A 72,089-nucleotide genomic window follows, 5' to 3' on the forward strand; every position below is an offset into this window, starting at 1 on the left:
CCTCTTCGTCTCCAACTGCCATCGAGACATTAACCGCCTCAACCACTCCACCCCTCTCACACACTCCAACCTCTCCCCTACAGAACGGGCAGCCCTCCGCTCCCTCTGCTCCAACCCCAACCTCGCCATCAAACCCGCAGACAAGGGTGGCGCAGTGGTAGTATGGCGCACTGACCTCTACGTCGCCAAGGCCGAACGCCAACTCTCCAACACCTCCTAAAACCGCCCCCTTCATCATGACCCCACCAACGAGCAACAAACCATCATCTCCAACACCATTCATGACCTCATCACCTCAGGGGACCTCCCACCCACAGCCTCCAACCTTATTATTCCCCAACCCCGCATGGGCCATTTCTATCTCCTTCCCAAAGTCCACAAACCTGCTTGTAACTGATGTCCATTTCAAGCCCATCGACTCCCACAGCTACCTAGAATACACCTCCTCCCACCCACCCTCCTGCAAAAATTCCATCCCCTTTTCCCAATTCCTCCACCTCCGCTGCATCTGCTCCCACGATGAGGCATTCCACTCCCGCACATCCCAAATGTCCCAGTTCTTCAAGGACCACAACTTTCCCCCCACAGTGTTCGAGAACGCCCTTGACCGCGTCTCCTGCACTTCCCACAACACATCCCTCACAACCTGTCCCCGCCACAACCGCCCAACGAGGATCCCCCTCGTTCTCACACACCACCCCACCAACCTCCGGATACAACGCATCATCCTCCGACACTTCCGCCATCTACAATCCGACCCCACCAGCCAAGGCATTTTTCCATCCCCACCCTTGTCTGCTTTCCGGAGAGACCACTCTCTCCGTGACTCCCTTGTTCGCTCCACACTGCCCTCCAACCCGACCACACCCAGCACCTTCCCCTGCAACAGCAGGAAATGCTACACTTTGCCCCCAGACCTCCTCCCTCACCCCTATCCCAGGCCCCAAGATGACGTTCGATATAACCTCCCCACCGATAGTCTCCTCTCCACCTATCTTCTTTTCTCTACATCTTCGGTCCGCCTCCCCCTCTCTCCCTATTTATTCCAGAACCCTCTCCCCATCCCCGTCTCTGATGAAGGGTCTAGGCCCGAAACGTCAGCTTTTGTGCTCCTGAGATGCTGCTTGGCCTGCTGTGTTCATGCAGCTTCATACTTTATTATCTTGGATTCTCCAGCATCTGCAGTTCCCATTATCTCAGAGACTGTCAGACCTGCCCCACACAGAGACACACAGATACATACACAAATACACCGATACTTACACAAATAAGGGGAACCTATCAGAATTTCCCTGGTTCTGTGTTTTGCTAATAACTGCATTCATTCCATTTGGTGTGTGTTGGGATTACTGTTATTCCGTGGACAGCATTTCATTATTTGAGTCACTCCATGAGAGTACATCAGTTATTGCTCTCTCCAGTGAGTGTGACAGTGTTTCAGTTGTTCCATGGGGACTGTGACTCTGTGAGATTTTCAGTGCTTGATTATTGAAGATGTAAGGACAATTTGGGAGACTAGTAAATATTATAGGTTCGTTTCAGTATCTGAGCTGTCTGAAGGAGGAGGTGTAGGAGGGAGACTCCGTGCTCCCTTCCTGGGAGCTGGTGGAGACGATGTGCAGTGAGCTCACCCTCCTGCCCACCGAGACCATGGGAATTCCATTTGTACCGGCTCGATACAAAAGAGAGATGGCATCAGGGGAACGGTTTCTAAGCTGTGCCAGGTGGAAATGGAACTGACAGTGGGGTTAAAGTGAGAATTACCCTTCACTAAACATTGCTCCTTACTCGGTTGGTGGGACGTGTATATTTTGGAATCTCCACACGAGTCGTCCTGGTTCTCTCTGGCTCATTCCAGGGCCCTCCCCATGCGGCGGGGGAAGGTGGGTGAGGGAACTGATGTGGGGAACACCACTGCCCTGCTTGGCCTTTTCTGTCCTATTCCAGGCTGTTCCTCCTGGAATGAGGGAAAGGGAGGGAGGGAATGAAGGTGAATGTGCATGGCCCTGCTGTTCGTGATGGTGTAGGTGAGGGGGAAGTGGTGAGGTGTCCGGATTGAATCAGTCGACAATGTTGGATCGATGCAGTGTTTTCAGTGTTGGGGAGTATGTCTACATGTCAGCATTCTAAAGTTGTGAACACATCCTTCCATGACACAGTCTCTCAATCTCCCCGTCTCTGTCTAGAAATCCAACCCATCCCATTTGTTCGTATTTAAAGTGATTCCCCACCATCTCTCTCTGGCAGTGATTTTCACACCCATGGCACCCCTTGTCATGGCACATTGGAGATATGGAGCTGTAAATGGATGGGAGCCCCACATCCTGTCACTTCCAGCATGGGCTGCAAGTTTCCCCAGGCTGGGAGGTGATTTAACACAGCGTTACCAGGGACTGCACTGGGGTGGTCTGTACAGATCTACACACTGGGAGGGTAACTGCTCCAGGTTTGCAGATCAGTTCAGTGGTGTTCACCTCACTGTCCCCCGTGCTGGACAGATACCTGGTCCGGATTTATATATTAATGCACTGGTGAAGTCTGCACAGCTCCCCGTGCTGGACTGATATCTATTTGACTGGTGAGGCCTGCACAGTGTCCCACTCTGGACAGATTGCCGGGTTGTATTGAGCAGGACACTAGCCTGGTCTGCACAGTGCTCCATGCTGAACAGATATTCCATCTGGGTTTGTGGTGTCTGGGCTGGTTCTGTGAGGTGGATTGAGAATGTGAGATAACTGACCACTTCAGCTGATCTGGCAATGCCTTTAATTTGTGTTTGCCAGTTGTGTTGAGTTTGGGGAGAGATTTCCACCGCGAGGGTGTGTGGGTCTCACCAAAACTGATGGACAGAAGGGCCTTTGTGATGTGGATCTTTTATGACTCCATCACATTCTGTATCCGACATTCCCTGGAACATTCTGTCACCGACATTCCCCGGAACATTTTGTATCCGACATTATTTGTGAACATTTGGATGCCAGTTCATTGAACAAAAGATAAGACCCCGAGGGAAAAGATCCCATTCCAGAGAGAAGGAGACACTGTTGCAAATTCCCCTCAGGTAGTTAATGGGGTGAATACATTTTCCCTGTGTTCATGTTTCTTCACAAACAAAAATTGACCACAATGTGGACGAAAAGACTGAAATTTCCATCCTCCGTTTGTCTGCAGGGAACTGGGAGAGAATCCTTCAGGACAGCAACGTCTTCACCCTCTATATCAGGAACTGTAAGGAAATGACCTGTGCCTGCTCTCGAGTGAATGAGTCAGTGGGAATGTTCTAGAAGCCGTCTGTCCTTCTGGATGTGTGTTTGTGTATTTCAGGAGGGAGAGTTTCTTGTATTTTATGTTAGTTTTTTTTGTAAAATAAAACAAATTGAGACATTACTACGGGTTATTTCAGCTTCTTTTTTTTCAATAAATCAGCGATACATTTGAAAATGTCACTGGGTCCTCAATCAAACTGGTAACTGTGCCTCCAGACTGATGTGTAATTTATTTGTTTTCTTTCCTCACAGTTAACGTAGTGACGATCTACGTCCTGCTTTATAAAGATTGTGGATTGTCTCCATGTGTCAGACGTTACCTGGGGGCCATGGCAGTGGCGGATCTACTGGTCATTATCCTCGACCTGATATTGAGACACATTCCCATTGTTTATTCCGAACAGTTTTATTTCCTGCAGTCCATCCCCGTGTGTAATATCCACGCCGTCCTGCTTTATGCAGCCACTGACTGTTCTGTCTGGTTCACCGTCACTTTCACCTTTGATCGATTTGTGGCCATTTGTTGCCAGAAGCTGAAAAGTAAATATTGCAGTGAGAAAACGGCGGCTGTGGTTCTGGGAACAGTGACTGTGCTGAGCTGTTTAAAGGACATTTTCTGGTATTTCATGCTTTCAGCTCGCTATTCGCTGGGGAACTCCCCCTGGTTTTGTGGGCAAAGAATCGTTGTTCGATCCTCTCGTGCCTGGACCACAATCGAGTTCCTCCACCACATTCTAACCCCGACTCTCCCATTTCTCCTGATTCTGCTGCTCAATGTTTTCACCGTCAGACACATTTTAGTGACCAGCAGAGCCCGCAAGAGACTCCGGGCTCACACCAATGGGGACGGTCAGTGTGACACAGAAATGAGAAATCGAAAAAAATCCATCATTTTACTGTTTGTCATCTCGGCCAATTTCATCCTGTTATGGTCAATGTTAATGGTGTATTCTCTGTGGTCCCGGATGTGGTTGTTTGGGTATCAGTCTGTGTATCTAGGTCGCTTTGTGCAGGAATTGGGCTTCATGCTGCAGCTCCTCAGTTGCTGCACAAACACCGCGATTTATGCCGTGACCCAGACTAAGTTCAGGCAGCAGCTGAAGAATGTGCTGAAATACCCCTTTACCCAAATTCATCCATCAATCAAATTCACTCATTAATCAATCCATCCAGGATTTTCTCATTTCAGTTCAATGTTTCAGCAATGAAGCAGCCTGTCGCTATGGTAACAGACTGAGGGTAGTGCTGGTTTATCCAACCTTATCCCACAGGGGGTTACAGGGAAACATGTCAATGTTTCTCTCAACTCACAGGCCAAAGAGAAAAGGCACCATTCCACTGACTGCATCCATAACTTCAATATGCAATTAACGTTCATTAAAAAGTGCCAAGCAGCACAGCAAACTATATTGTTGTTTGTCTCTGTGTTGAAGAAGCTCACCTGGAGAGAGACAGGCTCGGCCCCAAGGGAATGGGACAATTCTGGGACTGAGCTCAGGAGTTGGTATAAGTCACTCTGTCCTTGCGTTCACCTCTGGGATATCTCTGCCTCTTTCTCTCCAGTCCCTCCCCGCTCACTCCCTCTCCGGCCCACATTTCTCCCTACCCCGCTGTTCCCCATCCCTCTCTCCATTCCCCTCCTTCTCTTTTTCCACCTACCCTCCCCAAAACACCCTGTCTCCTTGAGTCCTGTCTCTCTCTCTCCCTCCTCTTCAAATGCCCACACCCCCTTCTCTCACCCTCTGCAATGTGTGAGCCCCATCTCCCACTCAGTATTTTTCCCTCTGGCCCCACCTCTCCTCATCCCCGATCACACTCTTTCCCTCTCTCCGTCCCCATCCCCCTCTGTACCCTTTATCTGTCTCCTCCTCCCTCGCTCTCACCTCTCACTCTCTATCTTTGACCCACTTTCTCTCTCTCTCTGCCCCCTTCCTTGTCCTCCTCTTTCCCTTCAAGTCCCTCACTTATCTCTGTAACCCCCTGGCTCCACGCCCTGTATCTGGCTGTCTGGGCCCCGTCTCCCTGTACCCTAGCCCCTTCCCCTGTTGCTCTCTCCCTCCGTCCCTGTCACTCCCTCCCTTCTTGTCGCTCACTCCATCGTTCCCACCCCATTGCTCCTTCATCGTCCTTTGCTCCAACCCCGTCCCTTGCTCTCTCGCCATTCCTCACACCCTCGCTACCTCCCCATTGCTCCCTCGCCGTCCCTCACCCCCTCCCCGTCCCTCACTCCCACCATGTCCGTCGCTCCCTGTCCCTCCCAGTCCATATCCCTCGCTCCCTCATCCCTTTCACCATCCCTGTCCCACACGCTCTCTCCCAATCACATGCTCCCTCCTTATCCCTCACTCCGTCCACCTTTCCCTCACTCACTCGCCATCCTTCTGTCCCACCCCACTCCCCTCCCTCACTTCTTCACTCCGCGTCCCTTGTTCCCTCTCTCCCGGTCCCTCCCTCCCTGTCCTTCTCTCCTTTGCTCCCTCCTCGCCGGTCCCTCCCCATCCCTCACTCCCTCCCTGTCCCTCGCTACCTTGCTTCCTACACATCCCTGGCTGCCTCGTTCCCTCCCAGTTCCTCCCTGTCATTTGTTCCTTTCCTGTCCCCACCCATCTCGTTCCCTTGCTCCCTCTCTGTCCCTTGCTCCCTCCCTGTGCCGCCCTGTCCCTGTCCCTCACTTCCTCTCTGTGCCACCCTGTCCCTGTCCCTTGCTTCCTCCCTGTGCCACCCTGTCCCTCGCTCCCTCCCTGTACCACCCTGTCCCTGTCCCTCGCTCCCTCCCTGTGCCACCCTGTCCCTGTCCCTCGCTCCCTCCCTGTGCCACACTGTCCCTGTCCCTCGCTCCCTCCCTGTGCCCACCACCCTGTGCCTGTCCCTCGCTCCCTCCCTGTGCCACACTGTCCCTGTCCCTCGCTCCCTCCCTGTGCCACCCTGTCCCTGTGCTTTGCTCCCTCCCTGTGCCACCCTGTCCCTGTCCCTCGCTCCCTCCCTGTGCCACCCTGTCCCTGTGCTTTGCTCCCTCCCTGTGCCACCCTGTCCCTGTCCCTTGCTCCCTTCCTGTGCCACCCTGCCCCTGTGCTTTGCTCCCTCCCTGTGCCACCCTGTCCCTCGCTCCCTCCCTGTGCCCACCACCCTGTGCCTGTCCCTCGCTCCCTCCCTGTGCCACCATGTCCCTGTCCCTCGCTCCCTCCCTGTGCCACCCTGTCCCTGTGCTTTGCTCCCTCCCTGTGCCACCCTGTCCCTGTCCCTTGCTCCCTCCCTGTGCCACCCTGTCCCTGTGCTTTGCTCCCTCCCTGTGCCACCCTGTCCCTCGCTCCCTCCCTGTGCCACCCTGTCCCTGTCCCTCGCTCCCTCCCTGTGCCACCCTGTCCCTGTGCTTTGCTCCCTCCCTGCCGCTCGCTCCCTCTCTGTCTGTCCAACGTTGGCTACCTCCCTGTACCTCGCTCTCTCCCTGACTTTTCCGGTCCCCCTCCGTGTCACTCACTCCCTATCCCTCACACCCTCCCAGTCCATCCCTCCCTGTTCTTTGCTCCCTTCCTGTCCCACCCCTGCCTCGACCATCCCTGTCCCTGTCCTTCGCTCCCTCCCTGTATCCCTCCCTATCCCCGCTCAGCCTCTCTCCTTCCCTGTCCCCTTCCCCCTCCCTCGATGTCCCTCAATCCCTCCCTGTCCCTCACTCCCACCTCATTCATTGCTCCCTTCCCTAGATTCCTCTCCCATCCCTCCTCCTGCCCCTCTCTCCCTCCCTCCCTGCCCTTGCTATGGTCCTTCCCTCGCTCACCCCCCTCTCTCGCTCCCTCTATGTCCATCACTCCCTACCTCACTCATTCCCTGCACCTCATTCCCTCCCTCCCTCCCTGCCCCTTGCTCACTCCCCATCCCTTAGTCCCTCCCTCCCTGCCCCTTGCTCTCTCGGTCCATCCCTCACTCCCTCACTTCCTCCACCCTCCCCGTCCCTCGCTTCCTTGTTGCTTCCCCATCCCTCACTCCCTCCCTGCCACTCGATCCCTCTGTCTCTCTTTCTCTCTGTCTCGTTCCCTCCCTCCCTCCCTCTCCAACCCTCGTTCCACCCCCACCCACTAACCATCCCTCACTCCCTCCCTTCGTCATCATCCCTTGCTCCCTGGCTCTGTCCATCACTCAATCGCTCCCTCCCCATCTCTCATTCTGTCCCCATCCATCACTCCCTCACTGCTCCTTGCTCCATCCCTGTCCCTTGATCCTTCCCTCCCCATCCTTAACAGCCCCTTGCTCACTCGCTTCCTCCAAGTCCCTCACTCCCTTGCTCAATCAGTCCCTCACTCTCTCACCATCCCTTGTTCCCTCGCACCCCATCGCTTGCTCTCCCACTGCCTGTCCTTCAAACTCTCTCTCCCTCACCGTCCCTCGCTCCCTTACTCTGTCCCTGACTCCATCCCTCTCTCTGTCCCTCATTGCCTCTCTCAGTCTCTCGCTCACTCAATCCATCCTATGCTCACACACTCCCTCACTCCCTCCCCGTCCCTTCCTGTCGGAACCTCACTCACTCACTCCCTGTCCCTCGCTCCGACCCATTGCTCCCTCCCTTGTTCCCTGTCCCTCGCTCCCTCTCTGTCCCTCGCTCCCTTGCTGTCCCTAACTCCCTCACTCTCTCAACGTCCCTTGCTCCCCTCACAGTCCCTTGCTCCCTCCCTTGCTTGGTCTCTGTCCCGCATTCCCTTCCTCAGTCCCCGTCCCTCACTCCATTGCTCCCTCCCGGTCCTTCACTCCCCGCCCCTCGCTCCCTCCCTCCCATCCCTTGCTCCTTTGCCATCCCTCTTTCACTCACTCTCTCCATCCCTCCGTATCCCTCCCTCTTCTCCCTGTATCCCTCCCTATCCCTAGCTCCGTCCCTCTCCTTCCCTGTTCCCCTCCCTCTCCCTCTATGTCCCTCACTCCCTCCCCATCCCTTGCTCCCTTCCCTGGCTTCCTCCCTTGTCCCTCGTTCCTGTCCCTCTCTCCCTTGCTCCCAACCCTCGCTATGGCCCTTCCCGCCCTCACTCACTCTCTCGCTCCCTCGACATCCATTGCTCCCTACCTCACTCCTTCTCTGTCCCTTGCTGCCTCCCTCCCCATCCCTTACTCCCTTGCTCCCTCCATCCATGTCCTTGCTCACTCCTCATCCCTCACTCTCTCCCTCTCTGTCCCTCGCTCTCTCACACCATCCATCCCTCACTCGCTCCCTCACTCCCTCCCTTTACCTCACTCCTTCACCGTCCCTCAGTCCCTCCCTCACGCTCTCTCTCTGTCCCTATCTCCCTCCCTTTCTGTCCCTTGCTCTCTCCCTTCCTGTCCGTCCCTCCCTCCCTCCTGCCCCATCCCTCACTCCCTCCTTGCTCCCTCCCTCCCTGTCTCCCTTGCTTTTGCTCCCTCTCTGTCCCTATCTCCCTCCCTCTCTCCATCTCTGTCCCTCGCTCCCTGCCTCCACTTTCCTCATTCCCTTCCTTGCTCCCTCCCCATCCCTCGCTCATTTTCTCCTCTGTCCCTCGCTTCCCATCCCCCACTCCCTGTCTCTCCCTCCCCATTCCTTGATCCCCTGAATCCATCCCTGACTGGCCCACTCCCTGCCCTTGCTCATTCACTCCCTGTCTGTTCCTCCCCATCCCTCGCTCCCTCACTCTGTCCCTCACTCACTCACTCCCTCCCCATCCCTCACTCCGTTGCTGTCCCTCAATCCATCCCCACCAATTGCTCCCACCCTGTAGCTCAGTCCATCTCAATCCCTTGCTCCCATGCTCACTCCCTCCCCATCCCTTGCACCCCATCCCTCGCACCCCAATCCCTTGCCCCCTTGCTTCACGAAGAAGTAAAAAATAAACTTTTTTTGTAGTAAATGGTTGACATAAGTAAGATGCTGTTCTGTAATTTCGACTTCCTCAGAGCTTATCTGTGACACAGCACATGCTCTCAGCACATGCCTTTCCTTTTAGGAGTAACACTTATGTGACTATCTTAAATTATACAGATGATTTCTGAAGCCGAAGTGCCTGCTGACTGTTCCCTGTTATGGATATAATATAAAATACCTGAGCTACAATAGTAATGTCCTTATTATAGATATATTTCACTCAGCCCTACCCTGTGTGATTTGTCCATGTGTATTTACTCCTGTATGGTATATACTACAGTGTCTCTCTCCATTACACTTATATTCCCCTTTTACACACTGCTGACTCCTTACCCTTCATCACCCTGACTGCATAATGCAGAAGTGGGAATGCTGGCTGATGATTTCATATCCCATTGACTTTATTTTCATTTATCTTCACTGAATTTTCCACTCTAACATCCTGGGGACGAGTGTTGGAGAGAAACAGAACTGGACCTGCCATGTAAATTTTGTTGCTACAAGTGAATCGAAATTTTGTGATTAAATCAAATTTTGACTCCCGGAAGCCTGTGTATCGCCTGCAAGGCACAAGGCAGGAGTATAATGGGATACTGTCCATTTGCTTGGATGGGTGCAGCTCCAACAACACTCAAGAAACTTGACACAGTGCAGGAAAGGCAGTCCCCTTAACTGGCACCGCATTCAGCACTTTCAATATCAACTCCCTTCAACACCGAGGCACAGTGGCAACGGAATGCACCATCTACAAGATGCACTAGAGTAAGTCACGCAGCCCATGGACTGTACCGCCTGAATGGGCAAGAGCAGACAGTGCATTAGAACAACTCCATCTGTAAGTTCCCCTGTAAGGAATATTCCAGCCTGAGTTGGAGCAGTATAAGGGATGATCTCACTGAGTGGTGGAGTCGGCTTGATGGACCAAATGGCCTATTTCTGCCCTCCATCTTCTGCCTTATGATACTTTTTCCAGTTGTTTAGTGCAGTGACCAAACTTGTGTTCAGCCTCTAGATGGTCTCAAAAGAGCCAGTCCTCAAGCCCTCTCTCAAGCACCTGATCTTCCCATCCAACCACCTTCATGGATCTGTGAATGCCCACTCCAAGCTCTGTTCTTTACTTTAATCCACTCAGTGCCCTTACTGTTTTTGAGCACTCCCATAACTTACCCTTCCCAGTTTCATTACCAGCCACTTCCCTGGATTGAATTCCTTATTTTCTTCCGAATTATTTAATGTCCCCGTGCAGCCCACAGCTTGCTTCCTCATGGTTAACCATCTGACCAATTGTTGCATCATCTGCAAATATCGAAATCACAGCCACTACAGCTACATCTAAATCATTGATCTACACCAGAAACAACAGATAGAAGGCATGGATAGTAAGTTCACAAACGACACCAAAATTGGTGGCATAGTAGGCAGGAAAGAAGGTTCTCTATTTGTTCATTTCCAGCCCCGTTTCTGGTTCCACCTCCCCTGCTGCGCCACTGTTTTGGTCTGATTCTGGGCCTGGGAACTGGGATTATATGGCCATCTGCAGCAGTGGTCACTTCCTTGTGTGAGGGAACTGGTGAAGTATCCGATGTTAAACTACATTGTTACTGAAATTACATTTCAATAATATCGTCTCAGTTAATGGATTCTGGAGGCATCGAAGTTAAAGATTCAGCTCGCTCTGAGTTCTCACATGTTAGTCCACTGTTCGCCAAGTATTCCCGTTGTATTTATGGAGCTGTTCCTGACACATCCTCTGCCATTGTACTTGTCACACTTTTCCAGAGTGTCTCCCTGTGTGGCCCTGCTTGTACAGTGATGAGTACTCTGAGTGGTGGCCGGAGCAACCTCAGTTCTGATCTGAGCCGTAGCAATGGGTGTTCTTCCCATGTTGCTCCTTGTGAATCATCCTTCGATAAGGAATTAATTGATTCGCATGAAAATATTCTCCCAGTTGATGAACTTATTCCCTCAAACACCCGCTCTCTCCCATGTCTGTGTTTGATGTATCAGAATACAAACCCATCTCTTCCCGCAGATTTTTCTCCCTCCCACAATCACTAACTCTCCTTTACGTCCCTTCTCCCACTTCGCTGAGGCACTGCACAATCTATCACACACTGCCATATTCACACCATTTAGCCTCTGCTCTTGCAGTCATTGTTGCTGGGTGAGCGTGCCCCAGTCTCACCATGTGGACCTTCAAATCAGTCGATCCATTTAGTTGCCGCAGTTGGGAGTAGAATATCTTTTACAGACATGGACCAGTGATTGTTGGGACATCAGGTTCAGGGAAAAGACACAGGATACGTTTGAGCAAAATAATCTTTATTGGAAAGGAACAGTTTCTGTAGCTGTTTGAATCATTTATTTCATTTGTTCATTCCTTTACAGCGACAGCATTGTGTGCAGTTCTGCAATTCTCCTCTTGGAGAGATGTGCTCCTATAGGGAACGGTGCAAAAGGGGTTTACAAGGATATTGCCCGGGCTGAAGAGTTTCAGTTACGAAGAGAGATTGGACAGACTGGGGTTGTTTTCTTAGAGCAGGGGTGATTGCGAGGGAAGGTGATCGAGATATGCAAACTAATGAGGCATACGAACAGGGGAGACTGAAGGTGCTGTTTCTCTTTGATCTATCACCATGGAGCCGTAGATTTAAGGTAAGAGGCAGGCCGGTTTGAATAGATACTCAGAAAGACTTGTTTCAGCCAGCAGATGCTGAGCCAAGTGATGGTAAATAGGATTGGGATAGTTCAGTGCTTGTTTTGTCCAGTGCAGCCGCAATAGACTGAAGGGGCTTATGCTGTGTGGAAGACAGCAGTAGTGGACTGGTTCGTATCCCTGCGTCTCACGTGGGAGAGCAGCGTTAAACTCCCCACAGGAGACCATCCTCATATTCCAGGGTGGTTCAGCATTGCCTCGTGGTGGCGGGAACACAGTTTCGACTGTAGTTTTGTGAGACTCTCTGTATGGAGTTTGCGCATTCTCCCCAAAGTTGTGCCGTTTCGGTAAATTGTCCTGTCATGGTTCGTCGTAGTAAATGTGGGTTTGTGGGGTTAGGGTGGAGAAGTGGAAAGCTCGAGTGGTGTTAGGTGCAGAAGCAGTGGGCTGAAAGATCTCCATCTGCATTGTAGGGATTCTGTGATCTCTGACTCTGAGTTGTGTCTCTCTTAGGAATTTGAAATTGCCCGCTCCGTTTACAGGTGTGGGTTATTACTATCTGTCCTTCCATTCTCGATGGGACATGTCAGAGGAAGGACGGTGCTGTCTGACTCAGTGCTGGGCAGGACTACATCCGGGGGAGACAGAGTGTCAGTGAAAGTGCCAACACATGCCTTCTGCAAGCTGCGCCTTTTGTCTGCGTTGAAATCAAAATGATTTGATAGATTTGTTCCAGAGTGAAGTGTTTACTGGAAGCAGAAATCCGAGGGAGGCACTGGATAAACCGATCCCGATTTGAGTGCAGTAACAGCAAATACCTTTCCTGCAGCGCTAATGAGATTGTACAGCACAGAGGAGAGTTTTGCTGCACTGCATTTGGGTTCGTGGGTCCCGCGTGCTTTCACTAAACTGGGTTACCGGGAATAAAGATATCAGAAAGGGCACAGATGGTGCTTACTGGGGTTCACGGTTGTAAAGATATCAGATATGACACAGACAGGGTTTACTAGGATCGTACAGTGTCTCAGTGGTTACACTGCTGTTGGATGGGCAGGTTCGGTGTATTGGCCTTGCTAAATTGCTCTGTGCTGTCAGGGATGTGCAGGTTAAACCATAGTTAATGCAGAGATAGGGCGGCCGCTAGGTCTGGGTGGGATGTTCTTTCAAGGGTCGGGGCAGACTCGATCGGCACTTTCCACACTCTAGTGATTCTATTGTTTGAAAAGGAAGGGCATGATGGAGCTTACTTGGGTGTTAAAACATTCCAGAGAACACCAATGGGGTTTACCGCGACAGGATTTTATTCACGAGGGATGTTAGAAAAGTTGGAAATGCTCACACTAACGAAAGGAATACCTCATGGACATTTTGCAGATGATTTGAGTTGTGGAGAGAGGAAAAAGGGGGAAGTTCCCTCTTTCAAGTGAACCAATAACTGGAAGTCAGACATTCAAAACCATTGACGAAAAATAAAAGATAGGAGCTGAATTCCTGTCACACCGAAAAACCGTTTCCAAAATATTTTGAAAGACTCGTTTGCAGTCGCACAAGGAGTGCATTCTCAGGGAGAGAGAGAGTCTGTGGGTGGTTGAGGGATTAGGGGTAGGGTGTGGTCAGGGAAAACGTTGAGAAACAATCTCTGACTTGAAATGTAACGAAATTTCGTGAACGTGTGCCGCTGTATAAGATTGAGTAAAACAGAAGCTCATGGCTTTGGAAGATCTGGCATAAATTTCCATGTGATCAATTCTGACTGCAACTGACCAAACTTGATTTAAAATTGTACAGGAAAGATATTCCCGAATGAACAGTTGCTCGGAGATCCATTTCCAGCTTTAATCAAGTGCCTTAAAAATGCAACAGTAATCAATACCAAGATGTAGAATCCATTTAGTACTCAGTAATCTCCACCCAAGAAACACAGGAACAAGTCACATTGGTTTTGCAGTTTAACTCTCTTCTTATCAGCAGCGCTTTCTTTAAGCTGAAATAAATGCGGGACAATGTTAAAAATTAGATAACTCTAATTCATTTTCGACTATTGCAATGAACTGTATGTGTGGGTGCAAAGTATAATGAGCAAAACAGCTTTGCCCTGAATTTAACCACGTTCAGGGCCAGCCATACGAGAAAGGTCGTGGCGCTCAAATGCCATCTTCATTCTTACCTCCATAGATGCTTCTTCGCGAGTTGAATATTTGCAGGGTTTTCCTTGACCACTGGGACAGTTCCCCAGGACCAGACATTTCTCAAACCCAGAAACCAATCTTTATCAAAAGAGGCTATTATGCTGAAAAATGCTCTTTATCCTTGTCCTGCTGGTCGGTGTCACTAAAAGCTGGCCCGGGTGAGGTTGGAGCTCACAGCCTGGGCATTTCACGCGCCTCTATACCGTCAGAGAAGGACCGCGCGCTCACCGATTGCATCACTGGAGGCACAGAGTAGCTCCGTGCCCTCATTCAGTGTTCCTTCATCACAGTTTACTGTTTGATGAGTATTCCTGTTGAGGGTCTGATGGTGCTCCTTACAAACCCTCTATCACTGTACTTATTACCTGCTCCCGCTCGTTTCATTATGTGGCGCTGTGACAGTGTAGTGACCCGTTCTTTGTGGTGTGGCAGCATGAGCTTCGGCTCGAGAATGAGTCAAACCACTGACTGTTGTCCCCAATATTTCCTCTTAACATATCCTGAAGTGATACTGTAAGGGATCAGTTAATATTGCAATCAGACATGCAGAGACCGTGGTAGGAATTGCCGAGGTTGTGAGATGAAGTCTCATCCACACCATGTTTTGTTGACACAGATTATAAGTGTGAAGCTAGATGAACACAGCAGGCCAAGCAGCATCTCAGGAGCACAAAAGCTGACGTTTCGGGCCTAGACCCTTCATCAGAGAGGGGGATGGGTTGAGGGTTCTGGAATAAATAGGGAGAGAGGGGGAGGCGGACCGAAGCTGGAGAGAAAAGAAGATAGGTGGAGAGGAGAGTACAGGTGGGGTGGTAGTGAGGGGACAGGTCAAGGAGGTGGGATGAGGTTAGTAGGTAGTAAATAGAGGTGTGGCTTGGGGTGGGAGGAAGGAATGGGTGAGAGGAAGAACCGGTTAGGGAGGCAGAGACAGGCTGGGCTGGTTTTGGGATGCAGAGGGTGGAGGGGAAGAGCTGGGCTGGTTGCATGGTGCAGTGGCGGGAGGGGTCGAACTGGGCTGGTTTTGGGATGCGGTGGGGGAAGGGGAGATTTTGAAGCTGGTGAAGTCCACATTGATACCATTGGGCTGCAGGGTTCCCAAGCGGAATATGAGTTGCTGTTCCTGCAACCTTCGGGTGGCATCATTGTGGCACTGCAGGAGGCCCATGATGGACATGTCGTCTAAAGAATGGGAGGGGGAGTTGAAATGGTTCGCGACTGGGAGGTGCAGTTGTTTATTGCGAATCGAGCGGAGGTGTTCTGCAAATTGGTCCTCAAGCCTCCGCTTGGTTTCCCCAATGTACAGGAAGCCACACCGGGTACAATGGATACAGTATACCACACTGGCAGATGTGCAGGTGAACATCTGCTTAATATGGAAAGTCATCTTGAGGCCTGGGATAGGGGTGAGGGAGGAGGTGTGGGGGCAAGTGTAGCATTTCCTGCAGTTGCAGGGGAAGGTGCCGGGTGTGGTGGGGTTGGAGGGCAGTGTGGAGCGAACAAGGGAGTCACGGAGACAGTGGTCTCTCCAGAAAGCAGACAAGGGTGGGGATGGAAAAATGTCTTGGGTGGTGGGGTCGGATTGTAGGTGGCAGACGTGTCGGAGGATGATGCGTTGTATCCGGACGTTGGTAGGGTGGTGTGTGAGAACGAGGGGGATCCTCTTGGGGCGGTTGTTTCGGGGGCAGGGTGTGAGGGATGTGTTGTGGGAAATGCGGGAGACGCGGTCAAGGGCGTTCTCGACCACTTTGGGGGGAAAGTTGCGGTCCTTGAAGAACTTGGACATCTGGGATGTGCGGGAGTGGAATGCCTCATTGTGGGAGCAGATGCGGCGGGGGCGGAGGAATTGGGAATAGGGGATGGAATTTTTGCAGGAGGGTGGGTGGGAGGAGGTGTATTCTAGGTAGCTGTGGGAGTCGGTGGACTTGAAATGGACATCTGTTACAAGCTGGTTGCCTGAGATGGAGACTGAGAGGTCCAGGAAGGTGAGGATTGTGATGGAGATGGCCCAGGTGAACTGAAGGTTGGGGTGGAAGGTGTTGGTGAAGTGGATGAACTGTTCGAGCTCCTCTGGGGAGCAAGAGGCGGCACCGATACAGTCATCAATGTACCGGAGGAAGAGGTGGGGTTTGGGGCCTGTGTAGGTGCGGAAGAGGGACTGTTCCACGTAACCTACCAAGAAGCAGGCATAGCTGGGACCCATGCGGGTGCCCATGGCCACCCACTTTGTCTGTAGAAAGTGGGAGGAATCGAAAGAGAAGTTGTTGAGGTTGAGGGCGAGTTTGGCTAGGCTGATGAAGGTGTCAGTCGAGGAGGACTGGTTGGGCCTGTGGGGCAGAAGAAGCGGAGGGCCTTGAGGCCATCTGCATGCGGAATACAGATGTATAGGGACTGGACGGCCATGCTGAAAATGAGGTGTTGGGGGCCAGGGAATTGGAAGTTCTGGACGAGGTGGAGGGCGTGGGTGGTGTCACAGATGTAGGTCGGGAGTTCCTCGACCAAAGGGGAAAAAATGGAGTCCAGATAGGTGGAGATGAGTTCGGTGGGGCAGGAACACGTTGAGACAATGGGTCGACCACGGCATACAACGCATCATCCTCCGACACTTCTGCCATCTGCAATCCAACCCCACCACCCAAGACATTTTTCCATCCCCACCCTTGTCTGCTTTCTGGAGAGACCACTCTCTCCGTGACTCCCTTGTCCGCTCCACACGCCCCTCCAACCCCACCACACCCGGCACCTTCCCCTGCAACCGCAGGAAATACTACACTTGCCCCCACACCTCCTCCCTCACCCCTATCCCAGGCCCCAAGTTGACTTTCCATATTAAGCAGAGGTTCACCTGCACATCTGCCAATGTGGTATACTGCATCCACTGTACCCAGTGTGGCTTCCTCTACATTGGGGAAACCGAGCGGAGGCTTGGAGACCGCTTTGCAGAACACCTCTGCTCAGTTCGCAACAAACTACTGCACCTCCCAGTCGCAAACCATTTCCACTCCCCCTCCCATTCTTTAGATGACATGTCCATCATGGGCCTCCCGCAGTGCCACAATGATGCCACCCGAAGGTTGCAGGAACAGCAACTCATATTCTGCCTGGGAACCCTGCAGCCTAATGGTTTCAATGTGGACTTCACCAGTTTCAAAATCTCCCCTTCTCCTACTGCATCCCCAAACCAGCCCAGTTCGACCCCTCCCCCCACTGCACCACACAACCAGCCCAGCTCTTTCCCTCCACCCACTGCATCCCAAAACCAGTTCAACCTGTCTCTGCCCCCCTCACCTGTTCTTCCTCTCACCCATCCCTTCCTCCCACCCCAAGCCGCACCCCCATCTACCTACTAACCTCATCCCACCTCCTTGACTGTCCGTCTTCCCTGGACTGACCTATCCCCTCCCTACCTCCCCACCTATACTCTCCTCTCCACCTATCTTCTTTTCTCTCCATCTTCGGTCCGCCTCCCCCTCTCTCCCTATTTATTCCAGAACCCTCTCCCCATCCCCCTCTCTGATGAAGGGTCTAGGCCCGAAACGTCAGCTTTTGTGCTCCTGAGATGCTGCTTGGCCTGCTGTGTTCATCCAGCTTCACATTTTACTATCTTGGATTCTCCAGCATCTGCAGTTCCCATTATCTCCGGGTCAAAGGCCTGCAGATTCATTTTTAGTTTTCATTGCCTTCCAGAGGTGTTTAGAAACCCCTCCCAGGCCACAGTGGTTTCCATCGCTCCCTTCGCACTTTCAATCTTTACTGACTGCGAATGTGACAAAAGAGCAGAGCATCTTCCCCCGTCGCCGTCACTCTCAGCGCACACATTCCAAAGAACTCAACGGCACGACGCCTGCGCAGTTCTCGCCTAGAATGTTAATCAGGGACCTTTACCAGCGCGGGGACTGCTGGGTAACGGCCGTGACATTGAAAACCCTCAATCAATACAAATTTTACTGTGATGCGGCAGTTGGAGAAGGGTGCAGTACAAAACAACAATACAGCACAGACGCAGGCCCTTCAGCCCTCCAAGCTTGCGCTGACAGATTTTGCCCTTCCATCTTAAAACTGTCTTCTCTTACAAGATCTACATCCCTCTCTTCCCTTCCTATTCATAGACAATGTATATATATTTACTTTTTCCATCTTTCAAGTCTGAATCTATAAATAAGAAAATTTTGTTAACTTATTTTAAGTAAGTCTCTAGCGGTACCCATCTAAAATTAAAATTGTAACTACATGGCAATGGGTAAATGGAAAGGAGGTGATGGGATAGTGCTAATGTGTAAGTGGTCAGTACTCCAGAACCCTCCCTCTGACACTTTCAGGCTGTGACTGACAGATAGTCACTCACCTCGTTTTGGAAGAATTTGTTTTCCCTCAAATCCACTTAAAACCTCCAACTACTTATTTTAAAAGTGTTTCCCCCCCCCCTCCCGTTATTGATTTCTGTACTAGGGGGAGATGATTATCCCTTTCTAAGCAATCTATGCCCTCCAGAGCTTTGTTCACTTCAATCAGGTCCCCACCCAGCCACCTCTTCCACCAGGAAAACAACACAGCCTCTCTACTTTTTCTTCATAACCCCATCACTCCAGCCCAAGCAACATCCTGCTGGATCTCTGCACTTGTGCAGTCACATCATCCTTTGATGTCATTTATATAAATGATTTGGATGTGAACATAGGAGGCATGGTTATTAAGTTTGTGGATGACACCAAAATTTCTGGTGCAGTGCGCAGTGAGAATGTTATCTCAGAGTACAGCAGGGCCTTTATCAGATTGGCCAACAGGCTGAGGAGTAACAGGTGGAGTTAAGTTTGGATAAATGTGAGGTGTTGCATTTTGGGAAGGCAAACCAGGCCAGGAGTCATGCACTTAATGGTAAGGTCCTGGGGAACATTGCTGAACAAAGACTTTGGGGTGCAGGTTCAAGAGTTCCTTTAAGGTGGAGCCAGAGTTAGATAGGATCGTGAAGGAAGACTTTGGTATTCTTGCATTTATTGGTCAATGCATTATAGGTGTTGAAATGTCATATTGTGACTATACAGGATATTGGTTAGACCAATTTTGGAATGTTGCTGTCACTAAAGACACTTGAAGTGGTTCAGAAAACATTTAAAAGGATTTCACTGGAGTTGGAGGGTTTGGGCTATAGGGAGAGGCTGAATAAGCTGGGGCTATTTTCCCTGAAATATTGGAGGCTGCGGGGTGGCCTTGTAAATGTTTATAAAATCATGAGAGACGCGGCTAAGGTGAGTAGTCAACGTCATTTTCCCAGGCTAGTAGTCCAAAACTGGAGCACGTAGCTTTAAGTTGATAGCAGAAAGGTGTAAAAGGAACCTAAGGGACATTTTCTTTTCATGTCGAGGGTGGTACATGTATGGAATGAGCTACCACAGGAAGTGGTAGAGGCTGGTACAATTACAACATTTAAAAGGTATCTAGATGGGTGCGTGAACAGGAAGAGTTTGCAGGGGTATGGGCCAAATGGTATTAAAAGGGACCACATTAATTAGGATACCTGGTTAGCTTGGACGCATTGGACCAAAGATTCTGTTTCCATGCTGTACAACTCTGTGGCTCTAAGTTGGAGAGTGGCAGAATTGCTTCTGAGACTAAGATCCTGAATTTAAAAAGAGGAAGCCGTGATGGCATGGCACACAAGCTGGCCATAATAAATTGGGGAGCATAACTTAAGGGGATAGAATTGGATAGGCAAGTGAAAACACTTAAAGAAAATATTGGAGAACTGCAACAGTTGTTCATTCCTATCTGGCACAAAAATAAAATGAGAAATGGGGCCTATCCATGACTAGGAGGGAAATTAAGAATAGTGATCTAGAGTCTTAAGAAAATAAGAACATGACGTGCTGGTGTTGGACTAGGGTGGACAAGGTCAGAAATCACACAACACCAGCTTATTAGTCCAACAGGTTTATTTGAAAACACAAGCTTTCGGAGCCTCAGACCTTCTTCATGAACAGATTGCTCTTTCGCCCTTGAGACTGTTCTGCCATTCATGCTGATATTGCTGATCACCAACTCAGTACTTTCTCACTTTCAACACCCTTTGATCCCTTTATCCCTCTGAACAATAATCTAAACCTTCTTCACAACGTTCAATATTTTGCTAAACCACTTTCTTTGGTAGTTGAAGTCCACAGATTTACTCCTCTCTGAATGAAGAAACCCCCTTCCCGGAATCAGTCTGGTATATCTCCATAGCACTGTGACTACAAAGACAGACTATCATTCCTCAGATAAGGAGAACAATACTGAACAGAATACTCCTGGTGCAGTTGCCCTGGTGTCATGCAGTGTTGTTCAGTTCACTGGGTGTATGATACGTCGTGTCCGCCTCAGAACTATGACGCTTGGTATGAGTTTCAGCCAATGAGCGAGAGCTACATACATTCTTGCCCGTCATTCACTCCGATTGGTTAGACGATCGCCCCTGTTTTGTTGGTCACTCATATCTGCACCCCCACCCCCCCCCCCCCCCCCACCTTCACATTGACGGCAGCTCCAGGCCAATCACACAGACCCAGTGCGCAATGCAGGCATTGCAGCAGGCTGCAGGGGACTCAATTTGAGAAGCTCTCCAGGCTCAAGCAACAAAATCCCTGTCCTGCTCTCGAGGCAGGAGTTTGTGAGACGGGGTAGGAATGGAAACCGCGGGAGGTGATGGCCTGGGCAGTTTATAATCTCGTAGAGGAGGCCTGGGGCCCCAATGTATCAGGCCCAAGGATTACTAACAGCCACCTTGGTTAGGTCGGGGACGGGAATTCTCCCCAGATACTTGGCTGCCATTTTCGGAAAGGGAAGCCGTGTCTCACTTGGGCAGAAATCGATGAGGCTGTAACTAAGAAGGAAATCCTAGAGGTGTATGGGGAGGATTCACCAAACAGCCACTGGAGACTCAAACCCCGAATCAGACTCACTGATTTGATTTTCAGTCAGCCGACTGGAGTTGGGAACTTGATCCAGAGAGAAGAGGACGAAGAAAGGGAGAAAACTGGAAGGAGGAGGACAGAGATAGGGGGATAGATCTGGATTTCAGTTGAAAGAGGAAGGAGGGTAGAGCCAGGAGTTTACAGATTTGAGAAATAAGAGAGAAGAATAATGTTCCTTAGGATCTGGACATGTCTGTTCTGAATTTATTCCTGCAATGACAGTAAGTGACTTTTGTAAACTCCTTTTGCAGGATATTAGAAGAGAAGTATTTGCAGATATTAAACACAAATCAAATTTCCTGCTGTGAATGGTTGACTCATGCAATTTACGAGGAGCTGAGTCCCTTCAGCCTCTGAATGTGGAAGGAGAAATGTTTGACCTGTATGTAGGTGATACACACAATATTCAGCTGACAATATTGCAGTGAGTAGACTGCATAAAAGATTTACCCTGTTACACATCCCATGTGGGAGCATTCCAGCATATTTCTTGTGGAGAGAAATTGAACCAATCGATCAAGAAGGTTGGAAAAACATTTACACCATTCACAGTAGGGAGATACCCTGCTCGATCAGTGTGCTGTCGAGGCTTCAGTTGATCAACCATTCTGAAGTGATACAAAGGTGACAGTCCTGTGGAGAAACCGTGGAAATGTGAGAACTACAGTAAAAAGATTCAATTACCCATATTACCCATCCCAGCTGGAAATCCATCAATGAATTCGCATCAGGAAGAAGCCACTTACCTGTTCTGTGTGTGGGAAGGAATTTAATCAAATAACCAAACTCATGTCACACCAGAGAATTCACACTGGGGAGAGACTGTTCACCTGTTCAGAGCGTGGGAAGAGATTTACACAGACATCCTGGCTCATGTGACGTCAATGGATTCGCACCGAGGAAGGGAGAAGCCATTCAATTGTTCGGTGCATGGGAAGAGATTCCCTCATTCATCCGGCCTTCAATCACACCAGCAAATTCATACTGAGCAGAAACTATTTGGCTGCACCTCCTATGGAAAGAAGTTCAGACATGCATCTGCCCTCATTCGACACCAGCAAGTTCACGCTCTGTATGTGGGAAGGGCTGCAGTCAATCATCCAGTTTGCTGAGACACCAGCGAGTTTATCCCAGAGAAAAGCTGTTCAGCTGCACTTCCTGTGGGAGTAGTTTCAGGTGTTCATCCTCGCTCTGCTCATCAGCGAGTTCACACTAGAGAATGGCCATTCATTTGCTCCATTTGTGGGAAGCGATTCACTCAATCCTTCAACTGGAGATATATAAGTGAACCTCAATACCTTTATACTGCAGTAGTTCAAGGAGGAAACTCAGCAGCATCTTCTCCAGGGTGACTAATGATGGCCCAGCCAGAGATTTCCGTATTTTATGAAAGAATTGAATTCTGCTGTTATCGCTACCAAAATTAAGTCTGACAATATTAGATCTGTTTCAACTGATGTTAACACACCTATAATTGGCTGCAGTTTGGTACTCTGGACATATTGCTGATGGTTTGGACAAGTGTCCCTTTTTAAAAGCACCAACAGTCATTCTGAATTCAAGATTTGTGTTTGGAGAAAGAAACAGATGCCTTGTGGAAAGGAAAACATAAAAATCAATTTATAGAAAGGAAGCTGACAAAGGAGATGACCAAACAAGTTTTGTTCATCAAAGCTTCTTGGGCCAACTGCTGCTTTCACTGCCCTGTTTTGCACAGATTAACAGCATCACATCTGATAGGTCCAGGGTAAAGAATGAAGTGAAACTGGGCTGTGTCATAACCCCAACTTTGTTTCACATTTTCTTCCTCATTTTCTCAGCCTTGACATTCCCCTCTGAAATGAAGAAGTCTACCTGTATACCTGGTCAGGCAGTGAGCCCGCCTCTCAATCCAGACTGAAAACAAATACAAAAATAAAGCTTGTCTTTAAGACTCTCCCCGACACTGATGACAGTGCACTGGTCCACTCAACTTTCTTCTTTACCACCTTATCCAACTGTGTTCAGGGAGCTATCTGGAATTAGACCCCAAGATCCCCCTTTATACCAATGCTCCTAATGGTCCTGCCATTTACTGTATACTTTCCTCCTGCATTTAGCCTCCGAAACTGCATTTCCTCACTCTTCTCTGAATTAAAGTCCATCTGCCATTTCTCCATCCAACTTTCCGATTGATCTACATCCCGCTGTGTCCTTTGACAACCTACCTCACTATCGTCAGCTGCACCAATTTTCACAGCATTAGCAAACCTATTAAACAGACAACTTAGATTTTCATCCCAATCATTTATAAAAATGACAAACCTTGTGGAACATCACTGGTTGCAGATCTCTCGTCAAAAAACACCATCCCCACCCACCCTCTGTCCTCTAACCCAATCCAATTTAGCAACTCACCATGGATCGATCTCATGTGACATAATCTCCTGGACCCACCTACCATGAGGGAGCTTGTCAAATGCTTCAGTAGAGTACATGCAAACAACATCCACTGCGCTGCCTACATCAATCATCTTCATCACTTCTTCAAAAAAAACACAATCCAGTTTGAGAGACATGGCCTCCTCTGCAGGAAGCCACGGTGCATGTTATCCACATGAACTTCAGCAAGGCCTTTGACAAGGCCCATCATGGCAGGCTGATACAGAAGTCTAAGTGACCTAGGTTACACCATGAGGTGGGTACAGAACTGGCTTTGTCATAGAAGATGAAAAGTAGCTATAGATCTGTGACCAGTGCTTTTCTGTAGGAATCAGACACCTGTTGTTAACATATTTATTATTAAAAAAAAATTGAAGGAGAATGTAGGTGATCAAATTAGTAAATATATGAATGACAAAGATGTGTGGAGCTGAGAGTAGTGAGGAGGAATGCTAGAGGATACAGCAGGATATAGATTGACTGGAGACTTGTATGGGAAAATGGCAGGTGGTATTTAATCCAGACAAATGTGAGGTGATACATTTTGGAAGGTCTAATGAAGGAGGTAAGTGCACAGTAAATGGCAGAATTCTGAGAAGCACGATCATAGAGCAGTATCTAGGTCTACAGGTTCACAGTTCCCTGAAAATGGCAACCGTAGTGGAGATGATGGTCAGGGCAAAGTGCATAAAAATTGGTCATATTGCAGCTCACTAGAACTTCAGTGAGGCTACATCTGCAATGTCGTGTACAATTCTGCTGACCAAACCACCACAAGGATGATCAGCTTTGCAAAGGGTACAGAAACAGGTTACCAGGATGTCACCTTGTTTGGAGGATATTAGTTATGAGGAGATGTTGGATAAATTTGGTTTGTTTTCATTTAAACATCAGAGGCTAAGGAGCAATCAGGTAGAAATGTACTAAACTGTGACAGACATGGATAGGTGGAGTCTAGAGTAGAAATGACAGTGTGTAGGGGACATAAGTTTAAGGTATAAGGGAAAAATGCAAAGGAGGTGTGAAAAGTAAGTTTTTACACACAGGACAGTATGTGCCTCGAATGCATTGCCAGAGAAAGTGGGATAAGCAGGTACAATCACAATGCTTAAAAGACATCTTGATGGATTTGTGAATTGGCAGGGAATAGAGAGATACAAACTGTGCAGGGGAAATAAAGAGATTTCATGATTAGAAAATCGTGTGTTAATGGATGCTTGTGGGCTAAAGGGACTGTTCCTGTTCTATAGTGTTATTTGAGACCTCAGTTTTTCAAACACAGACTGGAATATTGGTAGAGTAAGAGGCAGCAAGGGTAAGTTTTCCTGGATTGTATGCACGACAAAGTTCCGAAAACAGTGCATTCAGTTCAAAAAGAAAGAGTGCTCGTTTGATCATACTTCTTGGGAATGATGGGGGCCAAGTAGATCAAGTGTCAGTGGCAGATCATTCAGGAGACCATGATCACGTGTAGGAAGGTGCAGAATAATGTCAGATAATAACCAGCATTAGTTCAGAATAAGAAAGCTCAGTTGATGGAGAATTGTCTTCAACAGAGCAAGGTCAAAGCTGGACAGCAATGACTGGAGTGACAGGTTGATGGGACAAAGTATAAATAATAATAAGGGCTACTTTCAAAGAGAAGCTGGCTCAAGTACACTCAAAAAGGAAAGGAAGGACAAACATTCAGGGCTGCTTGTATGACAAATAGAATTTAAGATAAGATATAAAAAAAACACATGATAGGTGTCAAGGAGAAAAGTCGAAATTGACAGTCACGAGGAACACAGAAGGCTCAGAAGTTGGGGCAAGCAGGTGAAAAAGCACACAAGGAAGGGAGACAGTTCGGAGAAAAGGTTGGCAGCCAGTTGAGAGGGGCTCATAACATACTGGCTATAACAATGTAGGAGACAAACCAGAGAAACATGCAGGTTCTGGGTTCAGACAGGGGAAAACTTTAGGAGCCCCTTGGCCTCATCAGAAGCAGCAGAGGCAGTGGATCGATTATCACCATGAGTTAGAAAATGAAGCTCTTTGAGCTCCTCACAGGTGTTGCAGGTGAGGATGGAGGATACATGGGGGAGGGTGAAAGAGATGTTCAATGAGAACAAACTTTTATTAGACACATCATTAAAAAAAACATACTGCAGGTCACACAGAAAACTGTTTGATTTGACTCTGATTCTAAATATAAAGACTGAGAACTGGAGTTATTTAAACCAGTGGAAACAGATTCCATTGAAACGGTTCAGTACTGACTGATTGAAAGCAAAATGCAAACATCCAACAGCTACTTACAAACTCACTTCTGTGTCAGCAAATGAGATAAATGAGTGAATCCCTTCCCACCCTCAGAGCAGATGAATGGCCTCTCTCCAGTGTGAACTCGCTGGCGTATATTGAGGTTAGTTGATCATCTGAACACATGTCTACAAAAAACACACGAATGGTCCCTCAACAGTGTGAACATATTGATGATTCATCAGTTGCCCAGAACATTTAAAGCACTTCCCACAGTTTGGACATTTAAAAGGTCTCTCGTCAGTGTGAGCAGCGTGTGTGCCAGGACTGTAGTTAACCAAGTGAATCCCTCCCCACAATCAAGGCTTGCATTGTGTCAGTCCTGGTAGTTAATTAAAACTGGTGTCCACACACACAATACGTGTATGGTTTCACACTGTGAATAATGCTTTCTCCTTCCATGTTCAAAATCTGATAATGTTCTGTTTACAATAAACTGAGGGGCCCATAAAACGCTGGGATTGTGCCTGGTGTCAGTTTCCCTTTGAATACTCCGTGAAATCAATTTAAAACAGAACAATGCAAATAAGAGAGAGTCCACACAAACACCAGGCTGCCTATGATATCAGCTGGTAATGAATCTGGTAGTTTGATTAGATTAGATTAGACTAGACTCCCTACAGTGTGGAAACAGGCCCTTTGGCCCAACAAGTCCACACTGCCCCTTGAAGCATCCCACCCAGACCCATCCCTCTATATCCCACACAGCCTTGAACACCACGGGCAATTTAGCATGGCTAATCCACTAATCCACCTAGGCTGCACATCTTTGTGGGAGGAAACCGGAGCACCTGGAGGAAACCCACACAGACACGGGGAGAACGTGAAAACTCTGCACATACAGTTGCCCGAGGCTAGAATTGAACCCGGGTCCCTGGTGCTGTGAGGCTGCAAAGCTAATCACTGAGCCACCGTGCCACCCCATTGGATTAATGATGTACTATAAAAAAGAAGTGACCACAAAAGCCAGTGATTCATTAATGTCGATCAGGGAACGGAACCTACCACCTGGTCTGGACTTACACAAGACTCTGACCTCTTTGTGAGTGGACAGACAAAGAAAGAATGTGGCGAAAGAAGTGAAACACAGGTATTGAATAAATCCACATCTCAATCAGAACTTTAACATCATGTCACAAACCCTTAAAATTCACTACTGTGAACGTCCAGTGTGGAAGATCTATATGGAACACCATCACGGTGAGGACCCCCTCCAAGTCACACATCATCCTGACTTGTCTGAATCCGGTGCAGGATGAACTGAAATTTCCTCCAATTACCCAGCGAGACAGCTTCTACACTGACTGCAACCTTCTGTCCAGTAACTGTGTGAAGCTGAACCAGACTGTTCACAACTCTGAAAAAATACTTCACACTAAGATGAGCTTTCAACCACATCATCACCAAACCAACTGTTTCCATCTCAGTAACATCACCTGACCCCATCCACGTCTCAGCTCATCTGCTGCTGAAACCCTATCCATTCTTAATTACCTCTAGATTTATCTGCCCTAACACTGACCGGTCCCCCATACTCAACTGTCCCGTAATGTTGGAGTGATTCAAGTCTCTGCTCTCTCAGTTCTAGTGTTATTGGCCCGAAGTGCATCACAAATAAGTCAGCAGATTTGTTAAAAGACTATCCAACTTAGCATCATGATAGTACCAGGCAGCGTGAGAAGTTTTTCCTTGAAGTGAGAATGGGACCTACTTTCCACAGGACTGTACAGTAGTTACTCTCACCGAATGCTGTTCTGGATAAATACTGAGGATGAGGTAATGTAGGTTTTCCCCTCCCTCTCTCCCACTGTTCTTCCTCACCCCTGTTGTACCTATTTTGTTTCTATGCCTCCTGTATACTCAAACATGTCTGTGTAGCTCCTAGAAAAAAAAACTTTAAGAGAACTTCAAGTATATATTTTTTTCTTCATGCAGCAAATTATATGTGTATTGTCTCCTCTTTTCTTACACACAGTAAAAATCCTGTGGAGAAGAAAATGCCACTTGCTCAACGGACAGTTGCAGCAGTGAGATTCAAACCCACATCAATGAAAAGACTGCAGTCTTCATTCAGCTCCTTAGAATGTTCAGCCACAGTAACTGACAAGTCGTGGTCATCCTTATTGTCTTTGACGATAATGTCGCTGCACCAAATTTTAGTCATGGAGCAGGAGGCCTCAAGACAGCATTACCATTTCTTAAATCTCTAATGGGTTCCCAAGCTCAACACCAATTTTGCCTCAAATCCCTGCAAAGTCTCCAATTTCTCTCAGGTCACTTCTCAAGCTTTTCCCTTCTCAAACAGCCAAAAGTTCTTTTCTTAACAGAAAGTGTTATAGAAACATAGTAGGTCTGAGACAAGTGAAATCACGTTAGTTTCAAGAACTTAGAACTATTTCTCTCTCCACAGGAATGGCTTCACTAACATCCTACATAGTTGTTACAATTTTTAACAATTATGTAGCAATTAAAGTTAAAATTCTATTTTCTTTCTTTATCATTTGCAGCACCAGCATAGGACTTTAGACCCATTTCTGTCCTTTTCCGTACCAATCCTGAATCAGAAACAGCTATCAATAACTATCTGAGAGCCCCGCTGAATTTATCCAGCACTTTTTTTTGGACAGAGATTTAATTTAGAAACACAAATTGTCCAATGTGTCAAATGCCTGAAATACTTGCTCACAAGGTCTTGGTGTCTGTCTGTTTAAACATTGCGCTGTGAAGACTTCAATCATCCATTTTAAGCAACAAGCACACAGTAACTGAACAGTCTTCACTTAAAAATACATTTCCTTCCTCATCTTTTAAGCTTGTTTATTTCTTTGTACCACTTAGTAGGAAGTCATACAACTGCACCAGAAACCTCTGGTCCTTCGAATCTTTTTAACCGATGGCTAAAAATGCAGTCCATAACATGAGAATTGGCAAAAGTTGTTGACACATAGAACAAAGAACATGTTGTGTGAGACTCAGCAAATAAATGAACATTTCTTAGACTGTAGCTGAAAAGAATTGGTTTATTGAGACAGATTTATTCACCATTTGACCGAGTGACTGGAGTCATACAGGCTGCTTAAAGATGAGGGAAACAACATCACTAAATTAATTTTGAATGTTAAATCCTGGAGCAAGTACCGAAAATGGGTTGCAATGTGAATGAGAAGAATACATTGGAACCTTGGGATTTTCTAAAGCAAATACCTTTTACTTCCTTGGACTGCAGTGGCGTCAGTGAAAAAACCCATTTGTCGCCTTATAAAGCAAGATTTGAACACTGACTGTGGGAGGCCAAGTTAGCTCAGTTGTTAGAACATACGCTGTTTAAGTGCAGGGTTGTGAATATGAGCCCAACTTTGAGCACCACCTGTTTAATTACTTGGTATTTCCCCTCTGCAAATTCCCTTCCTCCAGCTATTCTTGACAGGCTAACCCTTTCATCCCATGAATCAGCTTAGCGAATCTCTTTGTACTGCATTCAACACCAGTATATCCTTTCTTAAATACAAGCACCAAAACTGTAAATAATATGCCTACATTAATGTTGAGGAAGTTGAAAGCTCCTGCTACCTCAATCCTGCTATTTTTACACTTTCTCAAAATTTGCCTCCTTATTTATTTGTGGAGTTTTCAAAGACGCCGCCCCTCCTTATTGCTGTAATAGATTTCCTAAACAAAATAACAATATCTCCTCCTCCTTTACCAACTCCACTGCCTTGCATGAAGGCCCTATATCCTGGAATACTGAGCTGCTAACCGTGTCCAAGTGACAGCAATGTCTTTATGACCCCATTAATGTGTATCCTCAAATCATCCGCCTTATTCACCTGACTCCAAGCATTAAATACCATTCACCCTTAAACTCCCTTATACCTTAACCTGGCCTGTAACAATGCCTTCCAGACTCTCGTTTCTTCTCTTTTTGGCCCTTGTTATTATTTTGAACATTCTCTCTGGATTTCAGCCCACTGCTAAGTTATTTACAAGGCCCTCAACAGTACTGTAAACCCACCCCCACCTCCCACAAGGATGCAGGTCCCATTCCAGTTGAGGTGTAACTGCTGTGTGTAATTCTAGTCTTCCTGCTAAAGGAAGGGTGTTGTAAAACTTGAAAAGATTCAGAAAAGAAGTGTAATGGTTATTATTGTAATAGTGTACCATTAGTACACTAAGTTTCAAGCATTATGGGATGACCCTGTTCCCAATTGCTCATATGAACTGTACTGACTGTCATTGAGTGAAAAGTAAAAACCTAGGTTACTCACACTTGGAGGTGAGGATGGAGGAGTTAGGGCAGATGGACAGCCTTTCAAAATAAACTAGTCTGCTTTTGAGATGAAGACTCAATGCACAGTAGTTTTAATAAAAGGTTAACTTATATCGTTTTTTTTCTCCCAACTAGGTAACCAAACACGTGGTGTTTTCAAACATCATGAGAAACATGCCCAGATAACATGACGTGGATACAGATAATAGGAGCAACAAAAAAAATTCCGACAGATTCTTGGGAACTCATTGGTGGTTATCCACAGTGGCTCAGCGGTTAGCACTGCTGGCTCACAATGCCAGGGACCCAGACTTGATTCCACCCTTGGGCAACTGAGTGTGTGGCTGTTGGCATGTTCTCCCTGTGGCTGCGTGGGTTTCCTTTGGGTGTTCTGGTTTCCTCCCATGTGTTGGTTAGGTGGATTCGCCAAGCTAAATTGCCCAGAGTGTTCAGGGATGTGTAGATTAGGTGGGTTACCAGGACATGTGTCTGAGTGGCATGCTCTGAGGTTTTCTGTGAATGCTTGGGCCAAACAGCCTGTTTCCATACTGTCGGAATACTCTGAATTCTATGAAAACCAGTCCTAATGAACTAGGAAATCCTTTTTCACAGTGTGCAGGTGGATTGTCTTTACCCACTGTGAATGTGTTGATATACAGCAATAAAACGTCATCATTTTCAAAACCTACCCTACCGTTACGTATTTGTTATTGAGATTAATGCAAAAGGACGAATAAATTAAACACCATTTATTTCAATGCCAGAGGCCTAACAGCTAAGGCAGATGAACTCAGGGCAAGGTTGGAAACATGGAACTGGGTTATCATTGCAATTACAGAGACAAGGCTCAAGGATGGACAGGGCTGCCAGATTAATGTTCCAAGATATAGATCCGATAGAAAGTCAAAGCGGGAGGGGAAGCAAAGCAAGACAGGAGTGAAAAGCGGCATTTTTGAGCAAGGATAACATTATGGTTTTACTTAGGCAGGATATATCTGAGAACACATCCAGGGAAGTTATTTGGGTGGAACTTAGAAATAAGAAAAGGGACGATCACTTTATTGGGATTATACTATATGCCTCCCAATAGTCAGCAGGAATCTGACAAACAATTTTGAAAGAAGATCTCAGTTATCTGTAAGAATAACAGGGTGGTTATGGAATGGATTTTAGTTTTCCAAACAGATTGGGAATTCCATAGTGTAAAAGGCTTGAATGGAGAGGAATTTGCTGAGAGTGTACAGGAAAATGTTCTGATTCAGTATGCGCTGTATCGACTCGAGAAAGAGCAAAACTTGACCTGCTCTTGGCAAATAAAGCAGGACAGGTGACTAGGGTATCAGTGGGGGAGGACTTTGGGGCCAGTGACCATAATACTATTAGTTTTAAAATAGTGATGGAACAGAGTAGACCGGGTCTGAAAGTTAAAGTTCTATATTGGAGGAAGGCCAATTTTAATGGTATTACGCAAGAGCTTTCAAAAGTTGATTGGGGCAGATATTTGCAGGTAAAACGGAAAGGTTCAGAAGTGGGAAGCCTTCAAAAAAAAAGATAATGAGTGTTCAGGGACAGTATGTTCCTGTTCGGGTGACGGACAATGCTGGTCGGTGTAGGGAATTCTGGATGACTAGAGAAATCAAGGTTTTGGTCAAGAAAAAGGAAGGAAGGGCATGCCAGGTATAGACAGCAGAGATTGAGTGAATCCTTATAAGAGTATAATGACAATGGTATACTTAAGAGGGAAATTAGGAGGGCAAAAAGGGGACATGAGGTAGCTTCGGCAAATAGTATTAAGGAAAATCCAGAGGGATTCTACAAATAGATTAAGAACAAAAGGATAACTAGGGAGAGAATAGGGCCCCTTAAAAAGCAGCAATGCCGCCTTTGTGTGGAATTGCAAGAAATGGGGAATATAATAAAACAAGTATTATGCATCAGTATTTACTACAGAAAAGGATATGGAAGATATAGACAGTGGGGAAATAAAGAGCAACATCTTGAAAATTAGCCATATTTCAGAGGTAGTGATGCTGAATGGCTTAAAACGCATAAAAGTGGATAAATTCCTGGGACCTGATCAGGTGTATCCGAGAACTCGGAGGGAAACTAGGCAAGAGATTGTTGGGCCCCTTGCTGAGATATTTGTATCATCGATAGCCACAGATGAGGGATCAGAAGTTGGCTAATGTGATGCCACTATTTAAGAAAGGTGCTAAGGAAAAGCCAGGAAACTATAGGCCAGTGAGCCTGATATTAGTGGTGGGCAAGTCGTTGGAGGGAATCCTGAGGGATAGTACTTGAAATATTTGGAAAGGGAAGGACTGATTCGGGACAGGCAACATGGCTGTGTGTGTAGGAAATCATGTCTCACTAACTTGATTTTTTTTGAAGAAGGAACAAAGAGGATTGATTAGGGCAAAGCAGTGGATGTGTTCTATATGGATGTCAGTAAGGCAGTTGACAAGGTTCCTCATGGTAGACTGATTAGCAAGGTCAGATCACATGGAATACAGAGAGAACCAGTCATTTGGATACAGATCTGACTTGAAGGTAGGAGACAGAGTGCTGGTGGAGGGTTGCTTTGTAGACTGGAGGTGTGTGACCAGTGGTGTGCCACAAGGATCAGAGCTGGGTCCACTCATTTCTGTCATTTATAAAGATGATTTGGATGTGAATGCAGGAGTTATAGTTACTAAGTACCAATCCTTGCAGCATACTGCAGGCCAAAGGCCTTTCCAAATGGCCAGCTCTCCCTGGATTCCATGTGATCTCACCTTGTTAATCAGTCTACCATGCAGAATTTTACTTACTGAAATCCATATCGAAAACATCCACCAGTCTGCCATCAATTTTCTTTGTAACTTCTTCAAAAAAAACTCAATCAAGACATAATTTCCTATGGACAAAGACATGTTGACTATCCCCATTCAGTCCACGCTTTCCAAATACATGTAAATCCTATCCCTCAGACTTCCCTCCAACAACTTACCCATAACTGACATCAGGCTCACCAAAAGTTTATTGTTCCCTGGCTTTATGTTACCACCTTTCTTAAACAATGGCACTGGAATAGCCAACCTCCAGCCTAACAGCTCACCTATGACTGTCAATGGTGCAAATATCTGAGCAAGGGGCCCAATCGCAAGCCTAACTTCCCGCAAAGTTGGAGAATACACCTGAAGAAGTCCTGGGGATTTATCCACCTTTATGCTCTGTAAGGCATCCAGCACCACCTCCTCTATAATATGGAACTTTTCAAGATACACATTCATTTCTAAGTTCTCTAGCTTTCATATTCTTTTCCACAGTAAATACCGATGTAAAATACTTGTTTTGCATGTCATCCATCTTGTGCATTCCCATACATAGGTGGTCTTACTGTGCTTTTAAGGGGCATAATAGTGTCAAAATTGGCCTTAGTCCCATTGAAAACTTTAACTTTTAGACCAAGTCTATCCTTCTCCATAACTATTTTAAAACTAATACAACAATGATCATAGGCCCCAAAATATTTCTCCCACTGACCTCTCAGTCACCTGCCCTACCTTATTTCCCAAGAGAAGATCAAGTTTTGAGCAGGGACTAATGACACCAGTACAAACAGCCCAAAGATCCAAGTTCAATCCTTGATTTAAAAGCAAAATCCTTCAAATGTGGTTGTGGTGAACTTGCTGGTGTGTTAACAGTTTGCATGATTGAGTGAATCCCTTTCCACACATAGAACAAGTGAATGGTCTGGCCCCAGAGTGAACTCGCTGGTGTCTCAGCAGGTTGGTTGAGTGAGCAAATCCCTTCCCACATTCGGAACATGTGAACGGTTTCTCTCCAGTGTGAATTCACTGATGTGTCAGCAGGTGAACTGTCTGAGTGAATGCTTTTCCACACTCCGAACAGCTGAATGGTCTCTCTCCAGTATGAAGTCGCTGATGTGTCAGCAGGTTGGATGAGTGAGTAAATCCCTTCCCACACTCAGAACAGGTGAAAGGTTTCTCTCCAGTGTGAACTCGCTGATGTACCAATAGTTTGGAATTGCGAGTGAATCCTTTCCCACATTCAGAACAGATTAATGGTCTTTTCCCAGTGTGAACTTGCTGGTGTTCCAGCAGAGAGGATGACTGAGTGAATCCTTTCCCACACACAGAACAGGTGAATGATTTCTCTCTGGTGTGATGGGTAAATAAATCCTTTCCCACAATCCCCACATTTCCACAGTCTCTCCCCAGTGTGACTGCGCTGGTGTTTGGACATTTCAGATGAATCTTCACAGACTCTTCGACACACAGACAATACGCATTTCTCCCTGGTGAACAGTGCTTCTTCCTTCAATGTTCAAAATCCTGAGATAATTAGGTTATGACAAACAGATTGAGTGTCAGATCTGGATGTGGTTTTGTTTGATCTCTCTGAATGCAATCAAAATTTCAAACAGAAAAGTAGAGAGAGAGAAACCAGAAGAATACACACAAAGATTGTGAAACTCTGAAATTAATCTGGTCAATTGTGGATCCAACACCGAGGGGCACTGCTGGATTATCAGTAAAACTGAACTGGTTCATTTCATGTCCTTCAGGGAAGGGAAACAGTCAGCGTTTGCCCGAAACTACAAAAAAAAGATAGAGTTTGGACAGACATGAAGGGCAGGCATTTTATACATCAGAAAATGAATCCAATTCCTGTTTTCTCCCCATACCCTCTGATGCTTCTGAAGGGCTGAGAATACACAGCAAAATACCTGAAATCTGAAATAAAAACAGAAAAAGATGGAGATCCACAGCAGATCTGGCAGCATCTGAAATGGTGATAGATGCAGGAACCATTGCAATCTTGAAGAAGTGTTGAGATGATCATCCATTGCACCATAATATAGGTTACACACCGAGTGCCAGAAAACGGGCCTAGCTTAAATAGGTGCTTGATGACCAGCACTGATACAATGGGGACAGTGTGTTCAACAATGTTACCCCGGTGTCTGACCCCATTTAGTTCCGTGTTTCTCTCCTATTCTCTTTTAGGAAACAGGCAGCAGCAAGTAGTGAAGAATGCAAATGATATTTTGCCCTTCATTGTGAGAGGATTCGAGTACAGGAAGAGGGATATCTTTCTATAAGGGCCTTGGTGAGACCACACCTGGAGTCGTGTGCACCTTTGTTCTCCTTTCCAAAGGAAGGATGCCCTGGCTACTGAATGATCGTAAAGAAGGTTCACCAGACCAATTCCTGGGATCTCAGGTCTGATGCATGATGAGAGAGTTTTGATCTTGATTAATCCTTCTTTCTTTTAATCTTTCAGCCACCGACAACATCATGAACTAATTTCACGTCCCATTTGCTGATCTGAGTCTCTTACTACTGAAGCTATACTTTGGTTCCCATTCCCCTGTCATCCGAGTTTAAATCCTCACCAGTGGAACTAGCAAAAACATCAACAAGAATATCTGTCCCAGCTCTGCCCAGGACAATTGTTCAAGCTTGTGCATGTCCCACCTTCCCCAGAAACAAACAGTCTCAAAGCCTCAGGAATCTAAACGCTTTAAGTTATATCTCCAGCCATGCACTCATCTCATCTGTCCTCTTATGCTTTTACTAGCACGTGCATTGTAGCAGCTCACACTGTTACTGGATTAGATCACGAAAGGTCCTGTGGGGGTCATAAAAGAGTCCTGTTGAGAAGGAACATTAGGGAATTTACTTGGGTTTCTGTAAACAGGCAGTTCAAAACACATAAGCATTTTAATAAGAGGCAGTTTTTAAAGGCCTGGTCCAGCCACAATCACAAGTTTGTTACTTAATTAAAAAGTAGAAGCAAAAGTCTGATCCTACAGCATTCTGAACTGTTTAGGTAATTGTAACCAGAAATGCAAACAACCAATTAACATGAAATGGTTAGCTGAATTCCTTGAGCGAATGTTTGTCAGCAATAAAAGCAGCTCACTGCATCATTATGGAAGGCAAAGCAATAAATGGTGTAAACACAACCTCTAAAAGACCAACAACATAGGAAGGGGCAAAGAAAGGTTATAAAGAGAGAAGTCAGGGCTGCAGAGAGATAAAACAATTGAAATGTAGATATGGATAATTTGAATAAATTCTTACATGCAAAGATCAACGGAAGAGTGACAAAGATAGATTGCAAAATCCGAAGTGAAGACATGATTAGTGCCTTCGTTATTTGTGAAATCTAAACAAGTTTTGTTTAATGGCTTGGTAAAGCTGTAAAGTGACTGAATTTCATCCTCAGTGGAATTTGAATAGATGCTTTTTATTAAAACAAGAAAGTAATAATGGAAAGCACTTAGAGTAGAAAATGAAACTTCAATTTAAAAATCATTTGCAGCATGCAAATCGTTGGGGTTGTAAACTGCAACAGCAAGTCAGAAACACTGTTTGTTTGGTCTCTTAAGCTGAAGTGAGAGAGGGATTTTTCCACAATTTTCAACTGTATTACAAAATTGTAGTTACTTTATATCAGAGTTGAGTTTAAAAGACTTTATCACAATTCCTAACAATCCACACTACAGTTAGAGAATTTGGAAAAGTTCTCAGTGATAAGCTACTATTTTGGTTTTTGGCAAAAAACATGGTGCAGCTGGCAAATGTCTGAGGAGGAATATAACTGTCAAAAGCATTGTAAGGTCCCAAAGACAGATGAAGTCATTTTCTAGCTAACCTCAGGAGATTATGGGAGGGTTTAAGGCTGAACATAGTATTGTCCATGATTGTTTGCTTACTGGATTGGATATATTGATTTGGGGTGTGTGGCTAACAATGACAACAATATTGCATGTAAACAACATCTAGCAAAAGGAATAAAAATATTACAATCAGCCAGGGAAAGTTTGAGTGTCATTGCCCACTCTTCCAATCTGAGCTGTATTTAAGAGGGGAATTAGGCCTCACGTGAAAGCCAGGTTTGGAGTGGACTCTGGCCTCTCCCACACATGCGGTAACAGAGCTCTGAATAAAGGTCGCTTGTACAACTGAACACAACACAAAACTCCTCCCTACCACAATGTGGCACTGGGTGTAAGCTTGACAATACTACATTTGAGATCTTGTATTTTAATGTATCTCTTATCTTCCTATCTTCAGCTTTCAGGTCCTCCTATGTCACTGGTACAATCGGATGTTCACCCTCCCACTCCAGAATGTCCTGAAGCTGCTCCATCTCATCGCTGATCCTGGCACCAGGGAGGCAACATACCATCCTGGATTCATGTCTCTCTGTGCCCCTTACTATTGAATCCCCTGTCTCTACAGTCATATTCATCATTTTCCTCCTCTTCTCTGCAGCAGAGTCACTCCAAGTGCCATGAACTTGACTGATGCTGCTTCCCGATTGGCCACCCCACCACCACCAGCCCTCCCCCGACCAAACAGTACCAAAAACAGTATATTTGTTTGAGGACGATGACCACGAGGGACTCGAGCACTTCATTTCTGAGCCTTTTACTTGTCTGATGGCCACCCATTCCCTTGCTGTCTGTGTAATCTTCACCTGCTTGTGACCCATCTGTTGAGAATGCTACCACAACCTTCTCAGTATCATGAATGCTCCATACTGACTGCACCCACAGCTCCAGCTCTGAAAAACAGCTAACCAGTAGCTGCAGACGGATACACTTCCTGCACAAATAGCCAACAGAGACACTGGTAATATCCCGGAGTTTAACGCGGAAAAGTGTGAGGTGATTCACTTTGGAAGGAGTGACAGGAATACAGAGTACTGGGCTAATGGTAAAATTCTTGGTAGTGTGGATGAGCAAAGAGATCTCAGGATCCGTGTGCATAGATCCCTGAAAGTTTCCACCCAGGTTGGTAGGGTTGTTAAGAAGGTGGATGGTGTGTGAGGTTTTATTGGTAGAGGGATTGAGTTTCAGAGCCATGAAGTCATGTTGCAGCTGTACACAACGCTGGTGCGACCACACTTGGAGCTCTGGTCGCCACATTACAGGAAGGACGTGGAAGCATTGGAAAGGGTGCACAGGAGATTTACCTGGATGTTCCCTGGTATTGAGGGAAGGTCTTTTGAGGAAAAGTTGAGGGACTTGAGGCTGTTTTCGTTAGAAGAAGGTTAAGAGGTGACCTAATAGAGACATACAAGCTGATATGAGGAGTAGATAGGGCGGACACTGAGATCCTTCTTCCTCGGATGGAGGTGGCTAGCACGAGGGGCCATAGCTTTAAATTGAGGGGTGATAGTTGTAGGACAGATGTTAGAGGTAGGTTCTTTACTCAGAGTAGTAAGGGCGTGAAATGCCCTGCCTGCAACAGTAGTAGACTCGCCAAGTTTAAGGGCATTTAAGTGGTCATTGGATAAACATATGGATGATAATGGAATAGTGTGGGTTAAATGGGCTTCAGTTTGATTTCCCAGGTCGACACAACATCAAGGGTCTATGTTCTGTTGTGCTAGACAAGGACACCACAGACCTGAGGGCTTCTGTTGTGACTTCTCTCCAGATTAAGCCAGTTTCTGCCTTAAAGAGAATTTAATGAAGCGAGGTCCTTCCCCTTCATTTCAAACATTACTATTATAAAATCAAAAGTCGCTAACTTTATATAAGCTAATATATACTTTAAAAACTGTAAGAAAATTCTTTACAGTATCAATTATCAATTGACTGTTTCCGTTAGGACGGTGAGACTTTCTGAACTGCCCAAACTGAGACTGAGCATCACACTCAATCTTTCAGTTTCACTTTCTTTCTGTTTCACCCAACTCCAAAGCACTCTCATTTAGCCAAGCAACACTCACAGTGCAGCCTTTTCATTTTCATTGTCTGCTCACACCCACTCTGATCTCAGCCTCCCATACTGTTTCAATTCAGCTCAATGGGAGCTCAGGGAACAGCATCTTCACGTTAAATGCAGTAATTTATAACCCTCAGGACTCAACACAGACTTCAGCAGTTTCAGGATCAATGGAGTTGTCAGGATCTGGAAGATTCCACTTGAAGGGGTGCTGGAATTTGTGCCCATAAGGAATTTTAAAAGGAAGTTTGCAGATATTCAAGAATGAAGAATATATAGATTAAAATCATGAAGTGGGCGATTGGGACTAAATATGACAGTTCTTTCAAGGAGACGAGGTGTTGTTTGGACAAAACTGCCCCTCTCAGGCCAATATCTCCTTTCTCAGCTGCAGGGTATAGAACTCAACACTTATCCCTGGGGTGATCAAACCAAAAATTTGAATATTCTGCTTTCAAGTTACAACCTTACCAGGAATATTCTCCCATGGATAGAATGGTTAAACCTCTTCCCTTTCGCATTTAAGTGTCAATGATACTCAGATCCTGATCACTCTGCTAAATGGAGAACTTGCATTGGGATCCTGGTCTGCAAATTATTCTCAATTAATACCCTGTAAAACAAATCCATAAGAGACAAATAACTGTCAGCCCTGGATAGAAATCCAGAAAACACCACAAGATTGTTTGGAAAAGGCAAACATTTCTCTTGGTTTCCGTTAGTCATGTATAAATCCTCCTGTTCAAATCACCCTGCTCCCCGCCACAGAAAGATGCAGAGGGAAAATACACCCATTATTAGAGACGGAGGAAGTCAGATATTAATAAATTTGACCAGGGAGCACAAGGGGACTCAGAGCACGTTCAGTGATTTGATCCCAATCATATGAACAATGGACAAACGGATATGCTTTAATAGATCATAATATTTAAAGCAGGACTTCCGAAAGTGAGAGTGCAACAGGTAACATGAAGTTCTGAGCAAGGGTTAGCGGATCCGAAACGTTATTTTTTAAATTCACGGATGCTGCCAAGCCTACTGAGCTTTTCCACCAACTCTGTTTTTGAACATGCAGTTCTGAACGCGTTTTCAGCATTTCTCCTCCACTAAGTATCTAACGTGTAACTGCAGCAATTTATACTGCCTGAAGCCAGTACTTCGCCAGCGTCAAAAGTCCTTCCCAGGAAATACACGCCACGTCTCAGTCTGGGGAAGAAGTCCAGAGAAAAAAAAAACACATTTCGCTTCTTTCCCCGCCCCCCCAAAAAGAAAGGCTGCGCTTGCGTTCCGCTGCAGGTTGCCACCTATAAATATGGCGATCCGGCATGAGTCCCAAAGATCATTGCCCCTAATAAAGATGGTGGCAATCACCTCTGCCTATCGCAGCCTCAGGTCCGCAGCAATTCTTCCATTTGTTGCAAAACACGGGGCCGGCATGTTAAAATGTATGTTTTCTGACATGCATCGACCGCAATTAAAACCTCTCAGTCAATACCGAAACTATTTCCCTCCCGGTTTGTGCTCCTTTCCTTTTTATCCCGTGTACTGTACCTTCCGAAAGCAGCTAACCTTCAGTCGCAGAGATTTTGCGCCCCCGAACAAGGGCGATCACGTGATTTTCACGCAGACAAACATCTCACTCGCTCTGATTGGTTGGAGGGTAGGCCGCTTCCATTGGGTCCTCCAAGCCCCGCCCCGTGCTCCGATTGAACCAAAGCTGACATCGCTCACAGGGAGACAGCAATAGCTGCAGGTGCTGGAGTCAAGGATGACACAGTGTGAAGCTGGAGGGACACAGCGAGCCAGGCACCATCAGAGGAGCAGGAGAGTTAATGGTTCAGGACCCTTCTTCAGAAATGGGGGAGGGGACGGGAACTGAAACATAAACAGAGTGGGGGCTGGGGAAGGTAGGTGGGAAGGTGATAGGTGAGTGCAGGTAGTCAGTGGTGAAGATTTTTCCTGCTGTTCATTAGCTCTGTGAGTGATGGTAAGGGTTCATCCCGAGATGAGGGAAAAAATGGGCCACTCCTGATTCTCCTAATGTAAGGCAAAACAACAGCTTGTATTTTATGGAAACTTTTACTCTGTCATTCTCCTCGATGTTTTGGCTGTTTCGGAGACATGGATAGAGCAGGGTCAGGAATGGATGTTGTAAGCTCCAGGGTTTAGATCTTTCATTAAGGACAGGGAAGGTGGTAAAAGAGGGGGAGGTGTGGCTTTGTTAGCCAAGGACAGTACAACGGTGGCTGAAAGAACTCTTGATGAGGACTCGTCTACTGAGGTGTTATGGGCTGAGGTCAGAAACAGGAGAGGAGAGGTCACACTGCTGGGAGTTTTTTATAGGCCCCTGGAAAGTTCCAGGGATGTGGAGGAGAGGATTGGCAAAACTATTCTGAGCAGGAGTGAAAATAACAGGGAGATTAGCTATGGCAGACATTAACTTCCCTAACATTGACTGGAAATGCGATAACTCTAGTATGTTGGATGCATCAGTTTTTGTCCAATGTGTGCAGGAGGGTTTCCTGACTCAGTATGTTGAAGGGCCGACAAGAGGGGAGGCCACACTGGATCTGGTACTTGGTAATGAACCAGGCCAGGTGTTTGATTTAGTGGTAGGTGAGCACTTTGGACAGAGTGACCATAATTCGGTTATGTTTACTTTAGCAATGGAAAGGGTTAGGAATATGCTCCAGGGCAAGAGTTATAGATGGGGGAAGGGCAATTATAATGCGATTAGGCAAGACTTAGGAGGCAGAGAATGGGTTAGCAAAATGCAAGGGATGGAGACAATCGAAATGTGGAGCAGGTTTAAGGAACAGATATTGCTGTCCTTGATAGGTATGTACCTGTCAGGCAGGGAGGAAGCGATTGAGGTAAGGGAGCTGTGGTTTATGAAAAAAATTGTATCTCTTGTTAGGCAGAAGAGGGAGGCTTATGTGACGATGAGACAAGATGGTTCAGATGAGGCGATGGAGAGTTACAGATTAGCTAGGAAGGATTTAAAGAGAGAGAGAGAGTTAAGAAGAGCAAGGAAGGGACAAGAGCAGACATTGGCAGGTAGAATAAAGGAGAACCCTAAAGCGTTCTATAGGTGTGTGACGAATAAGATGATGTCTCGGGTAGATATAGGGCCAGTCAAAGACAGAAGTGGGAAGTTGTGGAGATTGGAGAGGTACTAAATGATTATTTCTCATCTGTTTTCACTGAGGAACAGGAGAATATTGTAGAGGAGATGACTGAGTTATGGGCTACTAGAATTGAAAGGATTAAGGTTAGTAAGGAGGAGGTGTGATCAATTCTAGAAGGTATGAATTAGATAAATCCCCTGGGCCAGATGGGATTTTTCCGAGGATTGTCTGGGAAGCTAGGGAGGTGGTAGCGGAGCATTTGGCCTTGATCTTTGAGTCCTCATTGTCTACAGGTTCAGTACCAGAGGTCTGGAGGATTGCAAATGTTGTGCCCTTGTTCAAGAAGGGCAGTGGGGCTGACCCAGGTAATTATAGGCCTGTGAGCCTTACATCAGTTGCAGGAAACATTTTGGGAAGGATTATAAGAGATAGGATTTATCGTCATCTGGCAAGCAACAATTTGATTGGAGATAGTCAGCATGGATTCGTCAAGGGCAGGTTGTGTCTCACAAACCTCATTGAGTTTTTTGAGAAGGTGACCAAGCATGTGGATGAGGGAAGGGCAGTTGACATGGTGTACATGGACTTCAGTAAAGCCTTTGATAAGGTTCCACATGGTAGGCTATTGAAGAGAATACAGAGACACAGGATTGAGGGAGAAATAGCAGTTTGGATTAGAAACTGGCTTTCTGTAAGAAGACAACGAGTGGTGGTTGATGGAAAATATTCAGCCTGGAGTCCAGTTACTAGTGGTGTGCCTCAAGGATTTGTTTTGGGACCACTGCTGTTTGTCATTTTTATAAATGACTTGGACGCAGGCATAGGTGGATGGGTTAGTAAATTTGCAGATGACACTAAAGTCGGTGGAGTGGTGGACAGTGTGGAAGAATGTTGCAGGTTGCAGGGAGACTTGGATAAACTGCAGAATTGGGCTGGAAGTTGGAAAATGGAGTTTAATATGGATTAAATGTGAGGTGATTCACTTTGGGAAGAATAATAGGAAGGCAGAAATGGAAAGATTGTTGGTAGTGTGGATGTGCAGAGGGATCTTGGTGCCCATGTACATCGATCCCTGAAAGTTGCCACCCAGGTTGATACTGCTGTTAAGAAGGCTTACGGTGTGTTAGGTTTTATTGGGAGAGGGACTGGGTTCTGGAGCCATGATGTCATGCTGCAACTGTAGAAAATGCTAGTGTGGCCTCATTTGGAATATTGCGTGCAGTTCTGGTTGCCCCATTACAGGAAGGATGTGGAATCATTGGAAAAGGTGCAGAGGAGATTTACCAGGATGTTGCCTGGTCTGGAGAATAGGCCCTATGAAGAAAAGCTGAGGGACTTGGGTCTGTTCTCAATGGAGAGAAGGAAGCTAAGAGGGGATTTAATAGAGACATACAAGATGTTCAGAGGATTAAATAGGGTGGACAGTGAGAGCCTTTTTCCGAGGATGATGACGTCAGCTTGTACAAGGGGACATAGCTACAAATTGACGGGTGGTAGATTTAAGACAGATGTCAGAGGCAGGTTCTTTACTCAGAGAGTGGTAAGGGTATGGAACGCCCTGCCTGCCAGTGTCGTTAACTCAGCCACATTAGGGGCATTTAAACAGTCCTTGGATAAGCATATGGATAATGATGGGATAGTGTAGGGCGAGGGGCTTAGATAGGTTCAGAGGTCGGCGCAACGTCAAGGGCCGAAAGGTCTGTTCTGTGCTGTATTGTTCTACGTTCTATGTTCTAGGTGCTTCACAGATGAGCAAAACATCGATTAAAGATATCGATTTTTATGATGTATCATAAAGAATGAGAGAGAGAGGTTTAGGGAGGAAATTCCATAGTTTGGGTTGTCAGCAGCTCCATTCCTGGAGGGTTGTAAGTTGGGTGGGTCAGAAAAACGTCTGGGAAGGAGAATTGCAGGAGTGAAAAAAACACATATGGCCTTAAGGATGGCAAAGATTTCAGAGACTGTCATTAGAGAGTACGGTTGTCTCATGGAGCTTAAGGCATGGCACTGCACTCAATCCATTGCAAGTCATGACCGCAGAGGTACAGAAGATTTCTGCTGCCTTAATCAGGCTGACCAATATTTGTATCAATGGGCTTGTAAAATGTCAGTAATCTCCTCTACCTCAGAGTCAAGGTGTTGATGGGATGCTGCTACAGAAGAGGAGACAGGAAGCAAGGAATGTCACACAAAGATCTCTCCTCTTCTCACTATTTTCACTGCAAAACCAAGGGAGCACCTAACATATCACCTCTATCTCCCGTCACAACACTTTGCCCCACAATAACTGTGTCTGCCCCTGCACAAGTAGAAGTGGGAGTCTTTTCCAGGACCATGTGGTACCCTGAAACTCTGAGCGAAGACCAAAAGCATCTGAGCGGTGAGAGCAAAGATTTGAGAAGACTGTCTGCACCTTTGCTGAAACTTATAGGGTCACTAGGTCAAAGCAATAGGCAGCATGCGGAATACAAACTGGAATTGATTAAGTGTGCGTCTGTACAAATTTGGACAGGCCGGGGGTGTGGGACACTTGACAAAATTTTCAGTTTCCTTTTTGAATAGTCCCCTGAAATGCCTTTTTGGAACCACTTCTAACCCTTATCCATGCTCCGATCTGGAGGGCCAGGTCACTCTTGCTCTGGTTTCATCCTGCAATTTTATGAAGTCAGCAACAAGATGAGTTTCAGCATTGAATTTGAAGATTATTAAAAGCTAACATTGATTGCCATTAGAATGTTTTGATTTTGATTTATGTTGTCTTGTGTACCGAAGTACAGTGAAGTGTTTTTGAGAGCGGCACAGGCAGATCATAGCAAACAATGATTTACAGATCAAAGTGTGCTTAGACAGAGCAAGGCATGCAAGGTTATGCCTGCACAGGAGGTGTGCAAAGCAAGATCAACACTATTTGGAGTGACAGAGTCCATTCATCAGTCTAATAATGGCAGAGAAGAAGCTGTTCTTCAACCCCTTGATAGAACATAGAACATTACAGCACAGTACAGGCCCTTCGGCCCTCGATGTTGTGCCGACCTGTCATACTGATCTCAAGCCCATCTAACCTACACTATTTCATTTATGTCCATATGCTTATCCAATGACGACTTAAATGTACCTAAAGTTGGCGAATCTACTACCGTTGCAGGCAAAGCGTTCCATTCCCTTACTACTCTCTGAGTAAAGAAACTACCTCTGACAGCTGTCCTTATCTTTCACCCCTCAATTTAAAGCTATGCCCCCTCATGCTCGCCGTCACCATCCTCGGAAAAAGGCTCTCCCTATCCACCCGATCTAACCCTCTGATTATTTTATATGTTTCAAGTAAGTCACCTCTCAACCTTCTTCTCTCTAATGAAAACAGCCTCAAGTCCCTCAGCCTTTCCTCATGAGACCTTCCCTCTATACCAGGCAACATCCTAGTAAATCTCCTCCGCACCCTTTCCAAAGCTTCCACATCCTTCTTGTAATGCGGTGACCAGAACAGTACACAATACTCCAAGTGCGGCCGCACCAGAGTTTTGTACAGCTTCACCATAACCGCTTGGTTCCGGAACTCGATCCCTCTATTAATAAAAGCTAAAAACACTGTATGCCTTCTTAACAGCCCTGTCAACCTGGGTGGCAACTTTCAAGGATCTGTGTACATGGACACCGAGATCTCTCTGTCCATCTACACTACCAAGAGTCTTACCATTAGCCCAGTACTTTGCCTTCCGGTTACTCCAAAGTGCATCACCTCACACTTGTCTGCATTAAACTCCATTTGCCACCTCTCAGCCCAGCTCTGCAGCTTATCTGTGTCTCTCTGCAACCTACAGCATCCTTCGTCACTATCCACAACTCGACCAACCTTCGTGTCGTCTGCAAATTTACTAACCCATCCATCTACGCCCTCATCCAAGTCATTTACAAAAATGACAAACAACAGTGGACCCAACACCGACCCTTGCGGTACACCATGGGTGTGTTCTATCTTCTGCCTCATGGAAGAAGTTGGATGAGAGCATTACCGAGATGGGACGAGTCATTGATGATGTTGGCAGCCTTTCTGTGGCAACGAGACGTGTAAATGAAGTCCATGGAAAGGAGGCTGTTGCCGTTGTGGCCTTCTCTACATTGGGGAAACCAAGCAGAGGCTTGAAGACTGCTTTTCAGAACACCTACGCTTGGTTCGCACAAAACAACTGCACCTTCCAGTTGTGAACCATTTTAACTCACCCTCCCATTCCTCAGACGACATGTCCATCCTGGGCCTCCTGCAGTACCACAACGATGCCACCCGAAGGTTGCAGGAACAGCATCTCATATTCTGCCTGGGAACCCTGCAGCCCAATGATGTCAATGTGGATTTCACAAGCTTCAAAATCTCCCCACCCACCACTGCATCCCAAAACCAGCCCAGCTTGTCCCTGCCTCCCTAACCTGTCCTTCCTCCCACTTATCCCCTCCTCCCACCTCAAACCCCACCCCCATCTCCGAACTACTAACCTCATCCTGCCCCCTTGCCCTGTCCATCCTCCCTGGACTGACTTATCTCCTCCCTATCTCCCCACCTATACTCACCTTTACAGGCTCCATCCCCGCCTCTTTGACCTGTCAGCTCTCCACCTATCATCTCCTCTATCCATCTTCAATCCGCCTCCCCCTCTCTCCCTATTTATTTCAGAACGCCCTTTCCCTCCCCCATTTCTGAAGAAGGATCTAGGCCCGAAATGTCAGCTTTCGAGCTCCTATGATGCTGCTTGGCCTGCTGTGTTCATCCAGCTCTACACCTGTTATTCTATGGATAAGAGTTTGGCTTCTGTGATGATTCGTGCTGTGCACACAACTTTCTGTAGTTTCTTATGCCCTTGGGCTGAGCAGTTGTTGCACCAGGCCATTATGCACCCGATAGGATGCTTTGTATGGTGCATCTGTAAAGGTTGGTGAGGTCCTTATGGACATGCAGTACAGTAGATAAACAAAACATAAAAAAAAGTTTAAAAAGATGCCAAGTTAGACATGCTGGGATTTTAAGTCGGATTTGAAACTGTTTTGTGCAGCTAACAGTTAAGGAAAGCTCTTGCAGTTCTTTTGTCAGTGAATAGAGAAATGCTGGTGAAATAAAGGATTATATATGTAGCAGCCCTGAGTTAAAAGGAAAACAGAACAAGCATGAATATGCAGAAGATCACGAGGTTGACTAAGGTCAGTGTTGCTTATATGAACTGTGACTGGGCACAGTGGGGAGTTAATCAGATAAGAACAAGGATAAAGTAAGACCATAAGACATAGGAGTGGAAATAAGGCCATTCAGCCCATCAAGTCCACTCCGCCATTTAAATCATGGCTGATGGACATTTCAACACCACTTCCCTGCACTCTCCCCGCAGCCCTTGATTCCTTTTGAGATCAAGAATTAGTTGATCTCTGCCTTGAAGGCCTCCAACGTCCCGCCCTCCACTGCACTCTGCAGCAATGAATTCCACAAGCCCACCACACTCTGGCTGAAGAAATGTCGTCTCATTTCAGTTTTAAATTTACCCCCTCTAATTTTAAGGCTGTGCCCACGGGTCCTAGTCTCCCCGCCTAATGGAAACAACCTCCTAGCGTCCACCCCTTCTAAACCATCCATTATCTTGTAAGTTTCTATTAGATCTCCCCTCAACCGACTAAACTCGAATGAGTACAATCCCAGGATCCTTAGACGTTCATCATACGTTAAACCTACCATTCCAGAGATCATCCGTGTGAATCTCCGCTGGACATGCTCCTGGGCTAGTATGTCCTTCCTGAGGTGTGGGGCCCAAAATTGGACACAGTATTCTAAATGGGGCCTAACTAGAGCCTTATAAAGCCTCAGAAGCACATCGCTGCTTTTATATTCCAACCCTCTCAAGATAAACGACAACATTACATTTGCTTTCTTAATTATGGACTCTACCTGCAAGTTAACCTTTAGAGAATCCTGGACCAACACTCCCAGATCCCTTTGCACTTCTGATTTGCGAATTTTCTCACCGTTTAGAATATAGTCCATGCCTGTATTCTTTTTTCCAAAGTGCTAAACCTCACATTTACTCACATTGAATTTCATCAGCCATTTCCTGGACCACTGTCCTAAACTGTCTAAATCTTTCTGCAGCTTCCCCACCTCCTCAGTACTACCTGCCTGTCCACCTATCTTCGTATCATCATCAAACTTCGCCAGAGTGCCCCCAGTCCCTTCATCCAGATCATTAATATATAAGGTGAAGAGCTGTGGCCTCAACACTGAACCCTGCGGGACACCACTCGTCATCGGTTGCCATTCCGAAAAAGAGCCTTTTATCCCAACTCTTTGCCTTCTGTCAGACAGCCAATCCTCAATCCAAGCCAGGAGCTCACCTCGAACACCATGGGCCCTCACCTTGCTCAGGAGCCTCCCGTGAGGCACTGTATCAAAGGCCTTTTGGAAGTCTACATAGATAACATCTACTGGGTTTCCCTGGTCTAACATACTTGTTACCTCTTCAAAGAATTCTAACAGGTTTGTCAGGCATGACCTCCCCTTCCTAAAACCATGCTGACTTGTTTTAATCTGACCCTGCACTTCCAGGAATTTAGATATCTCATCCTTGACAATGGATTCTAGAATTTTACCAACTACCGAGGTTCGGCTAATCGGCCCAGAATTTTCCATCTTTTGCCTTGATCCTTTCTTAAACAAGTGAGTTACAACAGCAATTTTCCAGTTATCTGGGACTTTCCCTGTCTCCAGTGACATTTGAAAGATCACGACCAAAGCCTCCGCGATTTCCTCAGCCACCTCCCTCAGAACTCTAGGATGTAGCCCATCAGGGCCAGGAGATTTATCAATTTTTAGACCCTTTAGCTTTTCTAGCACTTTCTCTTTTGTAATTCCTACCATACTCAACTCTGCCCCCTGGCTCTCCCTAATTGTTGGCATACTACTCATGTCTTCCACTGTGAAGACTGACGCAAATTATATATTAAGTTCTTCAGCGATTTCCTGATCTCCCATTACTAGCCTTCCAGCATCAATTTGGAGCGGCCCAATATCTACTTTTGCCTCTCGTTTGTTTCTTATGTATTGAAAGAAGCTTTTACTATCATTTCTAATATTACTAGCTAGCCTGCCTTCATATTTGATCCTCTCCTTCCTTATTGCTCTCTTTGTTATCCTCTGTCTGTTTTTGGAGCCTTCCCAATCTTCGGATTTCCCAGTGTTCTTGGCCACTTTATAGGCTGTCTCATTTTCTTTGATATATTTCCTGACTTCCTTTGTCAGCCATGGCTGTCTAATCCCACCCCGGATAATCTTTCTTTTCTTTGGGATGAACCTCTGTACTCTGTCCTCAATTACACCCAGAAACTCCTGCCATTGTTGCTCTACTGTCTTCCCCACTAGGCTCTGCTTCCAGTCGATTTTCGTCAATTCCTCTCTCCTGCCCCTATAATTATCTTTATTTAACTGTAACAACATTACATCCGATTTTGCCTTCTCTCTTTCAAACTGCAGACTGAACTCTACCATATTATGATCGCTGCCTCCTAAGTGTTCTCTTACTTTAAGGTCTTTTATAAAGTCTGGCTCATTACATAGCACTAAGTCCAGAATAGCCTGCTCCCTTGTGGGCTCCATCACAAGCTGTTCCAAAAAGCCATCCTGCAAACATCCCATGAATTTCCTTTCTTTGGATCCACCAGCAACATTATTCAGACAATCCACCCGCATATTGAAGTCCCCCATGATCACCGTGACCTTGCCTTTCCGACATGCCCTATCGATTTCTCGGTGCATCTTGCGCCCCTGGTCCTAATCACTGTTAGGAGTTCTGTACAAAACTCCCACTATAGTTTTTCTTTGCCTTTGTGGTTCCTCAATTCCACCCACACAGACTCCACATCTTCTGACCCTATGTCATTTAGTGCCGTAGATTTAATTCCATTCTTAACTAACAAGGCAACCCCTCCCCCCTCCCGCCCACCTCCCTGTCTTTTCGATATGTTGTGAATCCTTGGATGTTTAACTGCCAGTCCTGCGCTCCCTGCAACCATGTCCCTGTGTAATAGATCTGTGTCTGTGCAGTGGAGAACAACCAAAATCAGAAGATGAAGGCCCAAGAGAGACACTTTGAAGATCAAGGCTGCAAAAATTATCAAAAGTCTTTTTAACACTCTGCTGTTTAGCCACTGACAGGAACAGTACAACTGTTTGAGTGTAAGTTGTTGTCTGCATTTATCACTGCAGTTTGCCTGACAGCGGATCACCTTCTACTGACTCTGTCTCAATAAAGTTGATTGTTGCTTCACAGCCCAGCGCTGCTGCCAAGCCTGCTCCTGCCTGAAAAGTGTAGATGACAAAAGACAATGCTTATTGCCAGTCCCGGCTGGGAGTGATTGTGGATGAGTGGCTGAAGGAATGTTCAGTGCACAGAAAATGGGCAGTTTATATTGGTGCTGGGAAATGCTCATTCTGAAGAGATTGCCCCTTAACAGTGACCATTAGTCTACTACTTTGCTGCTATGCCTTTCCCCATGTTTGATATGTCAGTTCAAACTGTGGTGGTTTTGCTGAGTGTTCAGATCACAAGACCATAATGCATCCGAACAGAATTGTGCCATTCCGTCGTGACTGAACGGTGTGCAGTTCTGGTCTCACTGCTATAGGAAGGATGTTGTGAAACTTGAAAGGGCTCAGAAAACATCGACGTGGATGTTGCCAGGGTTGGAGGGTCAGCGACTCGCTTGTCAAACTGACTTTATTTCTGTTTATTACAATCGTAGTTCTGCTCCAGTTCATATTTTAATCAGATGTCGATAATAGTGCCCAGTTATTCGAACGAGAATTCCGTACAAGTCAGAATAGATCTATCTCCATTAGCAGGGTATCAACCCCCTAATGTTTCATCATTTCGAATAAGTTTTTTTCGATCTCACTCTGCTGTCCGGTTGCATATCTCTTTTTTTTCGCCACTTCGTCACTTTCCAGCCTGGAGGAACATTGAAATCGATAACTAAACTGACCACGTGATATCTGTTCTCCGTCTGTATTCCACCTTCCACACACCTTCCTTCCGTTGATGTTTGGTGAGGATTTCATCAGTGCCAGCAGCCGTGATCGAATCGGAGGAACAGGTTACATTGCAATTACATTTAAATCCTCCCCCAGTTGAGAAATCCCTCGAAAATTGAACACAATTTCAAGGAAACTATAAAACACATATGGAGCAATGAATTGAATTATTAATAATGTTTAATCCATGTGATAGGATTATAGAACGAAAAAACACTGCTGATGGTTCGAAGCTGAAAGAGTAACAGTGAAATGCAAGAGACACTCAGCAAGGCGGGACACAGTCTGACACACACACTACAAGATAACCAGGGGAATGGGGAGGGAATTTGTTGGTTATACCGGGATACAGGGTCAACAGCGAAAAGTGGGAGTCACTGGATTGGGAATCGCGGGATAAAGACACGTAACGGGGTCAGAGAATGGGGACAGCACAGCGAGGCTCCCTGTGGTACTCGCCTTGGACTGCCCCGCTTTTGGGCAGGTCTGAGTTCAGTTTCCGGAAACTGCAAGTTCTGTGAAGTGGGCGGGACTAATGTTGTGATTGACAGGTAGAGGGCGTATTTCAGTCCAGAAACAGCCTCTGCTCCGCCTTTCCTTGGTGAATGTTTCCCTGCAGTCGAGTTGGTGAGTGTTTAGAACTCTGTCGGTTTCCCGGTAATGTAGGTGAACTGTAGCTCACTGTGTGTAGATCATATCGCCAACCCTCTCTCGTCCCCTTTCTCCCAATCCCCAGTTACACGCTGCTGGCTCAGGGAGCTCTGGCGGATGCGGGGCTGTGGTCAATCTCGGCGCTGGTTTCGGTTCACAGAAGACGGTTTAGTTTTTGAGGTAATGACAGATCACTCTGCCCAGCAGGACAGATTCTAATGTTGTCAGCAGGGACCATACAGCCCTCACAGACTGGGGTTAGTTTCTTTCCAGCAGAACAGACCGAGGAAGGGTCATCGGACCCGAAACGCTATCTCTTCTTCCCAGATGCTGCCAGACCTGCTGAACTTTTCCAGCAACTTCCGTTTTGTTGTAGACTAAGGGGGGAACATGATTGAGATGTATAAATTTATGAGGGAAATAGAGAAAACAAGAACAAATCTTTCTGCTTAGTGGTGGAATCAGTATCGGGGACATGGATTGATGGTCAGCGGCGGGAGATTTTGATGAGATGAGAGGATTTTTTTTCATTCAGATAATGGAGGGAATCTGAACCTCACTGCCTGGCAGCCTGGTCAAGGTAGAAACGATCATAACATTTCCAGAACGATCTAAATGTATTTAAACACAAAAGAACTACGGATGCTGTAAATCAGAAACAAAACAGAAATTGTTGACAAAGTTCCGCAGGTCTGGCAGCATCTGTGCAGAGAAACCAGAGTTCAGGCTTCGGATCGAGTTTCCCTTCCTTAGATCTATTCTCTCCGCAGATGCTGCCAGGCGTGCTGAGTTTTTCAGCAAATTTCTGTTGAATTGTGATGCTATTACGGGCAAAGTGCTGGAAACGGTACTTGAATAGCTGGAGGGCTGTATTTAACCTCCACCGATTCGATGGGTCGAGGGCCTTTTTCTGTATCGTGGACACTGAAACTGTGAAAGGTTCAGGTCGGTGAGCAAGGGGAGGGGGACGGTGAACAAAGCGAATGAGCGGGGAGAGGGCGGGAGAGTTTCACTGACAAAAGGTTTCATGTTGCGAAATCAAGGGGAGTGGTGATGAAGAAATAAAGACACAAAAGAAGTGTCTGGATGAGGTGTGAATGGGGCATTAGTAATCGGGAATGCAGAGTAAACATAATCAGCGAGATAAATACAAAAAAAGGAGCAGACGTAAACCATTTTGTCCGAGAGGAGGAGTTTTCTCCAGAGAGTGAGGAACCTGTGGAATTTGTTGCAACAGGAAGCAGCTGAGCCCAGAACTTTTGATTTTTTTTCCGAGAAGGAGTTACATATCGTTCCGAGGGCTGAAGGGATGAAAGGATATGCAGATAAAACCGGAACAGGGTATTGATTGGTGCAACAGACATGTGGAGCCGCATGGCCTAACATGCTGTATGGACCAATTACTGCAGATGCTGGAGTCTGTACTGAAAACAACAAATGCTGGAGATCACAGCAGATCAGACAGTATCATGTTGTCCAGCATAACAGGGTCATAGAGTCCCTACAGTGTGGAAACAGACCATTCGGCCCAACAAGTCCACACTGTCCCTCCGAAGAGCATCCCATTGTGCCTCCCCTAGCTTTTCCCATGCCGAACACACCTCACCTAAACGTGCCTGGACACTACGGGCAATTTAGCAGGACCAATCCATCTACCCTGCACATCTTTGGACTGTGGGAAGAAACTGGAGCAAACCCACACAAACAAGGGGAGAACATAGAAACTCCACAAAGCCAGTCGCCCCAGGGTGAAATTGGAATGGGATCCCTGGCACCATGGGGCAGCAGTGCTAACCACTGAGCCACCATGCTGCACCAACACAGCAGGCCAGGCAGCATCTTCATTTTTCTGAAGAAGGGTTCTGATCTGAAACATCAGCTTTCCTGCTTCTCTGATGTTGCCTGGCCTGCTGTGTTCCTCCAGCTCCACGCCGTGTTATCTCTGACTCCAGCATCAGCAGTGCGTGCTATCTCATCATGTTTTCTAGTGTTGCTATGATGACCAGGAAAATGGGGAGGAATGACCAGGATAAACAGGGAGCCAGAGACTACCGCAGAATGTGCAAATCACCAGAAGAGAGTAACAAGAAAAGATTCAGAGAATGGGTACAGTACAGATGGGTGCCATACTGCACTATATCTGCCCAGAACAGTGATGCCCACCAAGGTCCATCAAGCAAATGATTTCAGTATTTACATTGCAATGGTGAGGTGGTGAGGACAATTTTCCACACAGCACAAGGCAGGATATCATCAATCCCCTGGCTGCTGGTTCCATAGAGACTCCCCTTGGGCTGTTCTACTCCGAGGGAGGTGGCGGGCAGCTGGGTGAAGGTTCAGGAAGCTGCCAGCTGGTAGGTAGATCTGTGAGTTGGGTTGGGGACTTTGTTCCTCCTCTTGGTTGTGGTCGTTTCACTGGAGTCTTGGTGAGTATTTCCAAACTTTGTCACCCCCATCCCTGGAATGTGGCTAAGTGTTTGCTGTGAGTAAGATAATTTTGTTTCTCCTCATCCTTCCTTCTACCAATCTGAGAACCAGTTTGCAGGCTCTGGGCAATCTGATAGGGATGAGGGCTGCTTGGCAGTTTGTTTCTTTGTGAAGCAGTTTAAGTTGGAGGGGAGATGGAGAAGAAGCTGATGGGTTTAACATTGATCCCAACTAGATTCAGCTATTTCCACTTTGTGATTGTCAAGGAAGGGAGATTGTAGGGAGCACTGGAATTTTAAAGGAACATTGTCGAATCAGTTTTTATTACACTGTTCTTGTTACACTTATTTCGACATGGCCTTTTAATCCATTTGCACCAACTGTCTTTATTTTAAATAAAGCTCCGTTTTTGGATGTGGACAAGCAAAGGTAGAGCAAGACTGTCAGATGTTGTCAATCCTGTTGAGCAGGTGAGAGTGTTCACATGAATTACTGCCACCCCTGTGCTGAAGGTGCTGACATGATGCTTTCTTTCTCAGGGTTGTTACAGTGCAGGGATGAATGATACGTTTCTAAGTGACATCACAAGTGGCATGAACATATCACCCAAGTTCACCAGCATTTTACAGACATATTACATCACAAGACTATCACTGAGGAACATAAAGTCAATCAGCAAAGAGCTTTTTAAAGATGTCTGCTGAAAGAACAATCTTGAAAAGGAGACAGAGTCAGTGAGGTATATGGAGAGAATTGCAGACCATACAGCCTAAGGTTTTGATCAGTAATATATTAAAAGAACGATTCAGCTGCTGCTTAACCTGCTGAATATTTCAACATTTTCTATCTTCAGATTCCCAGTATTTTGCTTCTGCACTTGTTCTTAGGGATCAAAACATCTGGGGAGAGAATGGGAACAATCGAATTGCAGGCACATATAATGCTACTTTCATACCTCATTGTCCAGCTCTGCCTCCCATTTATAGTTTGTGCAAACACTGATTGGTTTTGCTGTGTTAAACACTGTTGTGTTTTAATGATAATCCAACAGTTTAGATCATAATTTTTCTCCCCAAGTATTGGGGTGAATTTCTCTCAATTTTACAAAATGCGTGTGTTATTCTGCTTTCTTTCTCTTATAGCTGTTTTTATTTCCTGTTGGAAATGTTGATTTATAATTAAAGGATTCAGATGAAAATACATCCAGCTTTGACAGTCATTCTGTTTATCGGACCTAATTATCAAAGGATTTTGAACGGGAAACAGTGACATTCACACAGGGCAGAAACACGCCTAAGCTGTATGTGCAATGGCCTGCAAGAATTTATCCTAAAATGTCAGAACATGAGCACAGTCACACCAGGAGGAGATTGTGGAAAAATGTGAAGTGCCTGAAAGGGACTGTTTGCCCATCCCAATTGGAACTTCACCAATACAGTGACACTGGTAAGAAGCTGTTCTCCTGTCCTGAATGTGGAAAGGGATTCACTCAGTCAAGACATTTACTTGCACATCAAAAATTTCACACTGGAAAGAAACCATTCACCTGGTCTGAATGTAGGAAAGGATTCACACGGACATCCAACCTGCTGAGACACCAAGACAATAAAATGTGAGGCTGGATGAACACAGCAGGACCAGCAGCATCTCAGGAGCACAAAAGCTGACGTTTCGGACCTAGACCCTTCATCAGAGAGGGGGATGGGGTGAGGGTTCTGGAATAAATAGGGAGAGAGGGGGAGGCGGACCGAAGATGGAGAGAAAAGAAGATAGGTGGAGAGGAGAGTATAGGTGGGGAGGTAGGGAGGGGATAGGTCAGTCCAGGGAAGATGGACAGGTCAAGGAGGTGGGATGAGGTTAGTAGGTAGGAGATGGAGGTGCGGCTGGGGGTGGGAGGAAGGGATGGGTGAGAGGAAGAACAGGTTAGGGAGGCAGAGACAGGCTGGGCTGGTTTTGGGATGCAGTGGGTGGAGGCGAAGAGCTGGGCTGGTTGTGTGGTGCATTGGGGGGAGGGGATGAACTGGGCTGGTTTTGGGATGCGTTGGGGGGAGATTTTGAAGCTGGTGATGTCCACATTGATACCATTGGGCTGCAGGGTTCCCAAACGGAATATGAGTTGCTGTTCCTGCAACCTTCGGGTGGCATCATTGTGGCACTGCAGGAGGCCCATGATGGACATGTCATCTAAAAAAAATGGGAGGGAGAGTTGAAATGGTTCACGACTGGGAGGTGCAGTTGTTTATTGAGAACAGAGCGGAGGTGTTCTGCAAAGTGGTCCCCAAGCCTCCGCTTGGTTTCCCCAATGTAGAGGAAGCCACACCGGGTACAGTGGATGCAGTATACCACATTGGCAGATGTGCAGGTGAACCTCTGCTTAATATGGAAAGTCATCGTGGGGCCTGGGATAGGGGTCACCAACCTCTGGATACAACGCATCATCCTCCGACACTTCCTCCATCTACAATCCGACCCCACCACCCAAGACATTTTTCCATCCCCACCCTTGTCTGCGTTGCGGAGAGACTACTCTCTCCGTGACTCACTTGTTCGCCCCACACTGCCCTCCAACCCCACCACACCCGGCACCTTCACCTGCAACTGCAGGAAATGCTACACTTGCCCCCACACCTTCTCCCTCACCCCTATCCCAGGCCCCAAGATGACTTTCCACATTAAGCAGAGGTTCACCTGCACATCTGCCAATGTGGTATACTGCATCCATTGTACCCGGTGTGGCTTCCTCTATATTGGGGAAACCAAGCGGAGGCTTGGGGACCGCTTTGCAGGACACCTCCGCTCGGTTCGCAATAAACAACTGCACCCCCAGTCGCAAACCATTTCCACTCCCCCTCCCATTCTTTAGATGACAAGTCCATAATGGGTCTCCTGCAGTGCCACAATGATGCCACCCGAAGGCTGCAGGAACAGCAACTCATATTCCGCCTGGGAACCCTGCAGCCCAATGGTATCAATGTGGACCTCACCAGCTTCAAAATCTCCCCTTCCCCCACTGCATCCCAAAACCAGCCCAGTTCGTTCCCTCCCTCCACTGCACCACACAACCGGCCCAGCTCTTCCCCTCCACCCACTGCATCCCAAAACCAGTCCAACCTGTGTCTGCTTCCCTAACCTGTTCTTCCTCTCACCCATCCCTTCCTCCCACCCCAAGTCGCAACTCCATCTCCTAACTACTAACCTCATCCCACCTCCTTGACCTGTCCGTCTTCCCTGGACTGACCTATCCCCTCCCTACCTCCCCACCTATACTCTCCCCTCCACCTATCTTCTTTTCTCTCCATCTTTGGTCCGCCTCCCCCTCTCTCCCTATTTATCCCAGAACCCTCACCCGATCCTCCTCTCTGATGAAGGGTCTAGGCCAGAAACGTCAGCTTTTGTGCTCCTGAGATGCTGCTTGGCCTGCTGTGTTCATCCAGCCTCACATTTTATTGTCTTGGATTCTCCAGCATCTGCTGTTCCCATTATCACTGCTGAGACACCAGCTGGTTCACATTGGGGAGAAACAGTTCAGCTGCTCCCAATGTGGGAAGGGATTCATTTGGGCATCCAACCTGATGAGACACTGGTGAGTTCACACAGGGGAGAAACTCCTACACTTGTATCATGTGTGGGAAGGTATTCACACAGTCGTCCAGTGCTGAGACACTGGCTGGTTCACACTGGAGAGAAACCGTTCAACTGTTCTCAATGTGGGAAGGGATTCATTCGGTCATCCCACTTGCTGAGACACCAGTGAATTCATATGGGGGAGAGACCGCTCACTTGCTCAGTGTGTGGGGAAGGATTCATTCAATCATTAACCTGCTGAGACTCCAGTGAATTCACACTGGGGTAAAGCCACTTACTTGCTCTGATGTGGGAAGGGATTCACTCACTCATCCAAGCTGCTGACACAGGTAAATGGAGGTGCGGCTTGAGGTGGGAGGAGGGGATAGATGACAGGAAGAACAGGTTAGGGAGGCGGGGCCAAGGTGGGCTGGTTGTGTGATGCAGTGGGGGGAGGGGTCGAACTGGGCTGGTTTTGGGATGCGGTGGGGGAGATGGAGATTTTGAAGCTTGTGAAGTCCACATTGATACCATTGGGCTGCAGGGTTCCCAAGTGGAATATGAGTTGCTGTTCCTGCAACCTTCAGGTGGCATCATTGTGGCACTGCAGGAGGCCCAGGATGGACATGTCGTCTGAGGAATGGGAGGGGGAGTGGAAATGGTTTGCAACTGGGAGGTGCAGTTGTTTGTTGCGAACTGAGCGGAGGTGTTCTGCAAAGCGGTCCCCAAGCCTCCACTTGGTTTCCCCAATGTAGAGGAAGCCACACCGGGTACAGTGGATACAGTATACTACATTGGCAGATGTGCAGGTGAACATCTGCTTAATGTGGAAAGTCATCTTGGGGCCTGGGATGGGGTTGTGGGAGGAGGTGTGGGGGCAAGTGTAGCACTTTCTGCGGTTGCAGGGAAAGGGGAGGCTTGGGGACCACTCTGCAGAACACCTCCGCTCGGTTCGCAATAAACAACTGCACCTCCCAGTCGCGAACCACTTTAACTCTCCCTCCCATTCCTTAGACAACATGTCCATCAAGTCCATCACGTCCATCACTGCATCCTGCAATGCCACAATGATGCCTCCCGAAGGCTGCAGGAACAGCAACTCATATTCCGCTTTGGAACCCTGCAGCCCAATTGTATCTATGTGGACTTCACAAGCTTTCAAGTCTACACCTCACTGCATCCCAAAACCAGCCCAGCTTGTCCCCTCCCCCACTGCATCCCAAAACCAGCCCAGCTCGTCCCCGCCTCCCTAACCTGTTCTTGCTGTCATCTATCCCCTCCTCCCACTTCAAACCGCACCTCCATTTACCACCTACTAACCTCATCCCGCCTCCTTGACCTGTCCGTCCTCCCCGGACTGACCAATCCCCTCCCCACCTCCCCACCTATGCTCTCCTCTCCACCCATCTTCTCCTTTGTCCTTCTTCGGTCCGCCTCCCCCTCTCTCCCTATTTATTCCAGAACCCCCACCCCATCCCCCTTTTCCGATGAAGGGTCTAGGTCCGAAACGTCAGCTTTTGTGCTCCTGAGATGCTGCTTGGCCTGCTGTGTTCAACCAGCTTCACATTTTGTTATCTAAAGTGCTCCCATGTTCTCCACAGTCCTGTGCTGGTGGCAAATTGGGAGCAGAGAGGTGGAATTGTGGGTGTTTGAAGGGCAGAAATATGATCAACGCTTTAAATTCTCAAAGTCTACTGATGTATTCTCGAGGAGGAGAAAAAACAATGTTTTGAAAGTCAAGTAGAAATGGCTGTATGTAGTGCAGGCCAGGGAGAGACAGGGGCAGAAGAGAGCGAGAAAGAGAGTTTGATTCTGGGAGCCAAACTAACTCAGGAAAATCTTGAGAGATCCTCAGCAAATATCCCCACTATCTTTCCGCTCCTGTCTCTTGGGCTGTAGGTTCTCAGGTGCTATTATGAGACTGATGTTAAATATTTTCAAGCTGCATTGCTACTATGATGCTGCTTGGCCTGCTGTGTTCATCCAGCCCCACACTTTGAGAACAGGGCTTTAAAAAGAGTTTCAAAGAACAAGGAATGGTAAAGCTTTGCTGCCCTAGAATTAACATGTCAATGGCCAGGAAAATCCAACAAAAGACTCCAATCCTGGAAATTACCATCTCTATCACACAGAGGCCTTCCTTATGAGCAGACTGAGGGACATTGCAGTCTCCACCTCGACACATTGCAAACGACTCACTGAGGAATGAGTCAGATTCATCCTGACACACTGTGAGATGGAAATTGTATCAGTGATAATGGGAACTGCAGATGCTGGAGAATCCAAGATAACAAAGTGTGGAGCTGGATGAACACAGCAGGCCAAGCAGCATCTCAGGAGCACAAAAGCGAGATGGAGCAGCTCTCCCTGTTTGGTTGAGATTGTGCATGTGTATGTGTGTTTATTAATCTTTTAAGCCTCTGGCTTATTACCGGCTTATGATTTATTTGGTAGTTTGATGTTGCTGTGATGTTTTGTAATGCCATGGCAGTGGGGTAGTAGATAGGCCTGGCCTCTGGTTGTGTAATTTTACTGCAAAATGCTCTAGATCCTCCTTTCAACTAATCTTTTCTGTTTTATCCCCAGGAATTTCTGGTTTGGGAAGCTGCAATGTGAAGATCCAAAATGTCTGGGGCCGGGAAAGCTTTCAAAAAGAATTACTTCCAGAGGGGGACAACAGTGGCCTGATGCCTGTTCCCACTGCATCCCATGAGGGGCCCGCATCAGTCGTATCTCTTTCTGACCCTGAGGTTTAAGGTGGGTTATGGAGGAGGGCAGCATGATAAAATGTGACAGTGAGAGAAAGATTTGAAGAATTGAGAGAGCAGGAAAAACAGGAGAGCCAGGGAGAGCATTTGAGATTGTGAATTAACTGTATGTCAGTTTCTGGGGTTACAGAAAATAATTAAACTGAGCCAGCATCACAGGAGGGGAAAGAACATCAGATTATCTGGCTGTTGGTACACTGCTGCATGTGGGATCTTGCTGTGTATTATTTGTCCCAGTGTCATTGTTACAGGCTGTGACTGTTTTAATCGGGTAACCCACCATTTCAAAGCTTCACAAAGGGACTGGCATGGAAACTCAACGCATCACCCGATATGTTTGTGTTCAGAGGTTGCCAAGAGATTGTCCGTGTGACAGAGAGGAAATCCCAGGATCTTGCTGCACTGTCTCTGCTTTGCCTTTCAACTAATGCTGTCTCTTTTTTTTCCTCTCCAAAGGGATCAGTTATTTTTTGAAGAGCCAAAGGGGAAGTGTTTGGGGCCCACAAGACATAGAACAAGGGCTTTCTCCAAAGGGGGATATCGTCCTGAGGCTTATTGGACAGGCTGCGCCCCAGGGTTAGAAGCCTGGGGTTAAAGTAAGCAGGGCCTTGGGATTTGACACAAACATGTGTCAGGACTCCCCAGGGAGGAAATTAAAACTGTAAATGTGAAATCTCACAAAAGACTGGTTCTGTTGTCAGAGTAAAAATGTGTGAATGTGAAGTTGACATTGGGAGTGAGAGACAGACTTGCAACAGGGAGAGGGGCAGGAGAAAAGGGAGAGGGAGGGAGTGAGAGGCTTTTGACATTCTTAAGTATCTATCATGGTAGTGCCTGGAGATACAGAAACTATTTACCATTTAACCAACGTGCTATCACAAAAATTGAGTTTATCTTTTTCCTGACACATTGCTGGCAGTGGGATCTTGCTGTGCCTCATTGTCCGGCAGCAATGCGACTGTCTCGATAATCTCCTCCTTTTAACCTTGCCTCCTTGGTCTGGGATTGAAATTTCCCAAAGTTTTCCTCAATTTGATCAGAGCCTGGCATTGATGAGGGATGGCTTGTGTGAAGGAGAGACATCAAATGGTGCTGTGCGATTTCTTTAACAATGTCCTTCCTTTCCAGTTCCAATAATTTTCCCCCTCTTGTTCTATCCATTTATTTTGAAGCTACAAGGGGAAAAGTAATCCTTCCCTTGGACACAAGTTTCCTCCAGAGTGAGGAGGGGTGGGGGGGGCAGGCATTGGCCAGAGGCCTGTTCAACAGGCTGCACACCGCGGGGCCCATGTGATGTGTATTTGTTTATTACCTCAAGATTTGAATTCCTCTGGTGTACCCTGGTTTTCTTTTAGGAGCCTCCAGGTAACTTTTAAAAACAAGTTTGAAGCCTGGGGTTAAAGTAAGCGGGACTTTGGGATTTGACACAAACATATTAAGTCTCCTCCCAGTGAGTGTCTGACAGACAGGACTCTCCAAGGACGAAATTAAAACCATAAATGTGAAAGTTTCTCCTCAGACTCATTCTCACGTCAGAGTAATGTGTGATGTGTGCAGGCCAGGATGAAAAAAATTGATAATCACATAAATAAAACATTGTTTGGCCATTTTACCTCAATCCCCTGAGTATCTGCGAGGGCATCTCCGTCTTTCATAGAACATAGAACAATACAGCGCAGAACAGGCCCTTCGGCCCTCGATGTTGTGCCGATCTGTGAACTAATATAAGCCCCTCCCCCTACACTTTCCCATCATTATCCATTTGCTTATCCAAGGACTGTTTAAATGCCCCTAATGTGGCTGAGTTCACTACAATAGCAGGCAGGGCATTCCATGCCCTTACCACTCTCTGAGTAAAGAACCTGCCTCTGACATCTGTCTTAAATTTATCACCCGTCAATTTGTCGCTATGTCCCCTTGTACAAGCTGAAGTCATCATCCTCGGAAAAAGACTCACTGTCCACCCTATTTAATCCTCTGATCATGTTGTATGTCTCTATTAAATCCCCTCTTAGCCTCCTTCTCTCCAATGAGAACAGACCCAAGTCCCTCAGCCATTCTTCATAGGGCCTGCTCTCCAGACCAGGCAACATCCTGGTAAATCTCCTCTGCACCTTTTCCAATGCTTCCACATCCTTCCTGTAATGGGGCGACCAGAATTGCACGCAATATTCCAAATGATGCCGCACTAGCGTTTTGTACAGTTCTCTCTGTCTCCATTCCTGAATCCTCTGCAGCTTCCTTTAATTGTTATTTTTTGTCAAACAAATAGAAACATCTCACGCACAGCAACATGACCCGTCATTATTTGAAAATGGGGGAGTTAGAAATAATTTGCAATACAAAGTTTGTTTATAAACTAAAAACACAGACGTAGACAAAAAGAGTGAGTGGGAGGGTGCGAGGGATAAAGGGACAAGATGTGTCTTTGTACCTGAGCTGGGATAGGAGACAGGATCTGGGGGAGGGGGCGTGTTGTCGGGGAGAGAACTGGGGTCTCCATTATCTCTTCACTGCCCAGCTCCAATCACTTTGTTTGAGAAAGTGCTATCCACCAAATTACATCCTGGGATGGAGGCAGTGATTTTTATTTCAAAAAAGAAGAGTCCCGAAGAAACTGATAGCCTCTTGCCTGAATGGAAATTGTGATTTCAACACATTTTGGAGCAGGAAGGGGTGACCTGTAGGATCACACTGTGTATCAATGACCTGCAGCATTACTGGCACAGAATGCTAGGAAACAGTGCCCCCGTTTATCAAACAGAATATCCTCAAATATCAATGTCACAGACTTTTTGAATGATAAAGATTACAATGCTCAAGATTAAACCTGGGAGAGAGAGAAAAAAAGATTAGAGATGTGGGGAGGGGAGAGGGAACAAATGAGAGAGGAACAAAGACAGAAAGATCAGAGATTTAGAAGGGAGAGAGAGAACGCAACACACAAAGAGGTGGGAAAGAAAGAGTGAGAGAGAGATATCAGAGGGGCAGGGGAGAGAGACAGAGAAAGAAAGAGAGAAGTGTGTTGAACTTCGTAAATGGCAAGATTGGTCCCTCTTTGTCAGCCTGGAGCCAGAATTGAACCCTTAACCAGCATCAGTGAGACACACAATCTGTCAGCAGCCACACTGCTGCCTGTGGGATCTTGCTGTGTGTCAAATTACCTGCAGTGTGGCCTACATTGCAACAAGATGCCCAGTGTCCAAATGGTGTTTACAGAGCCTTTGCTATTACATTTTCTTTGTCTCTCTGTCTCACTCTGTCCATCTCCTTCTCCACGCACCTTCCTCAGGCTGGGATCTTCCTCACTTCTCTCTGACCATACTCTGGCTCTTTCTTTCTCTCTTACTTTATCTCTTCCCCCTTTCCCTCTCTCCATTGCCATTCCTCAGTTTAGGGCTTCCCCACTCCCACCACTCTCTCCAGACCGTCCCACCATTTTAGACAGTCAATGCCGCAGTGTGACAGGCCAGGGTTACTAAATGGCAGGGGTGACAACATTTCAGACACAGAGGTATAATTCAGAGACAGTGTTGGGGGGAAAGGGAGATGGAGACAGAGAGGAAAAGCTTAGAAAGGCAGGGATGGGAGTGAGATCGGAGGGCAGTGGGAGTGGGGAGGTGGGGATGTACAAGAGGCAGGGAATAGATACAAGGGCTGGGGGAGGCGGGGGTGGGGTCTCCAGTCATTGAATATTTAAGATGCAGAGAAAATTGTTCACAACACCTGAGTAAGATGGCAGCCTGAGATAGAGAGAATGAGACAGAGACAAGTCGGAGAGATACACAGACATGAGGGGAGGGGGATGAATGTCTCAACCTTTACAGCCTCTGGTTTCGAACTGTGTTTGTGATGTGTTTCTACTGGAATGCAGTGAGACTGTGTTGGGATCTTGCTGTGTGGTTGCTCGTTCATTCCAATTTTAGCCACATCTGGGTGTTGTGTATGGGGATGGGGAGAGGGGAGGGCGGGGGGACATCAGGAATCCTAAACCTATGAAGCTTTGTGAGTCATTTCTGTGTTTCAGATGGGGCCATGAGGCAGCAAGCAATACATGGAAGGTACAGGCACCACTTGAATGAAGTGTATTGCTGAGCTGAAGGCAATAGGGGAGGGGAGGGGAGGGGTGAGCTGGATACTCCTGTCCATCCATCAAACTGTTTTCTCTTCTGCATTTCATCTTGGAATATCTGGGAGAAACTCTGCTGGGACTTATTGCCATTTTAGTGGAGAGTTTGGGGTAGGATGGGGATGCCAGGATGTGGGGAAGGAAGAGTAGGATCCCACGACCTCCCCCAACTATCCCATGACCCAATCCCACCTCTTGGCCCGTCTTGGCCTGTCTGCGAGGTTTGGGGGTGAATGGAGGGAATTGTTCCCATTGACTGGGACCTTATTCTGATATGTGGGAGGGGTGGGGGTGAGGGAGTGGGGGTCACTGCAGGCTCCGGGACAGGGGAAGGGCTCAGCGTTACAAGGGTGTAGAAACTGCAGGGTATGACATCCCACCCCCACTCCCTCTACATCAGTGCTCGGAATGAGCTTAACCTTCTCCATCAACATGTGGCCATTTTCACATTTTGCTCTTCGTGGGACCCTGCACAGCAAGGAGTGTGGGGGTGGGGTTGGGATGAAGATGGGAGTGTTGGAGGGAAAAGGAATACAGCTGAACCAGGTAGAGGTGGGCATGTTTAGGGGGGCTAGGTACAAGATCTAGGGAGGTGCTGGTGAGAGGTTAACTACCGTGTTCAGTCCGAGCCAGCTCCAAGTTGAAATGGGGGAGTGTAATATTTGTTGGTGGGTTCAGTGGGGGAGAGGCCTGTTTTCACATTGCAGACCGTGGAGGGGGTGGGCCTGGCTCCGACAAAGTGTTGAGGGAATCCCTCAGCGGTCCCACACACAGCTGCCGGTGGGATCTTACTGTGCACCACTGCAGCCTGTAGGTCACCCTCACATGTGATGCAATGCTATCCACAGGGCCCTGGGCTGAGTCTGCTGATGGCCTGATAGTGACTGTACTGAGTGGGTGTGTTGTCCCTCTATCACCCCCACTACCTCAGCCGAGACCCACCCCATCTCCCATCACCCCCTCAACCTCCAAAATGTGACATTGACATTGCAGATATCCATGAGACACAGCGGGGAGATGGGAACACATGGCAAACGTGAGGCAGGAGAGGGCATTGCTACTGAAACATCGAGGAAATGGCGGGAGTGAGGGACATTGATCATTCTCGAGCAGGAGACAGTCAACAGAGATGGATCCATGGATAGGGGCAGAGACAGAGACGGGGAGGGAGAGAGACAGGCGACTGGACACTTTGAAAGGTTCATCATTAATATTTCATGTAGAAACAGCACCAATCCCAGGTGGAGTGGGCAAGAGGTTTGTGCCTGGTTAATGGGAGTGGGCAGAGGGGAGCATTGGTCATTTCTTCGTGTTTTTTTACTGCCTCGCCAGAGTGTCAGAGAACAAGCTGGTGGGGACAGGTTAAACTCTGAGTGGGGAGATGGAGATGGACAGAGACACAGGCTCCGGGGAGTGACTCCCACCACTGAGTCTCTGCCCAGCCTCTCAGGAAATAAACCCTGGGGGCAGTCAGAAAGCATCTGCCCCTTGATCTCAGTTGAAATCTCTTCCATTTCTCTGGGTTCAAACCCAGGGGAAATGCTGATAAAATGGGGAAATGTTGGAGGTCAGTCAGTGGCGGGATTCCCTTTGTTTCTGTTTGTTTTTATTTCCATTTAATTTGATCAATTTCTGTCTGTCTGTTTTTCTCTCTCTCTTCCCCCACATCCCCTCCCAAAAAAACAGGGCACCTCTGTCTCTGTCTCTCTGTCTCTGTGCTGGGGCAGGCGGGGAGATATCTGACACTGAAGCTTGCAGACAGAGTGAGGCACACAGATTCTGGGAGTGGGGATGGCGGATGTGTGAGGGGTTGTGAATCTCAGCCCTGGAGTAAATATCTCTCCTGCCCTTCCCCTCAAACAGAAACACTGGGACAGTCCTGAGGCAGTTTGAGACATCTTCCTGTTCCCCGTTCTCTGGGTTTAAAATCAGGAGCTGTGCTGGTGTTAGGGTGGGGAGGGCGGGGTGGGGTGAGGTGAGGAGAGTGTGAGGTTGTGGGTGTTCAGGCATGTTCAGCAGTGGGATCTTGCTGTGCTGGGTGGGGAATGTCTCAGATTGCTGAAGTCAGCAAGTGGTGAGATTTTGCTGTGCTTTCAGTGCTTTTTAAAAATATTAGTCCATTTTCATTTCTCTCTGTCTTACCTCCACTCCCAAGGAGATTTTATTCAGGAGCTGAAACTCGGGATGATGCAGAGACAGAGAGAATCAAAGCATTCTGCCATGAGGAATCGTCAGACAGGAGCTGGGACCAGAGAGAGCGAGACCGAGAGAATTATAATAAACCATCCCGTGTCCTTGTCGTTCAATTCCACACTCACATGCTCACGGGGGAAATGAATTATGGGGTTCAGGCAGTCTCTGGAGTTTGGACCACAAGGGCGTGAGACCTGGGCTGGGGCTTGGGGGAGACAAAGGGATAAAAATGGGGCTGCTGCACAGTCTGATCCCACAGATTTCACTGCCTTCCTCTGCCTCCATATTCACAGCTTCTTAAATCTCTCACAGCTTTCTATAAATCTCCACCTCCGCCACATCCTTCAAATCTCCCCCATCAGCTCTCCCCCGACCCTCTGATATCCATTTTTCAAATCATTTGCTCTCTTCCAGTTCCATCGTTCAATCTTTCTGAACTCTGACCTTCCCCATTCACCTCTCTCTATACTTTCACTCTCTCGCTGTTCTATGGGATCTTGCTGTTCCTGCCTGACGGTCATTCTATCTGCATGCTCCCTCACTGTCTCTCCATTACCTACTCTCGATGGTATCTCTCTGCCTGCTCTTCTTTCACTCGATTTCTCTCTGTCCCTCTGTCTCTCTCTCTCTCTCTCTCTCTCTCCCTATCCTTTCCTATTTTCTCCCTGGGATTTCTCTCTCTCTCTCTGTCCGTCTTTTCTTGTTCTCTCCCTCGGATTTCTCCCTCCCTACCTGTCCTTTTCCATTCTATCCCTGGGTTTTCTCTCACTCTAAGTTGCTTTCTGTTTCTCTCCCTGAGTTTATTTCTCCCCCTCTCTCCCACTCTCTCTCTGCCCTTTTTCTTGTTCTCAATGGGATTTCTCTCTCTTCCCTGTCTGCCCTTCTGTCTCTCCCTGTGGTATTTTTATTCTCTCTTGCTCTGTCTCTGCCCCTGGGTTTCCTCATTATGTCTCCCTCCCTGGGATCTTTTGGCTCCCTCTGTCTCTCTCCCTTTCTGTTCCTCTGTCTCTCTCCTCTATCTTTCTCTGTGTGTCCTGTTTTCCCAGCCTCAGGTTTCACTGTCTCTCGGTCCATGTTTCTTTCTCGCTTGTCTGTCCTTCTGTCTCTCTCTGGGGTCTCTCTGTCCCTCTGTTTCTCTCTCCCTATCTTTCCATCTCCCTCTGTCTCTGTCCTACACCCTGGTATCTTTCTCTCCTTCCCCCTCCCCCCGCTTCTCTCTGTCACTCTCTCACTTTCCCTCCCTCCCTGGGTTCATCTGCCTGCCTGCCCATTGGTCTGTCTCCCTCCCTGGGGGTGTGCCACTCTGACTGCCTGCATCTCTCTGTCTCTCTCCCTAGGGTGGATTTGGGCCTTGTGCCAGAGAGCAGAGGGGTGAATAGTTGTTGGAGTGGGATCCTCCCTGTTTTCCTCTCTCCCTCTCTCTCTTTGTCTGTCCCCCCTCCTCATGACCTCATTCTTCTTCTGTCTCTCTATGCCTCTTCTCTCTCTCTCTCTGTCACTCTCTCGCTCTGTCTCTCTCGCCCTGTCTCTCACCCTTCTCCCTCCCTCTGTCTATTCCCACCTCTCACTCCCCATGTCTTGTCTCTCCCTTGGCCTGTCTGTGCCTCTTTTCTCCTCTGAGGTTCTCTCCCTCCCTTTCTATCAATGACCTTCTCTCCCCATCACTTGTCTCACCCTCTGATCTTCCTGTTCCCTGCCCCACCTGAGTTTCACCCTTGCCTGCTCTCTCTAAACTGAAAGGGTGGGGGCTTACCTGTCTCAATGAGGGGGGCAGGGTCTGCCTGGGGACCAGGATCTTGCTGTACTGTAAGGCAGTCAGTGAAAAGGCCCCTGAGTGTCTCGCCCTATGCCCTGTGACCTCTGCCCCCAGGGTGGGTGCAACGACTTGGTGATGTGGAGGGGGGAATTGTCCACAGAAGGAAATGCAGAGGGCCATTTATATACAGTGGAGTTGTGGTCACGAAGGAACTGGGAGGGGAGAGAAGCTCTATGGCGGGGTGGCAGTTACAAACTGAGCGTTGAAACATTTTGTGAAGGGCAAAATATTTGTGGGGTAAAACTCAAGATGGGGCATTTTGAAAGGGGTTGCAAACATTTGTTGAGGGGGCAATATTAGAAGGAGTGCAAAGTGGGGGAGTCCCAAAATTGGGAAGGAGGGCAAGCTTTGGGGGCAATATTGTGGAGAGTAACTGAAATGGGGGAAATAACAATATGAGGGAACAATATTTGACAGGTCGGGGCAAATTACTTATAGGGGGGGAGTGCAATATTGTTTTGGGGAGGCACAGGATTTGGAGATGGGGTACAATATTGTGATGGTAGGGAAAAAGTGGAGGACACATTTCTGGGGAGGTAAAAAGGGGCAAAACGTGGAGGCTGTGAAACATGTTGGGCAGAAGATTTGGGCAGGAGGCAGAAAATGGAGGAGAGGAGAATGTGAAATGAGGATGGCTCAAAATTGCATGCCACAAAATTCTAGGGGTCATTTTTGGCAGGGGTCATTTTAGGGGAGCATATTGGGAAGCATACATTTAAGGAAGGCGTTTGATAAGGTTCCCCATGGTAGGCTCATGCAGAAAGTAAGGGGGCATGGGATCGGGGGAAATGTGGCAGATTGGATTCAGAATTGGCTGACCCTTAGAAGACAAAGAATGGTAGTGGATGGAAAATATTCAACATGGTGCTCAGTTATAAGTGGTGTACCTCAAGGACCTGTTCTGGGTCCTCTTCTATTTGTGATTGTTGTGAATGATTTGGATGAAGGAGTGAAAGGGTGGATTATTAAGTTCACAGACGACATGAAGGGGTGTTGAGTTGTGGATAGTGTGGAGGACGGTTCTAGGTTACAAAGGGACATTGATAGGATGCAGAGCTGGGCAGAAAAGTGACAGATGGTGTTGAACCCTGGAAAGTCTGATGTGATTCATTTTGGAAGGACAAATTTGAAAGCAGAATAAAGGGTTAACAGAAAGATTGTTGGCAGTGTGGAGGAGCAGAGGGACCTTGGGCTTCATGTCCACAGCTCCCTGAGAGCTGCCACCCAGGTGGATAGAGTTGTTAAGAAGGCACATAGTGTGTTAGCTTTCATTAATAGAGGGATTGAGTTCAAGAGCCGTGAAGTTATGCTCCAGCTGTACAAAAGCCTGGTCCGGCCACATCTGGAGTATTGTGTCCAGTTCTGGTCGCCTCATTACAGGAAAGATGTGGAATCATTGGAAAAGGTTCAGAGGAGATTTACCAGGATGTTGCCTGGAATGGAAGGAAAGTCTGACAAGGAAAGGTTGAGAGAGCCAGGGCTTTTCTCTTTGGAACGAAGGAGAATGAGAGGTGACTTGATAGAGGTGTACAAAATGATGAGCGATATAGATAGTGTGGACAGCCAGAGACTTTTTCCTAGGGTGGAGGTAGCTGTTACAAGGGGGCATAGATTTAAAGTGAGTGGCGGCAGATATAGAGGAGATGTCAGAGGGAGGTTCTTTACTCAGAGGGTGGTTGGGGCATGGAATGCATTTCTGGAGCAGAGAGTGGAGTCGGCCTCAGTAGGGACATTTGAGTGGCTATTAGATAGGCATGTGGATGACAATCTCAGGTAGGGTTGGAGGTTAGATAGGCCTTGGTTTTCGGGTAAACGTTTGGCACAACATCGTGGGCCGAAGAGCCTGTACTGTGCTATGTTCGAGGTACACTCGAGGGGGTGGCATATTTGAAGGGAGCTACTTGTGGGATCTCACTGAGCTGAGTAGGGTAAGGGGAGGATGGGGATGAAGGAGGGAAAAGGGAAACAGCTGAAAGAGGGAGAGGTGGGTGTGGTGGGGGGGGGGGTGATAGGTACAGGATCTGGGGTGGGGGGATAGGGGAGAGGAGGTTACTGCAGTGTTCAGGCCGAGCCCAGCTCCAAGTTGAAATGGGAGAGTTCAGTGTTTGCTGGTGGGGGAGGCCCTTTTTGCACTTTGCAGCCTGTGGGATCTTGCTGTGTGGGGACAGCCTGCAGCTGTTTCTTTACAGTAGCGAGGCTACACTTTCCAAATTCAGATGTGGTGGGGCGGGTGAGGTGGGAGGGCTTCCGAAAGTGGGTGGAAATGATGCAGAAACGTTCAGGCTTCTTCAGTGTGGGGTAAGGGCATTGCAGGGGACAGCAGGTGGGATCCTGCTGTGCAGAATGTCCTTCATTCCTATGTCAGCTCCTCTCCTTGTGGGGCGCTGTGGGGGTGGGGGGATGGGGTCCTGCAGGTTGTTAAGGGAATCCATTGGAGGTCCTGCATACCGTAGTCTGTGGGATCGTGCTGTGTATCCCCTTTGGCAACATGTCACCGTCAGGCTGTCTGCAGGAACTCAGGCTGAGTTTTCTGACAGTCTGATAGTGGGTAGGGTGCATCATCCCTCCTTTTACCCCCCCAAGGTCAGACACTCCCCTCCCCAACACCTCTCGTCACCCCCTCACCCTCCAAAATGTGACAGTGACATTGCGAATGTCTCCCAGACACAGCGGGGAGATGGGAACATGTGGCAAATGTGAGGCAGGAGAGGGCATTGTTGTCAAATAGAGAGGGAATAGGGAGAGAGTGAGGCATTGAGCAATTATCGAGCAAGAGAAAGCTCAACAGAGATGGAGACAGTGATAGGGACAGAGAGAGAAAGCACAGGGCAGAAGGGAGAGAGAGAGAGAGAGGGGTGACTGTACCAGTGGAAGCTCATTTTTAATATTTCATGTAGAAACAGCACCAATCCCAGACAGAATGGACACGGGGGCTGAGCCCAGTGAATGGGAGTAGACCGGGGGGAGGGGTATTGGTTTTGTTTTTCAACATCCCCCACCCCATAATATCAGAGAACCAGCTGGAGGGGGCAGGTTAAACACGGAGGGAGGGAGAGACACAGGCCCTGTGGGGTCACTCCTACCACTGTGTCATTGCCCAGCCTCTCAGAAATTAAACCCTGGGGGCAGTCAGAAAGCATTTGCTCCTTGAATCCAGATGAAATCTGTTCCCATTCTCTGGATTTAAAAGTCAGGGGGAAGTGCTGAGAAATTGGGGAGATTTTGGAAGTCAGTCAGTGATGGGACCTCGTTTCAATCCTCGTTATTTTTGTTTCAAAATATATTGGCTTTGATGGGAGCAATTTCCATCTCTCTCTCCCTGGGAGATTTCTGAGAGACTGAAACTTGGGCACAGACAGAGGGAGACAGAGTCTGGGAATGGGGATGGGGGTGTGAATCCCAGCCTCTGGAGTAAACATTTCTCCTGCTCCCCCTCCCCTCAAACAGAAACACTGGTACAGGCCTGAGACAGGTTGAGACACCTTCCTGTTCGCCGTTCTCTCAGTTTAACATAAGGGGCTCTGCTGGGGGAGTGGGAAGATGTCAGGTTGTGAAGTCCAACCAGCAATGGGATCTTTCTGTGCTTTTGATGCTTTTATTTATTTATTCAATTTTCATTTCTCTCTGCCTTTCCACACCTGCCCCTGAGGGGATTTGATTTGGGAGCTGAATCTCAGGATGATGTGATGTCGCTGCACAGT

General features: G+C 47.2%; 1 long non-coding RNA gene across 1 annotated transcript; it reads right to left on the bottom strand.

Moving 5' to 3' along the window:
- Positions 1-20,499: 20,499 nt before the first annotated feature.
- LOC132208942 (uncharacterized) lies at positions 20,500-40,277 on the bottom strand. Its single transcript, XR_009445040.1, has 3 exons — positions 40,206-40,277; positions 39,126-39,267; positions 20,500-34,504 (listed from the first exon to the last, which is right to left on the bottom strand). It is a non-coding gene; the product is annotated as an uncharacterized LOC132208942 (long non-coding RNA).
- Between the last annotated feature and the right edge of the window lie 31,812 nt (positions 40,278-72,089).

This window comes from Stegostoma tigrinum, unplaced genomic scaffold, assembly GCF_030684315.1.
Source record: "Stegostoma tigrinum isolate sSteTig4 unplaced genomic scaffold, sSteTig4.hap1 scaffold_58, whole genome shotgun sequence".
Classification (NCBI taxonomy): domain Eukaryota; kingdom Metazoa; phylum Chordata; class Chondrichthyes; order Orectolobiformes; family Stegostomatidae; genus Stegostoma; species Stegostoma tigrinum.